General features: G+C 45.2%; 1 protein-coding gene across 2 annotated transcripts; it reads right to left on the reverse strand.

Moving 5' to 3' along the window:
• Positions 1 to 603: 603 nt before the first annotated feature.
• stat1b (signal transducer and activator of transcription 1b) lies at positions 604 to 34,713 on the reverse strand. 2 transcript variants are annotated; one of them, XM_041864245.1, is made up of 24 exons: positions 34,572 to 34,713; positions 17,889 to 18,016; positions 16,996 to 17,140; positions 16,521 to 16,616; positions 16,183 to 16,272; positions 15,904 to 15,982; positions 15,548 to 15,657; positions 15,295 to 15,446; positions 14,971 to 15,129; positions 14,295 to 14,387; positions 13,995 to 14,054; positions 13,799 to 13,828; positions 13,615 to 13,705; positions 9,582 to 9,623; positions 9,387 to 9,470; positions 9,090 to 9,188; positions 8,648 to 8,783; positions 8,223 to 8,278; positions 8,045 to 8,136; positions 7,745 to 7,884; positions 6,884 to 7,069; positions 6,431 to 6,506; positions 5,638 to 5,734; positions 604 to 2,015 (listed from the first exon to the last, which is right to left on the reverse strand). In XM_041864245.1, the coding sequence occupies exons 2-24, from the start codon at positions 18,014 to 18,016 to the stop codon at positions 1,992 to 1,994; spliced, it is 2,265 nt and encodes a 754-aa protein (XP_041720179.1). In that variant the 5' UTR covers positions 34,572 to 34,713; the 3' UTR covers positions 604 to 1,991. The 2 variants fall into 2 exon arrangements, with proteins under 2 accessions (XP_041720179.1, XP_041720185.1); XM_041864251.1 differs by lacking the exon at positions 13,799 to 13,828.
• Between the last annotated feature and the right edge of the window lie 36,344 nt (positions 34,714 to 71,057).

Consider the following 71,057-nt stretch of genomic DNA (forward strand, 5'->3'; position numbering starts at 1 on the left):
ACTGTCAACCTCATTCACCACTCCTCTAATAGTCTGGGAAACACCGGACTTGATCCCTCCAACCAATCACCGCCGTAACACTGTCATAAACGTGACATAGAGGAACAGGTCTCAAAATCTGACATTGGTTTTGTCATTGTTATAACAATGTCTGTTGTAATGGAGGTGTTCGATGAAGGGTAACCTTGCCTGAGCCTTGATAACTTGTGTTACCTGCATAGGCTTTCTCTCAAAGGAGTTCGAACCCCTGCAGGTCATATGGACAGATGGTTTATGTCAGGTGTCAACAATAGTCACAGACCAATCTAAATTTCCAACTAAAGACAGTTCTGAATGTATTGCCATACATGCTTGTCATTTTCTGTTATTTTAAGGCATACAGTGAGGGGAAAAAAGTATTTGATCCCCTGCTGATTTTGTACGTTTGCCCACTGACAAAGAAATGATCAGTCTATAATTTTAATGGTAGGTTTATTTGAACAGTGAGAGACAGAATAACAACAAAAAAATCCAGAAAAACGCATGTCAAAAATGTTATAAATTGATTTGCATTTTAATGAGGGAAATAAGTATTTGACCCCTCTGCTAAACATGACTTAGTACTTGGTGGCAAAATCATTGTTGGCAGTCACAGAGGTCAGACGTCTCTTGTAGTTGGCCACCAGGTTTGCACACATCACAGGATATACACATAAATATATTTTAATAAACAAGGTTAAATAAAGCAAAGCTTTTCAGGCATGTGAGAGAGCTCTTCTTTTTCCTCAATTGAAACAATGAAGTCCAGGCAGTCAACTTTGCATATAAGGGTTGTTCCACAAATTCTGTGTGACTTGGTCAAAGAAAACATTTGATTGCACAAAGTTTTCACATTCTGTCATAAAGAGCACATGTTCAACTTCATAAAACATGTTTTCCCATCTCAAGAGGTAAAAAAATAAAAAAATAGACTATAAGTGGCAAATAAAGTACCAGGGTTGACGATTTCTTCTTAAATCAGCCATGAATCCCCTTGTGACAGGGGAAATTGCAGCTTGTGTGCTACAGGGTGTGGCAATTGTATGCAAGCTTCACCCCAAAAATTTAATTGTTAAATAATTTCTAGCCTATCTATGGCTAACAGGGTTGACATGTTATGCTCGACCTGCTAAGTTTTCCACCACAAATCACCAGAAAATTTACAAAAATAGAGTAGATCCCAGCGCACCTGCGTTTACTCAGTGATTTGACTATTAGATGTTTAATGTTTCTTTTGAAAGCAATATTGCAAAAGGAATAGTTTCACCATATTGAAACTAGAGTTCAGTTTATGTTTATTAAAATGAGGGACAGACGCAAATGAATCACTATTCACATGAAAAAACGATTCTTCAGAAATGACTGTCAAAGGAACAAAATAACTAGGGCTTGGAGAAACTTGGAGAAATGTTGGGATTCAGTGGGTTAAAATCTTGACACAGGGTTGGAACTTTAGCAAGCCTTTATTCATATTAAACATCTGATTTATTGAAGTCTCCATGTGGTCTATATTAAAGGCCACTTCATTTAATATAACAGGTTTTTTTAAATTCAATATTGGTGCAACATTTGACTAAAATATTAAAGGGCACTCATTTCGTGGAACGACCCAGAACAGCTTAACCATTTCACCTTATTATAAGTTACTACAAAATGGGATCTATTACAAAGTGAAGAACAGCTTTCTGCATCCTTTTTTGATTTTCTTTTTCTCCACATTACATATGCATATACAAAATATTACCCTGTCATACAAGTAGCATAGAATGACATTCCTTATTACAAACAGCTGGACTCGAAGCCCCAAAATCTCATGCGTGTACATAAAATGATAACGTAGAACTACATGTATATGTACAGTTTTGGTTGTGTTTTCAAATCTATTGCAAACTTCATCCTTTTTGTGGGGTGTCTTCAGTACTCGGCTCGGTAGCTTACACAAGTTTTCCTGGGCACCACCTGAAGAGGGCTGATTAGTTTGGGAAGTGAGTGCACATCTGAAGGGAGAGAGACATCACAGGATCAGGGAAAATAAATGGGCTGCATCTCAATAGTGGAATAATGCCCTTTTGTGATTGTGTGTGTTACACAGCGGCACAGTCACATAGTAAATAGAAAATGCTTGAATTATCCCGACCCTCGCATGAAAGATTTGGAAATAAATGCTTCAGTTATGACAGCAGTACAGCTGATTTGCCAGGACCTTACATTCAAATTTCAGCCCAGGGCTGTCTTGTCTTCTCAAATGTTCACATATTTTCCACATTTTGTGTTTTATGATGATTAGATAGATATGTGTTCTCATCTCTGTGTGTGGCTGGCGCTGTCTGTCTCTAACCTACCACACTAAGGGTCGCATTCCTCTGCCCAGGCGTTGCTGACGCATGCCAGATCTTACTACACCCAGATAATTATTTTACGTATCAACTAACCACATATATTATAGCAATCTGGTGCCGGACGGCACAATCGATGATGTTGCACGCAACCATTGGTTTATGCATGGAACGGCTGAGCAGGGGAACGCTGTGTCGTACAGCCGTGACAGTGCGTCTGCCTTCACGTTCTTCGTACCCGGGATGTAAGATATTGTAAAATCAAACCGGGTGAAGAATAGGGCCCACCTGGCCTGGCGAGGGTTCAGCCTCTTCACTGTCCGGATGTACTTCAGGTTACGGTGGTCCGTCCAGACGAGGAAAGGGTGTTTCGCCCCCTCGAGCCAGTGCCTCCACACGGTCAGGGCTCTGACAACAGCCAACAGCTCCCGATCACCAACGTCGTAGTTCTGCTCCGCCTGGCTGAGCTTCTTGGAGAAGAAGGCACAGGGGCGGAGCTTGGGTGGCGTGCCAGAGTGTTGAGATAGGACAGCCCCTATCCCTACCTCTGGACGCATCCACCTCCACCACGAACGGTAATGATGGATCGGGATGGGCCAGTACCGGGGCTGAGGTGAACAGAACCCTCAGGTTACAGAAGGCCCTGTCAGCCTCAGCAGTCCAGCGGAGCCGGGACGGCCCACCCTTCAACAGAGATGTGATGGGAGCTGCGACCTTGCCAAAGCCAATAAAGTGCTGCACCTCCTTTACCGTGGTTGGAGTCGGCCAGTTACGCACAGCTGAAATGCGATCTCCCTCCATCTCCACACCTGAGGTGGTAATGTGGTATCTGAGGAAGGAGACAGACTTTTGGAAAAACAAACACGTTTCTGCCTTGGCATAAAGGTCATGTTCCAAAAGTCGGCCCAGCACTTTGTGAACCAGGGACACATGCTCGGCACGCATAGCGGAATAGACCAGAATGTCATCGATGTAGACCACTACATCGCGACCAAGCATGTCCCGAACCACCTCGTTCACAAAGGACTTGAAGACGTACGGCATCACCAGGTATTCGTAATGCCCCGTGGTTGTGCTGAATGCTGTCTTCCAGTCGTCCCCCTCTCGGACACGCACCAGGTTGTACGCACTCCGGAGATCTAATTTTGTGAAGAAGCGCGCCCCATGCATTGACTCGATTTACAGATGGAATGAGGGGCAGAGGATAACTATAAGGTATTATCCCCTTATTCAGTGCTCGGTAATCTATGCAAGGGCGCAGACCTCCGTCTTTCTTCACAAAAAAGAAACTCGAGGAGGGCGAAGTGGAGGGACGTATGAACCCCTGGTGCAGGGACTCAGAGACGTATGTCTCCATCGCCTCCGTTTCAGCCTGCGACGGGATACACATGACTCCTGGGAGGCACAGCGTCTACCCGGAGGTTTATCATTTCTCCTGCCCGATGAGGTGGTAATTTGGTCGCCTGCGTTTTGGAAAACGCGTGTGCCAAATCGAGGTATTCGGGGGGAATGCCGTTGCACCAACGGACACCTACCCTGACACTCGCGACCACCCTGTGAGAACCCTCTGCGGTCATGAAAAGGTGGGGTTGTGTAGTGCTAACCAGGGAAGACCCAATGCAACAGGGAATTCAGGAGACTCAATAATAAAAAAGGTGACTTGCTCTCTATGTAATACCTAGACTATGTGCTAATGACCTGTCCATAGAGTTCCCAGCTGCGCCTGAATCGACCAGCGCCTTACACTGGGGAACTACCGTGTAATCAGGGAAGTGGATGTGTAGGGTACAGTGCGTAGCAGAGGGCTCTGAATGAGTGTGGGTGATCAATATCTGGGGTGACACGAGAGTGCCCTGCCTGCTTCCTCCAGACCCAAAAGAACGCTGACTACAGCGTACAAGAGAATGTCCTCTCGTGCCACAAGAGTGACACTGGCGCTGTTGTCCTCCGCTCTCCTGGATCGCCGCACCACCCAGCTTCATCATCTCGTGATCCGGGGTTGGGCGGGGGGTGAAACGGACAGGCCCCTTCCAGGACGTCCTCTAGAAGCCAGCAGGTTGTCCAACCGGATGGCCATGTCCACCAGTTGATTGAAGGACAACGTGGTGTCCAGGCATGCTAGCTCCCTTCGGACGTCCTCTCGCAGGTGGCACCGGAAATGGTCAATGAGGGCCTGCTCGTTCCACCCGGACCCAGCCGCTAGAGTACAAAACTCCAGGGCTAAGTCCTGCGCGGTCCTCGTCCCCTGCCTCAGGTGGACCAGCCGCTCGCCCGCCTCTCTACCTTCAGGCGGGTGATCGAAGACTGCCCGGAAGAGGAGAGCGAACTCCCCGTAGTTGTCCAACACGGCTCCTCCTTCACTCCAGACTGGTGTTGGCCCACAGGATTTCCCCAAGAGGCAGGAGACGAGGGCGAACACCTTCTCCCACGCCGATGGAGCTGATGGTCGAGAAGTATAGATCCAGTTGCAGGATGAATCCCTGGCAGCGGGCAGCTGTCCCGTCAAAATCCTTTGGTCGGGATATATGAATCCCTCTGGTTGCTGGGGTGTGGGTGGCTGGATCCGGTCGCTCAGCTGGTCCCGAAAGATCGGGTCCTCTCCTATCCAGGCGTTGGACGACCTGGAGAACCCGATCCATCGCTTCTCCCAAGCTGGCTAGCATCGTAGAATGCTCCCGGACCCGCACCACGACTCCAGGCATGTGCTCCTCTCCTGCTGACTCCTCCATGTCTTGGTGTGTGATTCTGTGATGAGTGATTTCGAAGGAGTCACAGAATAACAGGATTTATTCCGAAACACAGAGTTACGCAGTAATGCGTCAAAACACTCCACTGCGCAAAACAGGCACACTGGAAAATACAAGGCACACGGGGAATTATCCAGATGATACAAAATACAAGGAGTTCCACCAAGCTTCTCTATCCTCCACAATAAACAATCACACACAAAGACAAGGGGGCAGAGGGAACACTTATACAGGTACTGATGAGGGGATATGAACCAGGTGTGTGTAATAACCAAGACAAAACAAATGGAATGATGAGATGAGGAGCGGCAGCGGCTAGAAGGCCGGTGACGACGAACGCCGAAGCCTGCCCGAACAAGGAGAGGAGGCAGCTTTGGAGGAAGTCATGACAAACGCAACCACTATGTGTGGTTACTGCTGGCTGTCTAACATACCACAGTATCTCTAATTTGTGTGCGGCTGGTGCTGTCTGGCTAAAACCTACCACAGTGTCTCCAATCTGTGTGTGTGGCAGGTGCTGTCTGGCTGTAACCTACCACATTGTCAATCTCAGCAGGGTTAATAATTCTGGTCAGCTCTCCATACACTTCAGGACTCATGGGCAGCATGGTGTCCTGTAGTCTGGAGGGGTGGCTGAGGAGAAACAGAACGCAACCAACAGCTACACAATCAGGAGAAAATATCAACTTTAGACATGAATAACTAAAATAAATAAAAATGTAATAAATAAAAAACTCAAATCTAGGCAAAAATTAGAGGTCATTTGGCATTGTTTTATTATTGTTAATTTACACCAGGGATGGGCAACTTTGATCAGGATCGGGGCCGCAAAAAATCTGAACTCCTCATGAGGGGCCGCAGTGACTCGTGGGTCTGTGTACCCACATCCATACCCACACATGCAGTCAGAACCGGCCCCCAGCGGAGAGAAAGAGTTAATTGCCTGTAATTCTACATATTTTGCCATCAGGCGGAAAGAAGATTAATTTCATGTATTTCTACTAATTTTGCCATGGGGCCGACAGAAATGTTTGCAGTTTTTAATATATCTGAGTGAGAGTGACAATCAATCAATGGGGGCCCCACGGTCGGTATTTCAACCATGATTACTACAAGTGAGATAGTTGGCTAGACTAATTTACCAATCTAAAAATATTTTTGCTGACATGGGTGAGTGACTGTCAGTGACTGACATAACAAGAGACTTACACCTTTCATTTGACCTTTACTTGTACTTTGGGCTGTGTGTGTTCTCTGTTGGGTGTATCTTAAATCAATGAAAGCCTATAAAAACAGTAAAAGGTGTTTCATAACAAGAATCACACTTACACTTCAGACACAGAGATGAGCTCCGTCTTAATGTAGCCAGCCTCAGAGGCACTCTCCAACTCCATTGGCTCAACAGCTGAGGAGGTCAAAGGTTATAAACGTCTAGAGGTTATCATCAGAACCAAACACAGGTGGCACCTTAATTGGGGAGTACTGGTTCATAGTAATGGCTGGAACGGAGTGAATGGAATGGTATCAAACATCACACACTCCATTCCACCCATTATTATGAGCCTTCCTCGCCTCCCCAACCTCCTGTGGAAAGCCATTACCAGTGGTCAGTATTTCAATGGGGAAAATGGTGTGGCACAACAAAATATGAAAAGTATGCTATGCAGTGAATATTGTGTATAATAGCTTTGACTGGAATTGAAGTCTTCAACACCATTTGTACCTTTTCAACTACTCAATCTTTCCTCAACATATATACATTTCTATCAACTTGTTAGTTACCTTCTGTGGGGCGGCTGTAGTAGCGTGTGAGGGCGCTGTCTTTGGGGATGTTGGGGTAGAGGTAGAGCAGTGGGTTCTCAGGGATGTTCTCGGCAGCCATCACCTTGTAGTTGCGGAGGATGTCAGGGAAAGAGACGGCGACCAGCTCCTTCTTAGTGTAGGGCTCCACCGAGTGGAAATGGACGTCTATATGTTCATAGATATACATAAATGCACACATACACAATGTGATGAGAATGTGTTCTCAGTCAGCTTACCTGGTAAAATAATACAAACAGAAACACATATACAAGGAGACAGATGTATAGACACATACTCATAATGTGTAAAAACAATTAAAATATATATATTTTTGTATGTACATGGGTACATACTGAGTATACCAAACATTAGGAACACCTTCCTAATATTTAGTTGCACCCCTCCCCCCCTTTTGCCCCCCAGAAAAGCCTCAATTCATTGGGGCATGGACTCTACAAGGTGTTGAAAGTGTTCCACAGGGATGCTGGCCCTTGTTGATTCCAATGCTTCCCACAGTTGTGTCAAGTTGGCTGGATATCCTTTGGGTGGTGGACCATTCTAGATACACACGGGAAACTGTTGTGCGTGAAAATCCCGGCAGCGTTGCATTTCTTGACACAAACTGGAACGCCTGACACCTAATACCCCGTTCAAAGCCAGTTAAATCTATTGTCTTGCCCATTCACCCTCTGAATGGCACATACACAATCCATGTCCTCAATTGTCTCAAGGCTTAAAAATCATTATTTAACCTGTCACCTCCCCTTCATCTACAGCTACAAAACTACAAAGCTACAAACACACACATGCACACACGCACTCACACACACACACACACACCGTTATTGGAGCCCTCGACCCAGGTGAAGGTAATGGCTCCCTCCCGGCTGCTCTCGCTGAAGCGCAGCAGGAAAGTCCCAGGCTCCTTGTCCTTCAGCAGGGCCTTCTCTCTCTCCTTACTAACGAAGCCCATGATACACCTATAGCCCATAGAGATGTAGTGGATTATAGCACAATAAAGTAACTTTTCAAAAAAGTAATGTATACCTAGGCATACTGAAGTAATGTGAGTTGTGAGTTGGAGAGATGTTTTAGACTGAATGGGCTTTGCTGGGGCAATGCTGACTCAAAGGCTTTTACCCATCATTCCACAGACACAGCAGGTGTTTCTTGATCAGGTCCAGTATTCCCTCGATCCACAGCCAGAATGGAAAGCTCTTCTCATTCACATTCTGCTCAGGTAAAGACACACTCAATACACAGCCCAAAGTAAACACAGGGGTTGGCTAAAACACCAAACTTCCAGTGAGATGCACACCTTGCAGAACTTGGTCCAGGGGATGAGCCCATTAGGGTTTCCCGCTGCCTCTCGACCTGTCACAGGAATTTCGTATTATTATTGGTTCACTTTAATGGAACGACCTTAGCTAACACCGTTATGAGCATTACATGACATAGGGCATAAGCTGTTTATGCACCTTTTGATATGGTGAACCTTTTGATATGGTGAATAGATCTTAAGCAACATTTGCATTGTTAGCCTTTATCTGGGATTAGTTGGCCAAATTAGTTGGTCACCTAGACTCGCTTGCCAGATATGTGTGTCGAGAAAAACTAATGGCCTCCTCACATACTGTATGTATAGCCAACTTTTATAACCAACTAGGGCACCTTTATATCACAGATGGGTTTGCTGTGGCTGTGTCGTGGCACAAAACCACGCCAAGTCACAATAAGACTCACCCAGGAGCTTGTCTCCCAGCATGCTCAGCTGCTCGTCATTGAGGCCTCGCTTGGTTACGGAGGAGAACTGCCAGCTCAGCACCTTTGACAACTGGCTCCAGGTGGCCTGAGGAGGGCTCAGGAAGAACGACAGATTCTGAGGAGGAGGAGAGAGAGGGATGGAGATGATAAGTTGATAGTTTGGAAGAGGTGTGTTAGTGCTGGGGTGGAACAAAAGCCTGCACACCAGCTGGCTCTCCAGGACCAGGAGTTGGATCCCCCTGGATTACACCTGTCCAGTCTGGATCACATGACGGAAGTAAGGAGGCAGTTAAAAGAACAAAAGTTACTGTAGTTCTCAGAGGGCAGAATCTGAGTAACTAGATAGATAGATACTGTAGCTATGCATATGTCAAGTGAGGATTTAGTCTTGAATGAGAAGGGTAGGTAAGAGGGGTTGTACCTTGGACTCACTCGTCAGCATGTTGTACCACATGACAGAGGCCCAGGCGCTGGGCAGCTGGCTAATGTTGGAGATGACCACAATGGGCAGGGACATTGTCTGGATCCACACACACACACACACACACACACACACACACACACACACACACACACACACACAGGGGAAGTCAGAGAGAAACATCAGTACAGACAGTCAGGTTCCTTGGTGTGTATTACTAACAAATATTTATTCCATGACAATAGTGTATACTATGTCTTTTTTAAAGCTCTACAGATTAGTTACTGTTGTTCTGACCTCTAGTTCGACCTGGAGTCCTGGCTGACAGAGTTGAGTCTCAAAGCTAATAGAGTGGAGCTCCTCCGTCACTATGAGAGGACCCTGAGTCGACACACAGACGTACATCAATTTGAAAATAGAATATGTATTACTATGACTTTACATTAGTTTTATACATCACAATCATCCTCACACCTGATGTGCTTTCCTTACCTCATTTGATCTGTTGCCTGTAACTTTCTGTTCCTTTAGTTGCTGGGGAAGAAAATAGTTGTAAATCATGTAAAGTAACCAAAAGAAGAAGAAGAACAACAACAAAACTTAAAAACGGTTCTGAACAGCACACACATGATATACTGTTACAGCAATCGGCGACCCAAGCAAGAATGCTAACATCAACCCACTTTCATAATGCTCTTATGAAGGCTAGCGTCATTACTAGGGTTGCAAAGGGACAGTATATTACAGAAATTAGTAATATATTAGTTGGAATCTAAATAATTTTCCAATGGCCGTTCCGAGTAGAATCCCTATTTATTTATGTTCCGTTCTGGTGTTCCATCCAGAAAATAAAGTTCTGAACCTGTTAGAACCAAAAAAAAGTAAAGGTTCATATAGTTCCTTTTCATCCTTTATTTCTTCCTATGAAATCAACATTGTTTTTACATTTAGCTCATTAATTTAATTAACGCCGATAGAGCAGCTTGTTGTGGAACGGATAAAATAGTTGTTTACATGTTTAATTGGTCAGATAAGTGCAGGCATGAGATGCGACTGAAATTTCACAGGTGGGGAGAGAGCAAGAGAGGGGTGGACATGGAGGGGGCTTGGCTTGAAGCGCTGCACATCTTGACATAAACGTGAATTGGAATGTATTTTCAGGCTATTACTAGCATTATAACTTCCCCGAATTACAGAACTATACAGTACACTAGACATTAGGAATATTTTTGGAACTAAAAATAACATTATTAACCGATTCTCAAGATTTGAAAATAACCGTTCTTGTTCGGTTTTCGGTTTTATTCCCTGAACCGGTTCCAACCCCAGCTGGAAACTTTCTAAATTTACCCGAATTTTGGTAACTTTCAAGGTTTTATTTTATTTTATAAGATGACATCTAGTGACCATTTATAGGTACTTCAGATTATCACAGATGTCTTTAATTATCTTTGGCCCTCTCTGTGGCCTTATCACATGTAAAATATATAAAATAAGATTAAACATTATCCTTAATATAAACCATCTACTAAGTGAATACCATTGGTGTTTAATGAGGGTTTCAGCTTGAAATATCCTTTTATTTATTTGTTTACACTTGTATTTATCTTATTTTGTCAACAGAGGCGTCATGCCCATATGGGGCACAGGGGCATGTGTCCCCTCAGATTTGTCATGTTTAAAAAATATTTATACATTTGTAATAGTACTAGCCATTTAGCAATTTTAGGTAGTTGGCTTTCGCTAGCCCAGATAGGTTCCCAATCTCCAAACCTCATAACTACAGTGAAGGAAAAAAGTATTTGATCCCCTGCTGATTTTGTACGTTTGCCCACTGACAAAGAAATGATCAGTCTATAATTTTAATGGTAGGTTTATTTGAACAGTGAGAGACAGAATAACAACAAAAAAATCCAGAAAAACGCATGTCAAAAATGTTATAAATTGATTTGCATTTTAATGAGGGAAATAAGTATTTGACCCCCTCTCAATCAGAAAGATTTCTGGCTCCCAGGTGTTTTTATACAGGTATCGAGCTGAGATTAGGAGCACACTCTTAAAGGGAGTGCTCCTAATCTCAGTTTGTTACCTGTATAAAAGACACCTGTCCACAGAAGCAATCAATCAATCAGATTCCAAACTCTCCACCATGGCCAAGATCAAAGAGCTCTCCAAGGATGTCAGGGACAAGATTGTAGACCTACACAAGGCTGGAATGGGATACAAGACCATCGCCAAGCAGCTTGGTGAGAAGGTGACAACAGTTGGTGCGATTATTCGCAAATGGAAGAAACACAAAAGAACTGTCAATCTCCCCTCGGCCTGGGGCTCCATGCAAGATCTCATCTCGTGGAGTTGCAATGATCATGAGAACGGTGAGGAATCAGCCCAGAACTACACGGGAGGATCTTGTCAATGATCTCAAGGCAGCTGGGACCATAGTCACCAAGAAAACAATTGGTAACACACTACGCCGTGAAGGACTGAAATCCTGCAGCGCCCGCAAGGTCCCCCTGCTCAAGAAAGCACATATACAGGCCCGTCTGAAGTTTGCCAATGAACATCTGAATGATTCAGAGGAGACCTGGGTGAAAGTGTTGTGGTCAGATGAGACCAAAATGGAGCTCTTTGGCATCAACTCAACTCGCCGTGTTTGGAGGAGGAGGAATGCTGCCTATGACCCCAAGAACACCATCCCCACCGTCAAACATGGAGGTGGAAACATTATGCTTTGGGGGTGTTTTTCTGCTAAGGGGACAGGACAACTTCACCGCATCAAAGGGACGATGGACAGGGCCATGTACCGTCATATCTTGGGTGAGAACCTCCTTCCCTCAGCCAGGGCATTGAAAATGCTTCGTGGATGGGTATTCTAGCATGACAATGACCCAAAACACACGGCCAAGGCAACAAAGGAGTGGCTCAAGAAGAAGCACATTAAAGGTCCTGGAGTGGCCTAGCCAGTCTCCAGACCTTAATCCCATAGAAAATCTGTGGAGGGAGCTGAAGATTCGAGTTGCCAAACGTCAGCCTTGAAACCTTAATGACTTGGAGAAGATCTGCAAAGAGGAGTGGAACAAAATCCCTCCTGAGATGTGTGCAAACCTGGTGGCCAACTACAAGAAACGTCTGACCTCTATGATTGCCAACAAGGGTTTTGCCACCAAGTACTAAGTCATGTTTTGCAGAGGGGTCAAATACTTATTTCCCTCATTAAAATGCAAATTAATTTATAAAATGTTTGACATGCGTTCTTCTGGATTTTGTTGTTGTTATTCTGTCTCTCACTGTTCAAATAAACCTACCATTAAAATTATAGACTGATCATGTCTTTGTCAGTGGGCAAACATACAAAATCAGCAGGGGATCAAATACTTTTTTCCCTCACTGTAGCTACCAAGAAGCCATTTCAGGATATCAATCAAGTACGAGTAGCTAGCTTGTCTAACTATCGTAGCTGGCATTCCTGCTGGCAAGGTTGGTAGACTTTAGAAAAGCAAGCAATAACTAAATGTACTGAATAAGACTCACATTCCTTTCAATCTTTTACCCAGATTTTTGCAGAGATGCATAGAAGCATATTTTAATAAATAACCACCAGTCAGGAGGATACACACAGCTCAAGAGGTATGCTTAGATACGCAGAAAACTATACATATTTTTTAAACATAGAATTAAGCATAATGATTATGACTCTGAATTGCAGGAAAAAGCTGCTTTAGGTGTTTGAAAAATTCTCTAACTTACAGACTGGGTGCATAGTTTGTGCCCACTCCAATTTTTGGGGTGCATGACACCCCTGTAAGTCAATATGTCATTGTTGTAAATGTTTTGTCGCCAAACTGGTGGCAGTTGTGAAAAAAGCTAATAGTTGGAAAAGTTGCAGAGTTAATTGAAAATAATGCAATTTTTGATTAGATGCTTTTTTCATTAATTAGGCTATTTTCTCTTGAACCATATGGTCTATCCACTAGAAACTCATGGACAATATGGACACAGACATCAGACATCTTTTTTTAATACTATATATGAATAAACAATTGGAAAGTTACTAAAGTATAAATTACCAAAGTTACCATAGCTTGCCATAGATTACCTTTGGTAAATTACCGGTAGCTTTGCAACCCTAGTCATTACAATATGAACAGTATATGACGCTATCATCATTGATGTACAGCAGGGGTCCTCAATTACATTCAGCTGGGGGGTGATTATTTCTGGAGAGGATGGTCGGGAGGGCCGGAACATAATTATAAATAATTTGAACACTGCAAATTGACCACAAGAAGCCCAAAAACATAATAATTTAAAACCTTGATTACATTATGATACTATCAGACACATCTCCCTACTTATACTTGGGAACAGATTTCCTAAAACAAAATCCCTTTGATCTATTTCCGGGTGATTTTACAGTCTTTAATGCTCAGAAAACCTGGGAGCGGGACACCTATTGGGGAACCCTGATGTACAGTATATCATATGTACAATGTACAGTATAACATCTGAATGTGCCAGTTCATACCAGGTGTCTGAATTCCGCTGCCAAGCTTCCATTGGACTCCTCCATGTTCATAACCTTAGTGTTGGTTCCCAAGATGTTGAATTTCCGGACCCTGGAAATGACATCAAATCAGAGGAAATGTAATGACTACTAACTAGGCTACTTCAGGTTTAAGTTAGATAACAGAGACCAAAACATTTCATACCCTCTCACTGTGTTCCTCTCAGTGACGTCCCTAAAGAAATCCAATACATCAGTGACTGAAATTTTGAATCTTGCCATTGATAAAATATAATAATGTAATACAATGTATGAAATATAACATTAAGCAGTTCCCAAAACCATATGTGTACACGTGTGTGTATGTATATGGCTCTGGTACGTACTTCTCATTCACTTACTTGTCAAACACAGCATTGACTTTGAGCTGGTAGTTGAACTCCTGGAGCTTCACCAGGAGTCTGGGGATAATATCGGGTGCAAGAGTATTATGATACCAATAAAGTAATCACAATGCAAGCCAAATGACTATCAGGAACTAATGTGGATGAAAGAGTGTAGTATTTAGGTGTGGGTCTTAATTGAGGAGTTACAGCACGGATGGCTAACCAACTCTCATCTGGGTTTGCAGGCTTCTACTAGCTACTAGTCAATACAGTATTGCACATTGAGTTTGGAGTGTGTAGCGCTGGTGCCCTCACCTGATTTTGACAGTGAACTGCACCCCAGTCTTCAGCACCATGGGTCTTTGAGGGTGAGTGGGCATACAGGGCTGTCTCTCTACCACAATAGAACTAAAAGACAGACACCACAAAAACATTATGTCAAACATCCTCTTATGGCACTCCACTAAAGCCTAGAGCAGGGATCATCAACTTCAGCTCCATTTTTCTTGAGTGGACAGTCGGGTGGGGGTGGGGGGGGGGGGGGGGGGGGATTGGGGCGGAACATAATTACAAATAATTTGTAGACTACTAACTGACCGCAAGAAGCCCAAACAGATATAATATTTGACAAAAATATAATCATTTTAAACCTTGCTTACATTTGTATATGATCACGTGTCTCTCTATTATGTGTGGGAATACTTGTGAACAGATTTCAAAAATTATAATAACTTGGAGCTGATTTCATGGTGTTTTTACAGTCTTTTGTATGTCCAACAATGACAATTATGTATTTTTCAAATAAAACCACCTGCGGGCCGCCAGTCGGGGAACAGAGCCTAGAGTCTAGACATTAACGCTGGGAGCTAACTCAAGTCTTCAGGTCTCAGGCTAAGTTACCTATCATACAGTGAGTGCATACATGTTTAGTATGTGTATGTGATCCCTACAGGAACATAGACATACAGTAGGTGACATAGAGCGGTCTCACTTGACAATGAGGTACTTGAACAGGGCGAGAGCGCGTTCCTCCAGAGCGCTTTTGCCCTGAGTGATGGGGTCATTCTCGTACGTGTACTTCTGTTCCAGCTCCTGGAGCTTCTTCAGCTGCTGACGCACCTGCTGTAAGCCCTCTGCCACCGCAGTGAACCTGCATACAGACGCAGACAAACACACACACAAATACACACAGTGAATGATGGTTGAAAATATTGCTGCTGAAGGTATTTGAACAAGGTTTAATGTAAGGGTTAGGATATGAACTAGGCCTAGGGCTAGGGGCCAAAGCTAAGATGGACTTAGAGGCAGGGCTGACCAGATTTGTAGCTGGTCCAAACAGGCGTTAGGCGGACCACCGATGCAAGCTATCTGCTGTCTGTGCTTCCACTCAGGTACCTCCACTGTCACCAGGGTGAACTGGATCTGCTCGGCCAAGCACAGGATGTCAGCAATCTGATGCACCACCACCTAGAGGTTGGGAGAAACAAACATCACAGTCTAATCATACAGTGTACACACTCATGCAAGCACACACACACACACACACACACACACACACTCATACCTACCTCTCTGGTTATGTTGAGTTTGATGAACATCGCTCTGATGACCATCTCCTCTTCACGGATCTCTTTCCGTACCGCAAGTGACTGTGCCATCCCATTCACCTCTTGTTCCACTGACAATGACAGAATCACCATTTATATAGCGTTAAGCATTCACAATACGATAGTAAAATAAACATCTGGAACTTCACAGCACAGTTGCTTCAGCCTGGAAACTAATTTTAGTACAGTAGGAGTGCGGTATGTTTTACAGTGCCTTCACATTGGCTAAAGCATATACAGATCTGGGACCAATCTAGTCTTGTGTCCCAGACCCAGGCTATTGAAAGAGACTAGGACCAGGTTAACTCCTACAGTACCTTGGCTCTGCAGGGTCTTCTTTTTAAAGTCGTGTTCATCCTGTAGTTCCTCCAGTGACTTAATCTCATTCTCTGCACTCTGAAGAGGACAGAAATCACACAGTTTAATGGTCATGACTCATGATGGTGTTTGTGAAAAACATTTTCTACCCCTTTCGTAGGCTGTTCAACTGGTTATTGTTCATGTAGAATGACAAGACAATGGGCGGTGTCGTGGTAGGGTGCATGATAATAAATCCACATAACCAATGGCACATGGTAATGTTCAATTGAGCGCACCTGAACTCGGTTCCTCAGGTCTTTAACGTTGTTGTCCAGCTCCTTCTGTTTCTCCAACACCATGTTGTTCGGTGTGGACCCCACATTATCCTCACAAAAACATTCACATACATTTGGTCTGGTTTTACACTCAGGTCACACTGAAATGCTCCTTCCGTTGCAGCAATAACTGAACATACAAATACAATATCAAAGGCAGTTTAACCCTTTTTTTATATCTATGCTGCAAGAAATGTGCTGAAATATTACAGTTCATTGCTAAATTCTCCATGCAATAGCAACTTTTCTAGGAGGATGCATCATAAAGCAGTATGCAAAAGACAAGATCAGTGTCTCACCTCTTTTTTGATGATGGAGGCCAGGATCTTCTTCTCCTCTTTCAGACAATTACAGATGATCATGGCCATGTGCAAAGGGTCTTCCTGGAAGTGGTCCTGGGAAGAGTTACTCAACTTTACTTTTTACAATTTAAAGTTGACTTTGGTGTTCCTCAAGGATGCGTTCCAGGACCACTGTTCTTTCCTGCTCTTAAACTCAAACAATACAATGGTTACTTAATGGCTTAAAGAACCTAAGGTTGTTAAACCTTATTCTGATTAGGACGGCTGACTCATTACATCAGCTTCAAACATTGTTGAAGCCCTTAATCCTTATTGGCCCTGATTTGACATTAAAACAAATCTTCAGAGTAGCATTCTTTCTTTTATGAATCAAAACACCAGTCTAATGGAACAATACTCAGTGCCTGAGTGTTTCCCTTATAAGTCTATGTCAGTCCTTACAAATGAATGCAGAGTTTGACCCTGGCCTTACCTGCAGGTTGCGTTTAATCTTGCGTATATTGTGTTGCAACAGGAAGTTGTTCTCCAGGGCGAAGCGGCTGTGCTGATCGTCCAACTGGGCTAGGAGGTCATGGAAACGGACCGTCGCAAGGGAAACGCTGTTGGCCATCATGTCCCTGCAGGTGGTCAACCAAAAGGGGCGAGGACTTTGAAAATGATTGTCATCCTTTGAAATGAAAGCAACCAGCCCACGGAGCACTGTAATTGCAAAAACGACTAGCTGGAGCCATCTGAGCGGTTGGCTTCTGAGCCCTCACCTGCTAGTGACTGAATGGTGATATACTTGGTTCTGACTCGCTACAGGCTGTCAGGCAAGAATGGTACGGATGAATCTCAGTCCAGGACTTTTAGTATCTTCATCACCACCACACATAGTAATCACCCACACATAATATTATTTTATAATAGGAATTAACTTGTGGTTATTGCGGATGCATGCCCAAACACTTCTAGTAAAACACACTGATAACTTGGTCAGCAGCCACATTTGCTATAACCACTCAGAGCTAGAGTGAGCAGGGCCAGAGTCCAAATGCTGGCACGCTGACTGGCTGAAAGATATTACCTTTTTTCCCCCCAGTAATTTAAGAAGGTGTGAGGTGAAAAAGTTCAACAACCTTACACCAACGACAACAAATATTTAAAGTAGACCACAACCTTTACAAGCATGTTACTTTAACTTTCTGTTTTCTTATTACAGTAGTTGGCACAGGCTTTCTAGATCTAGATCTAGATAAACAAGCCCAAACAAAGCACATTAAATCATGAGAGCAGTTACACCACAGCCTTCGAACGGATCTACACATACTGACTATGTAACCTACACACCCCATGTTAGTCTGTTGCTTACTGCAGCTCACTCACCAGTCAAGGCTCTCTATCCAGGCACTGAGGTACTGGCGGATCTCCATAGGGAAAGTATCATCATACAGCTGGTCCACCTGCTCCAGGTACTTGGAGTCTAGCTGCTGCAGCTGGAACCACTGGGCCATCTAGGAACCAGGGACAGGGAATGGCAATCAGTGTTTTCCTGTATCATTCCATAGGCACCTCAGTATGGAGGTCAGAGGATAACCAGTATAGTGGGAAACACAGCACAGTACGTAGCCTACTAACTGTCGCATCCCATATTTATCGCCAAGCGCATATACAGGCTGCATTGTAATCCTTTGCACAGGTAAAACTGTGCTTACTTTCAGATGCTGTGATCAAATCATCACCACGTCCATGGATGACTACAGCCATGTACACCAGGGTTGGGCTCAGTTCGGTTTTCACGTCTGAAAATCCTCACAGAAAACAATGGGTAATTGTTTTATCATGAATTGAATTTCAATTTACTTCCTGAATTGAAAACTGAACTGAGAACTCAGACATACTACTGGTCAGCTTCTTTAGTCTTTGGAGGGTTGAGGAAGAGAGGCAGCTGCTCTATAGTAGGCTACTGCTGGGTAACACCAAAGTTGCTTAACAGGATCCTGTCCGAATAGGTTTTTATGTGACATTCTCTTTTTATTATATTCTGTGTAACTCAGTGAATGGGTATAGTTTAATTAAACGAGGGTATGTAGGCTGAAATCCAATTTAAGTGCATTTCTTTCCTGAAATATCACATATTGATTTGTACAGCTGCATGTCCCGTGTAGACTGATGGAGTAGAAATGTGATGTAATTTGGGATTTATCACATCTCACAACTGTCCCAGACTATGTTGGGAATATATATTTCTCGCACAGAATATAATAGGTCAACCTTTGTACTATAGGGATAGTAGATTGACATAGGCTAGTGCTTTTGCTGATCGTTAGGCCTAATCATCTTATTGGCTTACGAAAAGTAAATGTGGACAGTTCTTCCAATATCTTCAATATGCAACTCGGAATTGGATAAGGATGCGAGCAGTTGCGTCCCCGATGTGTATGTCTTCACTTGTAGCCTGTGAGAAAGACCAGATCACGTGATGGAGAGCTGTGTGAGTGAGAAGTGGTTCGGAGCAGGCAGCACTCAGGGAGAAGGGGCTGCAAAAGGCATTGCTTTTTTTAGGGTGCATTATGGCCACACAAAGGGGATGCCGCTGGGAAATTCAAAGCATAATTAAGTGCTTCTCAAATTGTGAATGAGAGACTTACGAAGTGTGTACAGCCTTGCGCAAAAAACAAAGCAGAACTCATGCCTTTCAAGCGACTTTTTTCAAATCATCATTAGAGTCGCATCATGCAGCCTTACAATGTATTACAAATCTAAACATATAGCCCAACGTTTGTAGAACTAAAGTTACATTAATACAGTTGAAGTCTTAGGTTGGAGTCATTAAAACTTGTTTTTCAACAACTCCACAAATTTCTTGTTAACAAACTATAGTTTTGGCAAGACTGTTAGGACATCTACTTTGTGCATGACACAAGTAATTTGTCCAACAATTGTTTACAGACAGATTATTTCACTTATAATTCACTGTATCACAATTCCAGTGGGTCAGAAGTTTACATACACTAAGTTGACTGTGCCTTTAAACAGCTTGGAAAATTCCAGAAGATTGTGTCATTTGAGTCAATTGGAGGTGCACCTGTGGATGTATTTCAAGGCCTACCTTCAAACTCAGTGCCTCTTTGCTTGACATCATGGGAAAATGATGAAAAAAGAAATCAACCAAGACCTCAGAAAAATAATTGAAGACCTCCACAAGTCATCCTTGGGAGCAATTTCCAAATGCCTGAAGGTACCACGTTCATCTGTACAAACAATAGTATGCAAGTATAAACACCATGGGACCACGCAGCCGTCATACCGCTCAGGAAGGAGACGCGTTCTGTCTCCTAGAGATGAACGTACTTTGGTGCGGAAAGTGCAAATCAATCCCAGAACAACAGCAAAGGACCTTGTGAAGATGCTGGAGGAAACAGTTACAAAAGTATCTATATCCACAGTAAAACGAGTCCTATATCGACATTACCTGAAAGGCCGCTCAGCAAGGAAGAAGCAACTGCTCCAAAACCGCCATAAAAAAGCCAGACTACGGTTTGCAACTGCACATGGGGACAAAGATCGTACTTTTTGGAGAAATGTCCTCTGGTCTGATGAAACAAAAATAGAACTGTTTGGCCATAATGACCATCATTATGTTTGGAGGAAAAAGGGGGTTGCTTGCAAGCCGAAGAACACCATCCCAACCGTGAAGCACAGGGGTGGCAGCATCATGCTGTGGGTGTGCTTTGCTGCAGGAGGGACTGGTGCACTTCACAAAATAGATGGCATCATGAGGAAGGACAATTATGTGGATATATTGAAGCAACATCTCAAGACATCAGTCAGGAAGTTAAAGCTTGGTCTCAAATGGGTCTTCCAAATGGACAATGACCCCAAGCATACTTCCAAAGTTGTGGCAAAATGGCTTAAGGACAACAAAGTCAAGGTATTGGAGTGGCCATCACAAAGCCGTGACCTCAATCCTATAGAAAATGTGTGGGCAGAACTGAAAAAGCGTGTGCAAGCAAGGAGGCCTACAAACCTGACTCAGTTACACCAGCTCTGTCTGGAGGAATGGGCCAAAATTCACCCAACTTATTGTTGGAAGCTTGTGGAAGGCTACCCGAAACGTTTGACCCAAGTTAAACAATTTAAAGGCAATGCTACCAAATACTAATTGAGTGTATGTAAACTTCTAACCCACTGGGAATGTGATGAAATAAATAAAATCTGAAATAAATCATTCTCTCTACTATTATTCTGACATTTCACATTCTTAAAATAAAGTGGTTATCCTAACTGACCTAAGACAGGGAATTTTTACAAGGATTAAATGTCAGGAATTGTGAAAAACTGAGTTTAAAGGTATTTGGCAAAGGTGTATGTAAACTCCTGACTTCAACTGTAACTCTAAATTAAGCATACAGGAGAACCTATTTCTTTGTTAACCGCTCAACACAGAATAGCCGCATGTGCACACTCCCTCAAATCGTTTGGAGAAATGATCCTTTCTATTTTATAAAATAATATAAATATTGTCTGCTAAATGAGCTAGTGTAGCCCACAGCCATATGGCATAGCCAGATCAGGACCTAACATAAGGACAACTCAGAGTAAGCTATTCTGTTCTTCTGAAATAGACTACATTTTCTTCATATTATGTTTCTTTAGACCTGTCTAAAATAAATAATGGATTTATTGTGAAAGTGTAGGCTATATTACATGGATTTATTAGACTTTCTAAAATGTAGATGTTCCAAAGGTCTGCATCAGTGGGTTTTAGGCTATGTGTGGAAGCCAGGAGATGCTAAATGTGTTTATGTTAATTAACGGTCAATTACAGTGAGACTGACAGTTATTTGCTTGACAATCACCGGCTGACAACATTTTGTGACCGCCACAGCCCTAGTTTCACCTCTCCTAGGCAATCAGCAATTAGTACAGAGAGGTGTGCTCTCCAACTCTGCTAGGCAATTAACAATTATTGTTAGTTCTTCAGTCTCCCCTAGTTTCTCAGTGGCAGTGGCGGTCGTGTCAGTGGCGGTTTTGTCACAAAACTAAGACCGTCGCCGAAACAAAGACGGTTCTGCGGAGTTATTCGAGGAAGGAACGAGATTAAGGCTCCACACCACTCTCTCACTTGAGTATCTTACCTAGTTATTTACAGATGATGTCATTTTGCTCTTTTATAGCTTTGTCAACTATGTGTGTGTTTTCTATACCTGTTCTCACCTCTCCCTGTAGGCTTTACAAACGCTCCCCACCCCTTGGCTGCAACCCTTCTAATTTAGTGTACCCTGCACACACAACCCATGTGGAATTCCGGGTCTCTGGCAGCGTTTGAAACTGCTGATCTGCGGTCAAGAACGCTGAGTTAATCTCAGCCTATGCTACTCTTCAGTCGCTTGACTTTTTGGCCCTGACAGAGACATTGATCACTCCAGAGAACACTGCTACTCCAGCTGCTCTTTCTTCATCTGACTATGTTTTATCTCATAGTCCGAGAGCATCTGGTCGTCGCAGTGGTGGCATAGGTCTTCTCATTTCTCCTAAGTGGAGATTTACTCTCTTCTTCCTCTCTCACCTGTCCATCTCCTCATTTGAATTCCATGCTGTTGTTAGGCCTACTGCTGCTAGGTAGCTCTCTCTCTGCTCTCCCCCTCCCCTCTGTCTGTCCTTGATTGCAGGAGTGAAGTCTGGTGTGCGGGAGTCAGGGTTCCAGCTGCAGCTCATTCACCATAATCACCTCAGCCTTAAAGACCCGGTCAAACTTGTCACTCATCGTCAGATCATAGTCAAGACGACCATGTTAGTTTCGCTGTTGACTCAACCTGCTTGTTTTCGCCCTTTGTGTTTTTGGCCTGTTCTAGTGACTTTTCTCCTGTGCCACAGATTATTGGAACCTGACTCCTGCCTCCGCTTCACTCCTGCCACCACCATCCTGCTTTCCACTACCGGACCTCCCTTTTGGACTCACCACGGACACTAGGACGTTACGGTACCACTCCTGCTCTGAACCTGGTTCTGTTACCCTCCCTGTAAACCTGGACTTGCTCTTCCCCTATTATTGGAAACCTGGACAAATTGAACTTTGTAAATAAACCTGTTAAACCTTCTCTGGCTCGGTGTAGTTGTCTGCATTTGGGTTCAAATCCAGTTAAATCATGACAGTATGATCTGACCAACATGAACCCAGCAGACAGTAGCTCGGATACCACCCCAGAGTGCACTCAAATTCGGACTGCCATAGCCAATCAGGGCATTTTACTTGGCCAATATGATACCCTGTTTAAGACTATATCCGAGAACAGTCAGGTGCTGCTTAATCAGGTTCAATTACTTACCAATCAAGTGTCTGCCCTTACTACCCAAGTTAATAATGCACCCCTCGTTCATGGCATACAAACTGCTCCTTCTCATGCTCCGCCTGTTTTTCCGGCTCCTCCAGCCCAGATCAGAGAGCCTTTTGTTCCTGCTCCAGAGCGCTATGACGGGAACATGGGAACCTGTGGTGATTTTTTGACTCAATGCTCGTTGGTGTTTGAACAACAGCCCCTCACCTACGCCTCAGAAAGAGCCCGTGTTGCCTACCTTATCAACTCTACTAGCGGTTCCGCTCGTTCCTGGGGATCCGCGGTCTGGGAGAGTCAGTCGGACATTTGCAACGCTTATGTTGCCTTCACCACTGAGATGAGGAAGGTTTTCGACCACCCCGTACGGGGCAAGGAGGCTGCTAAACGTTTGTTTTCTCTTCGGCAGGGGTCTCGCAGTGTGGCGGAGATGGCAGTGGAGTTTCGGACTTTAGCGGCAGTGAGTGGTTGGAATGACGAGGCATTACAAGGAGTGTTCATTAATGCTTTGGCTGAGACCTTGAAAGATGAATTGGTGTCATATGATGAATCGCCTACGCTGGATAATCTTATTTCACTCACCATCAGGTTGGATAATCGGATTTGGGAGCGCCGCCGGGAGAAGAGTGGTAGTTCCAAGCAACCTGTCTGTCGTCAACCAACTCCTCCCCGCCTCTTCCCTACGGAGAAGGCAGAGTCTTCCCGAGTCGATACTAGGAGCACTGAACCCGAAGCCATGAAGGTGGGTCGTGCACGGTTGTCCTCAGAGGAGCGTGCACGTCGTATTCAGGCTCGGGTCTGCCTGTATTGTGGAGAAGCTGGTCATTTCGTTCCTTCCTGCCCAGTTCGTCCGGGAAAAGGGCCGGCTCATAATTAATGGGAGAAGTTTTGGTGAGCCGAGCAGGGGATTCTTCCTCTTCTCCCCGCATTCTGCTCCAGGCATCCCTCCAGTGGCAGTCCCAGAATTTCCCTGTTAGTGCACTGGTTGATTCTGGTGCCGATGAAAGCTTTTTGGATCGAGAGTTGGCTCAACAAATGGATTTAGAGACTGTACCTATGGACCGTCCGCTGCAGGCTAAGGGTCTAAATGGACAATTGTTGACCCGTATTACTCATCAGACTGTGCCTGTTTGTCTCAGAGTGTCGGGTAATCATCAGGAGAACATTCAGTTTCACATCATTGACTGCCCACAGACCCCCTTGGTCCTTGGTATCACCTGGCTCATAAGACACAATCCACACATTGATTGGGTGACAGGTAGAATTGTTTCATGGAGCACATTTTGTCATGTGAATTGTTTGTGTTCTGCTCAGACCCCTGCCAGCACTGTGCCTCAACCTCCACTGGAGCCCATGGATCTCTCTGCTGTCCCTGACGTGTATCATGACCTGGCATCCGTTTTCTGCAAACACAGAGCTACTTCTCTTCCTCCTCACCGGCCTTACGACTGCGCCATTGACCTCCAGCCAGGAGCCCCTCTCCCCAACAGTCGCCTGTACAATCTCTCCCGCCCGGAGACGGAAGCTACAGAGAACTACATTCGGGACTCCTTGGTGGCAGGTATTATTCGTCCTTCCTCGTCACCTGTAGGAGCGGGATTCTTTTTTGTTGGAAAGAAGGATAAGACCCTCAGACCCTGTATTGATTTCCGTGGACTTAACAACATCACCATTAAGAACAAATATTCTCTGCCTTTAATTAATTCTGCTTTTCCCCTCCTTCATGGTGCAACTATCTTTACCAAACTGGATCTACGAAATGCGTATCACCTGGTGCGCATTCGTAAAGGTGATGAATGGAAGACTGCCTTCAACACACCCTTGGGACATTTTGAGTATCTGGTTATGCCTTTTGGGTTGTCCAATGCCCCTGCTGTTTTTCAGGCACTAGTGAATGATGTCCTTCGGGACATGTTGAATCGGTTTGTTTTTGTCTATTTGGATGATATCCTGATTTTCTCAGAGTCCTCCCAGGAACATGAACTGCATGTGCGCCAGGTGTTGCAAAGGTTGTTGGAGAACAAACTATTTGTGAAGATGGAGAAATGTGAATTTCATGTGTCTGAGACCTCTTTTTTGGGTTACATAATAGCTCAGGGGGAGTTGCGGATGGACCCAGCTAAGATCTCTGCTGTCACGGACTGGCCAGCCCCCTCCACCCGCAAACAACTTCAACGATTCCTGGGGTTTGCGAACTTCTACAGGAGGTTCATCAAGGACTACAGCCGCATTGCGGCGCCACTCACCGCTCTCACCTCCATCTCACTACCGTTCGCTTGGAATGAAGGGGCCGACTCAGCGTTCGAAGAACTGAAACATCGCTTCGCCTCGGCTCCCATTCTGATGCAGCCGGACCCCGACCGCCAGTTTGTCGTGGAAGTGGATGCATCCGACACTGGGGTAGGTGCGGTGTTGTCACAACGTTCTCCTGAAGATAACAAACTGCATCCCTGTGCTTTTCTTTCACGGAAACTTTCTCAGGCAGAGAGGAATTATGATTTTGGCAATCGTGAACTGCTCGCCGTTAAGCTGGCTCTCGAGGAGTGGCGGCATTGGTTGGAGGGGGCGGAACAACCCTTCATCGTTTGGACGGATCATAAAAATCTGGCATACATCCAGTCAGCGAAGCAGCTCAACCCCCGTCAAGCCAGGTGGGTACTATTTTTTGGGAGATTCAATTTTTCTCTGTCTTACCGTCCTGGGTCACGCAACGTCAAGCCTGACGCCCTGTCTCGTGTTCATTCGGCTGTTGATACTGGTAGTAACCCTGAACCCATCTTGCCTCCTACCTGCAGTATTGCGGCCATCACATGTGACATCGAAGGGATTGTTAGACAGGCTCAACATCATCAAGCTGACCCTGGGAGGGGTCCTCCCTAACCGGTTGTTTGTCCCTGAGTCTGTTCGCTCCCAGGTACTTCAGTGGGCTCACTCGTCTCCCCTTACCTGTCACCCTGGAGTTACGCGGACCCTTGACTTTGTGCGACGGAAGTTCTGGTGGCCCAGGATGGAGGCGGACACTCGAGCCTTCATTGCTGCTTGTACGGTATGTGCACGAAGTAAGAACTCCACCCAGGCCAGCGCTGGTCATCTACGACCTCTGACAATACCCAGCCGGCCCTGGTCGCACATTGCTATGGATTTTGTCACTGGACTTCCCCCCTCGTCTGGAAAGACTGTCATTCTTACTGTGATTGATCGTTTTTCTAAGTTCGCTAATTTTTTGGCCCTACCTAAACTGCCCACTGCCAGAGAGACGGCTGATATTTTGGTTGAACATGTGTTCCGCTCTCATGGTCTACCCACTGATATTGTCTCTGACAGGGGTCCCCAGTTTGTCTCCCAGGTATGGAAAGCTTTCTGTAAAGCTTTGGGCATCACATCCAGCCTGTCCTCGGGATATCACCCCCAGACCAACGGGCAAGCCGAGAGAGCGAACCAGGAGATGGAGACCGCTCTCCGCTGTGTCACAGGGTCTAACCCTGGGTCATGGAGCTCCATGCTCCCCTGGGTGGAATATGCTCATAACACCTTGACTAACGCTTCCTCTGGTTTGTCTCCCTTTCTGTGTGCTCTGGGTTATCAACCTCCCCTGTTCCCTTCTCAAGAGAGGGAACTGGCGGTACCCTCGGTGCAGTCCCACATGCGCCGCTGCTTCAAGGTCTGGAGGAAGGCCAGGGTAGCTCTGTCCCGAGCTTCGTCGTACATGCAGAGGCAAGCCAACCATCACCGGACACAGGCTCCCGGTTACTCTCCTGGTCAAGAGGTATGGCTTAAGTCACGTGATCTTCCATTGAAAGTGGAGTCTAAGAAGATGGCGCCGCGTTTTATAGGACCGTTCAAGATACTGTCTATTGTTAACCGCTGCGCGGTTAAACTACAGCTTCCTGCCTCCCTACGGGTTCATTCCACTTTTCATGTTTCCCAGATTAAGCCTGTGTCGGTTAGCCCTCTGTGCCCGCCCTCTCGTCCCCCTCCTCCGCCCAGGATCGTGGGTGGGGGTCCTGTCTACACTGTCCGGCGACTTCTGGATGTTCGCCGCCGGGGTCGTGGTTTCCAGTACCTGGTGGATTGGGAGGGTTATGGTCCTGAGGAACGTTCCTGGGTGCCCAGGAGCTTCATTGTGGATCCTGCTCTGGTCCGTGAATTTCATAGGTTACATCCCGATAAACCCTGTCGGCCGCCAGGTGGCGTCCGTAGAGGGGGGGCACTGTTAGGTAGCTCTCTCTCTGCTCTCCCCCTCCCCTCTGTCTGTCCTTGATTGCAGGAGTGAAGTCTGGTGTGCGGGAGTCAGGGTTCCAGCTGCAGCTCATTCACCATAATCACCTCAGCCTTAAAGACCCGGTCAAACTTGCCACTCATCGTCAGATCATAGTCAAGACGACCATGTTAGTTTCGCTGTTGACTCAACCTGCTTGTTTTCGCCCTTTGTGTTTTTGGCCTGTTCTAGTGACTTTTCTCCTGTGCCACAGATTATTGGAACCTGACTCCTGCCTCCGCTTCACTCCTGCCACCACCATCCTGCTTTCCACTACCGGACCTCCCTTTTGGACTCACCACGGACACTAGGACGTTACGGTACCACTCCTGCTCTGAACCTGGATCTGTTACCCTCCCTGTAAACCTGGAATTGCTCTTCCCCAATTATTGGAAACCTGGACAAATTGAACTTTGTAAATAAACCTGTTAAACCTTCTCTGGCTCGGTGTAGTTGTCTGCATTTGGGTTCAAATCCAGTTAAATCATGACAGCTATCACTGTCACTTGTCCACTCAAGCTTAACATTATTGTCATCTATCGTCCACCACGTGCCCTTGGAGAGTTCCTCAATGAGCTTGACACCTTGATAAGCAAATTTCCTGACAATGGCTCACCGCTCTTCGTACTTGGCAACTTCAACCTCCCGATGTCTGCCTTCGATTAATTTTTTCCAACTCTCTCTTTCCCCTCATTGCCTCTTTTGACCTCACCCTTTCCCAATCCCCTCCAACTCACAAGGCAGGCAATACGCTTAACCTTTACTAGAGGCTGCTCACCTACTAATCTCACTGCAACCCCCCTCCAGGTCTCTGATCACTACTTTGTTTTCTTTTCTGTCTCCCTTTCCTCCAACCCTAACCACTCAACCCCTACCCAGATGGTCATGCGCCGTCGCAATCTTCACTCTCTCTCTCACTTCTATCCTATCATCTCTTCCTTCTGCTAAATCATTATCCCTTCTGTCTACTGATTCTGCCTCTTCGACCCTACTCTCCTCCCTTTCCCCATCCTATGACTCGCACTGTCCTCTTTCCTCCCGGCCGGCTCGGCCCTCCCCTCCTGCTTCGTGGCTGAGTGACTCATTGCGAGCTTACAAAACAGGGCTGCGGGCAGCTGAGCGAAAATGGAGGAAAACTAAACTTCTGGAGGACCTATCATCCTTTCACTCCCTCCTCTCTAACTTCTCTTCCTCTGTATCTGCTGCTAAAGCCACTTTCTACCACTCTAAATTTCAAGATTCTGCCTCTAACCTTAGTAAACTCTTTTACACCTTCTCCCCCCTCCTTAATCCTCCACCCCCTCCCGCCTCCCTCTCTGCAGACAACTTTGTCAACCACTTTGAAAAAAAGGTTGACGACATCCTCTACTCATTCACTCAGCCTATTGAGTCCACTGGTCTCACTTACACAGAACTACCCTACACCTTGACCTCTTTCTCCCCTCTCTCTCCAGATGACATCCTGCGACTAGTGAGGTCTGGCCGCCCGACAACCTGCCCGCTTGACCCCATCCCCTCCTCCCTTCTCCAGACCATATCTGGAGACCTTCTCCCATTCCTCACTTCCCTCATCAACTCATCCCTGACCACTAGCTGCGTCCCCTCTGGCTTCAAAATGGCCCGAGTTGATGCCCTCTTCAAGAAACCAACACATGATTCATCTGACGTCAACTATAGACCTGTATCCCTTCTTTCTTTTTTTTCCAAAACACTTGAGCGTGCTGTCTCTGATCAACTTTCTCATTATCTCTCTCAGAACGATCTTCTTGACCCTACCCAGTCAGGCTTCAAAACAGGTCACTCAACCGAGACTGCTCTTCTCTGTGTCACGGAGGCTCTCCGCACTGCCCAAGCTGACTCTTTCTCCTCTGTTCTCATCCTCCTACATCTAGCTGCTGCCTTTGACACCGTGAACCATCGGATTCTCCTCTCCACCCCCACAGGGCTGGGTGCTCAGGCTATGCACACTTTTGGATTGCATCCTACCTGGCAGGCCGCTCCTACCAGGTGATGTGGAGAGGCCCACGTACTCTCACTATTGGTGTCCCCCAGAACTCGGTTCTAGGCCCTCTCCTCTTCTCTCTATACACCAAGTCACTCGGCTCTGTCATATCCTCACATGGTCTATCCTATCATTGCTATGCGGATGACACTAAACTACTTTTCTCCTTCCCCCCTTCTGACACCCAGGTGGTGACAAGCATCTCGGCGTGCCTGGCAGATATCTCAACTTGGATGTCGGCCCACCACCTCAAGCTCAACCTCGACAAGACGGAACTGCTCTTCCTCCTGGGGAAGGCCTGCCCGCTCAAAGACCTCTCCATCACGGTTGACAACTCCACAGTGTCACCCTCCCAGAGTGCAAAGAACCTTGGTGTGACCCTGGACAACACCCTGTCGTTCTTTGAAACATCAAAGCATTGACCCGCTCCTGCATGTTCATGATCTACAACATCCATAGAGTACGACCCTAACTCACACAGGAAGCGGCGCAGGTCCTAATCCAGGCATTTGTCCTCTCCCGTCTGGACTACTGCAACTCGCTGTTGGCTGGGCTCCCCGCTTGTGCCATCAAACCCCTGCAACTTATCCAGAACGCAGCAACCCGCCTGGTTTTCAACCTTCCCAAATTCTCTCATGCCACCACGCTCCTCCGCACACTCCACTGGCTTCCAGTTGAAGCTCGCATCCACTACAATACCATGGTGCTTACCTACGGAACAGCAAGAGGAACTGCCCCTCCCTACCTTCAGGCTAAGGTCAAACCCTACACCCTAACCCGAGCACTCCGTTCTGCCACCTCAGGTCTCTTGGCCCTCCCACGCCTACAGGAGGGAAGCTCCTGCTCAGCCCAGTCCAACCTCTTCTCTGTCCTGGCACCCCAATGGTGGAACCAGCTTCCCCCCTGAATCTAGGACAGCAGAGTCCCTTGCCCATCTTCCGAAAACATCTACCTCTTCAAACAGTATCTTAAATAATCCTCCACCTCACCTCAAAAGCTGTCAACAAAGCAAAGGGTGGCTACTTTGAAGAATCTCAAATATAAAATATATTTGGATTTGTTTAACACTTTCTTTGGTTACATGATTCCATATGTGCTATTTCATACAGTGAGGGAAAAAAGTATTTGATCCCCTGCTGATTTTGTAAGTTTGCCCACTGACAAAGACATGATCAGTCTAATTTTAATGGTAGGTTTATTTGAACAGTGAGAGACAGAATAACATAAAAATAAATCCAGAAAAACACATGTCAAAAATGTTATAAATAGATTTGCATTTTAATGAGGGAAATAAGTATTTGACCTCCTCTCAATCAGAAAGATTTCTGGCTCCCAGGTGTCTTTTATACAGGTAACAAGCTGAGATTAGGAGCACACTCTTAAAGGGAGTGCTCCTAATCTCAGCTTGTTACCTGTATAAAAGACACCTGTCCACAGAAGCAATCAATCAATCAGATTCCAAACTCTCCACCATGGCCAAGATCAAAGAGCTCTCCAAGGATGTCAGGGACACGATTGTAGACCTACACAAGGCTGGAATGGGCTACAAGACCATCGCCAAGCAGCTTGGTGAGAAGGTGACAACAGTTGGTGCGATTATTCGCAAATGGAAGAAACACAAAAGACCTGTCAATATCCCTCGGCCTGGGGCTCCATGCAAGATCTCACCTCGTGGAGTTGCAATGATCATGAGAACGGTGAGGAATCAGCGCAGAACTACATGGGAGGATCTTGTCAATGATCTCAAGGCAGCTGGGACCATAGTCACCAAGAAAACAATGGGTAACACACTACGCCGTGAAGGACTGAAATCCTGCAGCGCCCGCAAGGTCCCCCTGCTCAAGAAAGCACATATACAGGCCCGTCTGAAGTTTGCCATTGAACATCTGAATGATTCAGAGGAAAACTGGGTGAAAGTGTTGTGGTCAGATGAGTCCAAAATCGAGCTCTTTGGCATCAACTCGCCGTGTTTGGAGGAGGAGGAATGCACCATCCCCACCGTCAAACATGGAGGTGGAAACATTATGCTTTGGGGGTGTTTTTCTGCTAAGGGGACAGGACAACTTCACCGCATCAAAGGGACGATGGACGGGGCCATGTACCATCAAATCTTGGGTGAGAACCTCCTTCCCTCAGCCAGGGCATTGAAAATGGGTCGTGGATGGGTATTCCAGCATGACAATGACCCAAAACACACGGCCAAGGCAACAAAGGAGTGGCTCAAGAAGAAGCACATTAAGGTCCTGGAGTGGCCTAGCCAGTCTCCAGGCCTTAATCCCATAGAAAATCTGTGGAGGGAGCTGAAGGTTCGAGTTGCCAAACGTCAGCCTCGAAACCTTTATGACTTTGAGAAGATCTGCAAAGAGGAGTGGAACAAAATCCCTCCTGAGATGTGTGCAAACCTGGTGGTCAACTACAATAAACATCTGACCTCTGTGATTGCCAACAAGGGTTTTGCCACCAAGTACAAGTCATGTTTTGCAGAGGGGTCAAATACTTATTTCCTTCATTAAAATGCAAATCAATTTATAACATTTTTGACATGCGTTTTTCTGGATTTTTTTATTTTTATTCTGTCTCTCACTGTTCAAATAAAACTACCATTAAAATTATAGACTGATCATTTCTTTGTCAGTGGGCAAACGTACAAAATCAGCAGGGGATCAAATACTTTTTTCCCTCACTGTATATATAATTATACACTTAACTTGCACTTGATTTAGTTTTATGTTTCTATGACAATCCATGAAAACGTTATAGTGGATAAGAGATTTAAATGCAATTTTATATGATTTGATTATTTCTATCAAATCAACACTTGACTTTTTATGCAATTGACGGTTGTAAAAGTAGGCCAGACCTTTTTAGAATAATTTGCACCTGTTTTGATGTTTCTATGACAATCAATTATTCTTGGGGGGCGAAAAATATATTTAAATGTATTTTATATGATTCGATTTTTCTCTATCAAATCAAAACTTTATTTTTTATACAAATGAACGGTTGTAAAAGTAGGCCAGACCTTTTTAGAATGATTTATTTATTTGCAGTTGTTTTGATGTTCCTATGACAATCCATGAAACATTCATTAAGGATAAGAGATTTAATTACAATTTTATATGATTTAATTATTTCTATCAAAACAACACTTTACTTTTTATGCAAATCAAAGGTTGTAAAAGTAGACCAGGCTTTTCTTTAAATAATTTGAATTTTATTTGAGGTTTTTGTAACAATCAATAAAAGAGTTATTGCAGTTACAAGGTTAAAAAATTTTTATGTAAAAATAATGGTGGAATTAACCACATCACTTAGACACTCAAGGGCCCTTATAGGGATTGCACTTTCACCCCAGTCCATAACTAAAACATTACCTCCTGAAAGATCCTTAGTAGTAATCAGAGAGGAATGGAAATTGTTGTCAACGTTTAAAAAGGCTAACCACGAATGTCTGTTGAATATCTGTTGAATGTCTGACATGCAACCTATTTTACCTCGTGGTTAGATTTCATGGTGAACTCCCTCCATGTCACGCTGCTGCAAATTGCTATGCACTTCATTTGAATTCCAGTCTACCAGAACAGGCTGCCAATCAATTATTTAGTCAAACTTTAATCACAGACAGTGGAGCTGAATCAACAGGCTTAGTAAAAGTCAGCCAGTCATGGACAGAAACTCCTGTCCAAACAGAAAAATATGTCTTTAAAAAAAAACATTGAGAGGAAAATATTACAGCCATTCCTGCACTGATGAACAGGACTGTTTTTGTTAGTACATTAGATTACGCATTGAACCATTGAGTGTCCTGTGTCTCCGATCAAGAGAAAATCTATTATTAGAGTTTCCTGTTCCAAATCAAGGATATACAACCATTATAATATAATATGCCATTTAGCAGACGCTTTTATCCAAATCGACTTACAGTCATGTGTGCATACATTTTTACGTATGGGTGGTCCCGGGGATCGAACCCACTACCCTGGCGTTACAAGCGCCATGCTCTACCAATTGAGCTACAGAGTATTGGACTACTGCAATTCACTGTTGGCTGGGCTCCCTGCTTGTGCCATCAAACCCCTGCAACTTATCCAGAACGCTGCAGCTTACCTGGTGTTCAACCTTCCCAAATTCTCCCGTCACCAAATCCTCCCGCTTCTCCGCACACTCCACTGGCTTCCCAGTCGAAGCTCGCATCCACTACAAAACAATGGTACTTGTCTACAGAGCAGCCTCAGAGCAACCTTCAGGCTCTGCTCAAACCCTACACTCCAACTCTAGGGCGGCAGGTAGCATAGTGGTTATATCATTGGGCCAGTAATGAAAAAGTTGCTGGTTTGAATACCCGAGCCAACAACATGAAAAATCTGGCGATGTGCTCTAATTTGCTCAAGGGGCGCCGTCCTACTATGGCTGACTCTGTAAAAACAACACGTTCCACTGTACCTATCTAGTGTATGTGAACATAAAACCTGAGTTCTCCGTTCTGGTCTCTTGGTCCTCCCACCCCTACAGCCCAGTCCAAACTCTTCTCTGTCCTGGCACCCCAATGGCAGAACCAGCTTCCCCCTGAAGCTAGGACAGCAGAGTCCCTGCCCTGACTTTGCTGATAGCTACTTTAATGAGGAATAATGTTCTTACTATGACTGTGATATGTGATTGTCCCACTTAGCTGTCTTAAGATGAATGCACTGGATAAGCTTGTCTGCTAAATTACTAAAATGTAAATATATTCAGTCAACAGCTATGATTACAATTGTAGTGGCGTGTAGCCTTCAGCTTTGCATAAGCATTTTCTAAACCTTTGAAGCATTGCAAGATCAACTTTGACCAGCTGAAGTGTCTTCTTTATACGATTATGATGATGGTTCAACCAAATGCATTCTGAAAACAGTATTGTAAGACTAAAACAAAACAATAATAATACAAATCTAATTATGATAATAATAATATGGTAATCTACCACACTTGCAGTTATTACACATGCATTTACTTAGTATTTAAATATTAGATAGCCTAATCACTTTTGCCAAATGATATAAAACATTTTTATAGAACTTTAGCCAGTAGCATAATTAAGTCCAATAACATTTACAAAGAAAATACATTTAAAAAGCATAATAACAAATCCAAGGAATTTGCAACTTCAATTGCAGAAATTACTGTTTTGCTTACAAACCCAAATTCTGTGAACAGACAATCTCTTTTGTGACAATAATTTCAAAAAATGAAATGTACACTTTCACCATTTCAATAATATAAGAACATGTAATTGTTATTATTACCAAGTAAAACAAAATGTTTTTTATACTTTCAGTTTCACACTTTCCTTGAGTTGGTTTCCTTTGATACTATCTATGACACAATATTTTGGGGTCAAAATTCCCTGCATGCACAATACTTTTTGGGGGGTGTGTTTCACCTAGGTAATGATTGCAGTACATGCCAGGTAAATTCAGGTAACCCGCACCTACCTTGAATAACGGTGGAAACGGTACGAAAAGGTGAAGTCAAGATAGATGGGAAAGGTCTCTCCACTTCAGACAACATATGATATGAACATTTGTATTGCCGATAAAATAATTCTGAAAATACCAACTTTCATATGAACAGCTGTTCAATGGCACAGCCCATAAGCAATACAGCCTGTCATATATAAGCTTTTGCAAAGGTTGACGCCCATAGCAGTAGAGGACCAATCAAAGTACATATGCGTTTTGGCACTGTTCTTTCTATCCGGCAACCTCCCTCGTCAGCCTGAAATCAGATTAGAAACGGAATTTATTCAGAGCGTAAATAGAAACCTAACATATTATTGAAAAATAAGCTTTGGAAGTAATGCCATCGCTATTTGCTGGGTAGTTCATCCTGTACCTCAATGGCATGTTCAAAATTAACCATAGTGCATTTATTACAATTGCTTGGCAAAGTTCAAGAGTTGGTATGGTCACATATTCATCTTTGCAAACGCGCTGCCGGTTTTCTGTCGGCGGGAGTAGCCGAAGCTTACGGAATGGCTGTGTACAAACCACGTGTTTTCCGAGAAAGCGAAAGTAGACAGCTCCACTGATAGGAAATTGACTATAAAATGGCAATGTCTAGATTGGATACAGCTGTTGTTAAATACAACGTGAATTATTTTCTTTTTTTATTATTATTTTTCGCTATCCCTAACCCTTTATCTAACCTTAACCTAATTATGCTGTGTATGATCTCCTAAACCTGCTGTATCCCTTCTAGACAAAACCCTATAAAACGAAATTTACTAGAATTCCAAGTTAGTTTTTATTTCCAGCGCCCACTGTGCAATAACATTGCCTAGCAACAACAAAACAAGACAATACACACATAATCCAAAAAGTAAAAAGAAAGAAATTAAGAAATATCAGAACCAGCAATATCCAAGACCGGAATATATACACTACATTTTACATTTTAGTCATTTAGCAGACGCACTTATCCAGAGTGATTTACAGTTAATGAGTGCATACATTTTTTATTTTATTTTTCATACTGGCCCCCCGTGGGAATTGAACCCACAATCCTGGCGTTGCAAACGCCATGCTCTACCAACTGAGCTACATCCCTGCCGGCCATTCCCTACCCTACCCTGGACGACGCTGGGCCAATTGTGCGCCGCCCCATGGGTCTCCCGGTCGCGGCCGGCTACGACAGAGCCTGGTTTCAAACCAGGATCTCTAGTGGCACAGCTAGCACTGCGATGCAGTGTCTTAGACCACTGCGCCAAGTGTCGAAAACATGAACACCTGCTCCTTCCATGAAATAGACTGACCAGGTGAATCCAGGTGAAAGCTATAATCCCATCCAGGTGAAAGCTATAATCCCTTATTGATGTCACTTGTTAAATCCACTTCAATCAGTGTAGATGAAGGAGGAGACAGGTTACAGAAGGATTTTAAAACCTTGAGAAAATTGAGACATTGATTGTGTATGTGTGCCATTCAGAGGGTGAATGGGCAAGACAAAATATTTAAGTGCCTTTGAACAGGGTATGGTAGTAGGTGGCAGGCGCACCGGTTTGTGTCAAGAACTGCAACGCTGCTGGGTTTTTCACGCTCAACAGTTTCCCATGTGTTTCGAACATCTCATTCCAAAATCATGGGCATTAATATGGAATTGGTCCTCCCTTTGCTGCTATAACAGCCTCCGATCTTCTGGGAAGGCTTTCCGCTAGATGTTGGAACATTGCTGCGGGGACTTGCTTCCATTAGGCCTGGCTCGCAGTCGTCATTCCAATTCATCCCAAAGGTGTTCGATGGGGTTGAGTTCAAGGCTCAGTGCAAGCCAGTCAAGTTCTTCCACACCGATCTCGACAAACAATTTCTGTATGGACCTCACTTTGTGCATGGGGGCATTGTCATAATGGGCCTTCCCCAAACTGTTGCCACTAAATTGGAAGCACAGAATTGTCTAGAATGTCATTGTATGCTGTAGCGTTAAGATTTCCCTTCACTGGAACTAAGGGGCCTAGCCCGAACAACGAAAAACAGCCCCAGACCATTATTCCTCCTCCACCAAACGTTACAGTTGGCACTATGCATTTGGGCAGGTAGTGTTCTCCTGGCAACGGCCAAACCCAGATTTGTCCGTCGGACTGCCAGATGGTGAAGCGTGATTCATCACTCCAGAGAATGCGTTTCCACTGCTCCATAGTCCAATGGCGGCGAGCTCCAGCAGACGCCTGGCATTGCACATGGTGATCTTAGGCTTGTGTGCGGCTGCTCGGCCATGGAGTCCCATTTCATGAAGCTCCCGACGAACAGTTCTCATGCTGACGTTGCTTCTAAAGGCAGTTTGGAACTCAGTAGTATGTGGGGCAGAAATGTTTCAAACTGACTTGTTGGAAAGGTGGCATCCTATGACGGTGCCACATTGAAAGTCACTGAGCTCTTCAGTAAGGCCATCCTATTGCCAATGTTTGTCTATGGACATTGCATGGCTGTGTGCTCGATTTTATACACCTGTCAGCAACGGGTCCACTAATTTGAAGGGGTGTCCACATACTTTTGTATACAGTGCATTTCGGAAAGTATTCAGACCCCTTGACTTTTGCCACATTTTGTTACATTACAGTCTTGTTCTAAAATGGATTAAATTGTCCCCCCCCCCATCAATCTACACACAATACCCCATAATGACAAAGAAAAAACAGGTTTTTAGATATTTTAGCAAATATAAAAATAAAAAATAAACTGAAATATTACATTTACATAAGTATTCAGACCCTTTACTCAGTACTTTGTTGAAGCACCTTTGGCAGTGATTACAGCCTCAAGTCTTCTTGGGTATGACGCTACAAGCTTGGCACACCTGTATTTGTGGAGTTTCTCCCATTCTTCTATGCAGATCCTCTCAAGCTCTGTCAGGTTGGATGGGGAGCGTCGCTGCACAGCTATTTTCAGGTCTCTCCAGAGATGTTCGATCGGGTTCAAGTCCGTGCTCTGGCTGGGCCACTCAAGGACATTCAGAGACTTGTCCCGAAGCCACTCCTGCGTGTCTTGGCTGTGTGCTTAGGGTCGTTGTCCTGGGTCGATTTTACTGAGTTACATTTCATATAAGGAAATCAGTCAATTGAAATAAATTCATTAGGCCCTAATCTATGGATTTCCCTTGACTGGGAATACAGATATGCATCGGTTGGTCACAGATACAGTACCTTAAAAAAAAAAGTAGGGGCGTGGATCAGAAAACCAGCCAGTATATGGTGTGACCACCATTTGCCTCATGCAGCGTGACCCATCTCCTTCGCATAGAGTTGATCAGGCTGTTGATTGTGGCCTGTGGAATGTTGTACCATAAAATGCAATTGTGTTCATTGTCCGTAGCTTATGCCTGCCCATACCATAACCCCCACAGCCACCATTGGCCATTCTGTTCACAACATTGACATCAGCAAACCGATCAACCACACAACGCCATACACGGGTCTGCGGTTGTGAGGCCGGTTGGCCAAATGTTCTAAAACGACGTTGAAGGTGGCTTATGTTAGAAAAATTAACATTAAATTCTCTGGCAACAGCTCTAGTGGACATTCCTGCAGTCAGCAGCCAATTGCACACTCCCTTAAAACTTGTGATATTGTGTTGTGTGACAAAACTGCACATTTAAGAGTGGACTTTTATTGTCCCCAGCACAAGGTGCACCTGTGTAATGATCATGCTGTTTAATTAGCTTCTTGATATGCCACACCTGTCAGGTGTATGGATTATCTTGGCAAAGGAGAAACGCTAACTAACATTTTTGAGAAATATAATTTTTGTGTGTGTGGAGCATTTCTGGGATCTTTTATTTCAGCTCATGACCAACACTTTAAATGTTGCGTTTATATTTTTGTTCAGTGTACATTGGGCAAAGCAGTTTCTAAAGTGCAGGGTAGAGTACCGGGTGGTAGCCAGCTAGTAACAGTGACTAAGGTTCAAGGCAGAGTACTTGGCGGAGGCCGGCTAGTGATGACTGTTTAACAGTCATCACTAGCCGGAGATAGAAGTTAGAAGCTGTTTATCAGTCTCTCGGTCCCAGCTTTAATGCACCTGTACTGTCTACTCCTTCTAGATGGGAGCGGGGTGAACAGGCTGTGGCTCAGGTGGCTGAGGTCCTTGATGATCTTCTTGGCCTTCCATTGACACCGGGGGCTGTAGATGTCCTGGAGGACAGAGAGTGTGCCCACGATGATGCGCTGGGCTGACCACACCACCCTCTGGAGAGCCCTGCAGTTGCGGACGGTGAAATGTCCATACCAGGCTGTGATACAGCTCGACAGGATGCTCTCAATGGTGCATCTGTAGCAGTTCGTCAGGGTCTTAGGGGCCAAGCCAAATTTCTTTAGCCTCCTGCGGTTGAAGACCACATTGCCTGTGTGAACTTCAAGCTTTTGACCCTCTCCGCTGCTGCCTCGTCGATGTGGATGGGGGCATGCTCTCTCTGCTGTCTCTAGTAGTCCACAATCAGCTCCTTTGTTTTGTTGAAGTTGAGGGAGTTCCTGTAGGCTGTCTCGTCATTGTTGGTAATCAGGCCTATCACTGTTGTGTCGTCAGCAAACTTGATGATTGAGTTGGAGACGTGCGTGGCCACACAGTCATGGTTGAACAGGGAGTACAGGAGGGGGCTGAGCACGCACTCCTGTGGGGCCCCCGTCTTGAGGATCAGCGTAGCGATGGTGTTGTTGCCTACCTTCACCACTTGGGGTCGGCCCATCAGAAAGTCCAGGACCCAGTTCCACAGGGAGGGGTTCAGACCCAGGGTCCTGAACATAGTGATGAGCTTGGAGGCCACTATGGCGTTGAAGGCTGAGCTGTAGTCGATGAACAGCATTCTTACATAGGTATTTATTTTGTCCATGTGGGATAGGGCAGTGTGCAGAGCAATGGCTATTGCGTCGTCCGTGGATCTGTTGGGGCAGTATGCGAATTGTAGTGGGTCTAGGTTGTCGGGTAAGGTGGAGGTGATATGGTCCTTAAATAGCCTCTCAAAGCACTTCATGATGACAGAAGTGAGTGCTACGGGGCGAAAGTATTTAGTTCAGTTACCTTCTTTCTTGGGTAGAGGAACAATGGTGGACATTCTGAAACAAGTGGGGACAACAGACTGGGATATGGAGAGATTGAATATGCCCGTAAACACTCCAGCCAGCTGGTCTGTACATACTCGGAGGATGCAACTTGGGATGTCATCTGGGCCAGCAGCCTTGCCAGGGTTAACACGCTTAAATGACTTATCCATGAGCAAGGCGTTGGTGTCCGCGACATGGCTGGCTTTCCCTTTATAATCCATGATTGTCTGGAGTCCCTGCCACATATGTCTCATGTCTGAGCCATTAAATTGCGGTGGGGAGGAGCAGAATGAAGGCGTGATCTGATTTGCCAAAGGGAGGGCGGTGGAGGGCCTTGTTGCGGTCCCGGAAGGGAGAGTAGCAATGATCAAGAGTTTGTTTAATGCGCGTGTAGCATAGGAGATGTGTTGACAGAATTTCTGTAGTGTTTTCCTCAGATTTCCTTTATTAAAGTCCCCAGCACAACAAAAGCAGCCTCAGGATATGCGGTTTCCAGTTTGCACATAGTCCAATGTAGTTCCTTGAGTGTCGGCTTGGTGGGGAATATATACGGCAGTAACGATGACGAATACATTTTTCTCGGGAGGTAATGGTGAGGTATTCCAGATCAGGAGAAGAAAATGACTTTATTAAAATGTATTTTAAAATTTAACCTGGCAAGTCAGTTAACCTCTAGGGGATCGGTGTCCCGTATACGGGATGGTTGAGCTAACGTGCGCTAATATGATTAACATGACTGTTGTAAGTAACAGAAAACTTTCCAGGACATAGAGATATCTTACAATTAAAGTCGGAAGTTTACAAACACTTAGGTTGGAGTCATTAAAACTCGTTTTTCAACCACTCCACAAATTTTTTGTTAACAAACTATAGTTTTGGCAAGTCGGTTAGGACATCTACTTTGTGCATGACACAAGTAATTTTTTCAACAATTGTTTACAGACAGATTATTTCACTTATAATTCACTGTATCACAATTCCAGTGGGTCAGAAGTTTACATACACTAAGTTGACAGTGCCTTTAAACAGCTTGGAAAATTCCAGAAAATGATATCATGGCTTTAGAAGCTTCTAATAGGCTAATTGACATCATTTGAGTCAATTGGAGGTGTACCTGTGGATGTATTTCAAGGCCTACCTTCAAACTCAGTATCTATATCCACAGTAAAACGAGTCCTATATCGACATAACCTGAAAGGCCGCTCAGCAAGGAAGAAGCAACTGCTCCAAAACCGCCATAAAAAAGCCAGACTACGGTTTGCAACTGCACATGGGGACAAAGATCGTACTTTTTTGAGAAATGTCCTCTGGTCTGATGAAACAAAAATAGAACTGTTTGGCCATAATGACCATCGTTATGTTTGGAGGAAAAGGGGGGTTGCTTACAAGCCAAAGAACACCATCCCAACCGTGAAGGGTGGCAGCATCATGCTGTGGGGGTGCTTTGCTGCAGGAGCGACTGGTGCACTTCACAAAATAGATGGCATCATGAGGAAGGAAGATTATGTAGATATATTGAAGCAACATCTCAAGACATCAGTCAGGAAGTTAAAGCTTGGTCGCAAATGGGTCTTCCAAATGGACAATGACCCCAAGCACACTTCCAAAGTTGTGGCAAAATGGCTTAAGGACAACAAAGTCAAGGTATTGGAGTGGCCATCACAAAGCCCTGACCTCAATCCTATAGAAAATGTGTGGGCAGAACTAAAAAAGCGTGTGCGAGTAAGGAGGCCTACAAACCTGACTCAGTTACACCAGCTCTGTCAGGAGCAATGGGCCAAAATTCACCCAACTTATTGTGGGAAGCTTGTGGAAGGCTACCCAAAACGTTTGACCTAAGTTAATCAATTTAAAGGCAATGCTACCAAATACTAATTGAGTGTATGTACATTTCTGACCCACTGGGAATGTGATGAAAGAAATACAAGCTGAAATAAATCATTCTCTCTACTATTATTCTGACATTTCACATTCTTAAAATAAAGTGGTGATCCTAACTGACCTAAGACAGGGAGTTTTTACTAGGATTAAATGTCAGGAATTGTGAAAAACTGAGTTTAAATGTATTTGGCTAAGGTGTATGTAAACTTCCGACTTCAACTGTATAAGGGCAGAAAGCTTAAATTCTTGTTAATCTAACTGCATTGTCCAATTTACAGTAGCTATTACAGTGAAAAAATGCCATGGTATTGTTTGAGGAGAGTGCACAAGAACAAAAAATGTATCACGGCAACTGGTTTGATACATTCACCTCTGAAGGTAAATAATGTACTTACATTCAGTAATCTTGCTCTGATTTGTCATCCTGAGGGTCCCAGAGATAAAATGTAGCATAGTTTTGTTTGATCAAATCCATTTTTATATTCAAATGTAGGAACTGGGTTCTACAGTTTGAACCCTTGCTGTCTCTGGCTGCACATCCACCCCGCCCGGCCATCTAGACGTGTGAAATTTAGCTTATAAGCTAATAATCCATCATGTATGACATTCCTGGGAGTGTGTAAACTTACATTTTGTATTACCATATCATGTTTGTATGTTCTCTGTAGTTATGCACTTGAAAATGTGTAAATTGACCAATTCGGCACATTTCGGCAGACTTTATAAAAAATAGTCCAGTATTGCAATGCTTCACTGGATCAATCTGAAACTTTGCACACACACTGCCGCCATCTAGTGGCCAAAATCTAAATTGTGCTTAAACTGCAGTATTATATTGTGGCCTTTCTCTTGCATTTCAAAGATGATGGAACCCAAAAAAACATTTCACATTTCCACAAACTTCAGTGTTTCCTTTCAAATGGTATCAAAAATATGCATATCCTTGCTTCAGGTCCTGAGCTACAGGCAGTATTTGGGTAGATTTGGGTATGTCATGAAAAAAAGTGTCAGATCCTTAAGAACAGATTCTTATTTGGAATGATGGCCTACCCCGGACGACACTGGGCCAATTGTTGTGCGCCACCCTATGGGTCTCCCAATCACTGCCAGGTTGTTATACAGCCTTGAATCGAACCAGGGTCTGTAGTGACACCTCTAGCACTGAGATTCAGTGCCGTAGACCACTGGGCCACTCGGGACATGAGTTCCTTTACATTGCCACAATCACACCATTAGTTGTTAAACATTAAACAAACCCCTCTGCCTTTCTTTTCCCCTGAGAGTTCTTTCTTCCTGTCCGCACGATGGATGGAGAACCCTGCTCGGTGAATTGACGGGCAATATATCCGGAGAGAAACATGATTCCGTAAAACAGAGTATGTTACAGTCCCTGATGTCTCTCTGGAAGGAGATCCTCGCCCTGAGCTCGTCTATTTTATTGTCCAGGGACTGAATATTAACGATTAATACAAGTACAATCGGAAGCGGTGGATGGTATGCACGCCGCCTGAGTCTGACTAGGGCCCCACTTCACGATAATTCCTGGGTAATGCCTGTTAACAGTTCAATTTGAATTACTGGTCCCGCTTTAAATGTAATTCACCTTATAAAGGCTTCATAAAGCCTTCACAATGCCTTCATAAGCACTACATACATATGTTACAAAGCATCTATAACCATATGTCATGCTTAATAAAGGGTTCATAAATGTGGCATAACTGTGTGACATAATCACCAATGTCTAATGTGACATAACCCATTATGTCGAATATGATATAAGCATGTGCTTTATAAAGGGTGACATGTTGTGCTGAAGGATGGCATACGCTCTAAAGTGATGTCATGTTAGTTACATTACACCTAATCTCTTTCCCAGACACTTCTGCCCAAATGCGTGGAAAGTTTGGTGGACCAACGCATCAAACTTGGCCTTCATTACTTAGGGTAAGGTTTAAAATCTAATTTTAAGATAAATTGTGGAAATGGGCAGGGTTTAGCAATAATTATGACTTTTTAACTGTGTTAATTAGTGATGATGACAAATACTTTACTCAGTAAGGTCAATCCTATAGAATTCTATGGCCAGTCCCATTAAGGACAACTTTGAATGGTTGATATCCCAGGCTTATACTGTATGTGTTGTGTGTGCAATAGCCTGGGGACGACGTTACACCAAGAAACACTTACCTTGATTAAAGCCCCAACCTAAAGAAATTGAAAGTGTCTTTCTTCTGGAACCAAGTGACATGTTCATCAGTACACAAACATGCACAAAACAAAAACGAGCCATACCACGTGTTACTGGGCCCAGTCTTTGACATGTTCACCCACTCCCCCACTGAAAGATAAGCCACAAAATGTTGGCACTGTGACAGGTTGTAATCAATCCCTGGTCTCCAGCATGGGAACAGAAGAGGAATACCTGGTGCGGTAGTCTCTGGTTGGACTACTCCACAGAAGAGTGGCCAGAAAAAAGCCATTGCTTAAAGAAATAAATAAGCAAACACATTTGGTGTTCGCCAAAAGGCATGTGGGAGACTCCCCAAACATATAGAAGAAGGTATTCTGGTCAGATGAGACTAAAATTGAGATTTTTGGCCATCAAGGAAAACGCTATGTCTGGCGCAAACCCAACACCTCTCATCACCCCGAGAACACCATCCATGGTGAAGCATGGTGGTGGCAGCATCATGCTGTGGGGATGTTTTTCATCGGCAGGGACTGGGAAACTGGTCAGAATTGAAGGAATGATGGATGGCGCTAAATACAGGGAAATGCTTGAGGGAAACCTGTGTCAGTCTTCCAGAGATTTGAGACTGTGACCGAGGTTCACCTTCCAGCAGGACAATGACCCTAAGCATACTGCTAAAGCAACACTCGAGTGGTTTAAGGGGAAACATTTAAATGTCTTGGAATGGCCTAGTCAAAGCCCAGACCTCAATCCAATTGAGAATCTGTGGTATGACCTAAAGATTGCTGTATACCAGCGGAACCCATCCAACCTGAAGGAGCTGTGAACACAGAAAATCTAATTTGTTTTTCGACTAAAAAAGTGTGAAAAACTGGGGTGAACCCAAAAAAATGGGGGAAACCCGAAACCTGGAAAACAAAACCAAGAAAACTGAATTTGGGAAAAGAACAGAAGTAGGCTGTGCATGACTGCACTTTAGAGTGTGTCATCGTGCAGCACAGCATTTTCGGGGAAGTTGAGGTCAGGTGTCACGACTTCCTCCGAAGCTACCTCCTCTCCTTGTTAGGGCAGGCTTCGGTGTTCGTCGTCACCGGCCTTCTAGCCACTGCCGCTCCTCATCTCATCATTCCATTTGTTTTGTCTTGTTTTTATACACACCTTGTTCATATCCCCTCATCAGTCCCTGTATAAGTATTCCCTCTGCCCCCCATGTCTTTGTGTGTGATTGTTTCATTTGGAGGTGTTGATAGCTCGGTGGAGCTTTATGTACTTATCGCCGGGATATTCACCCGTGTTTTGTTTTCTCCAGTGCACCGTTATACCGCACTGTAGTTCTTTTACGCATTGCTAGGTATCGCTGTATTTGCCGAATAAACCATTTATTCTGTGATTTATCCCTCCTGTGCCTGACTCTGTCCAAATCACCAGCTACAGAATCACACACCCAACAGCATGGAGTCAGCAGGAGCGGGGAATATGCCTGGAGTCTTTGAGCGTGTCCGGGAGCATTCCAGCATGTTAACCAGCTTGGGCGAAGCAATGGATATCTTGTTATGTCAGTCACTGACAGTCACTCACCCATGTCAGCAAAAAAAATTTAGATTGGTAAATTAGTCTAGCCAACTATCTCACTTGTAGTAATCATGGTTGAAATACCGACCGGGCGTCCCCCATTGATTGATTGTCACTCTCACTCAGATATATAAAAAACTGCAAACATTTCTATCATGCCTATGGCAAAATGTGTAGAATTGCAGGAAATTAGCTGTAAAACTGCAACATTTTCTGTCCGCCCCATGGCAAAATTAGTATAATTACATGAAATGAGTTATAAAATTGCTAAATCTTCTTTCCGCCTGATGGCAAAATGTGTAGAATTGCTTTAACTGCAACAATTTCTCTATGCCTCATGGAAAATATGTAGAATTACAGGCAATTAACTCTTTCTCTCCGCTGGGGGCCGGTTCTGACTGCATGTGTGGGTATGGATGTGGGTACACAGACCCACGAGCCACTGCGGCCCCTCATGAGGAGTTCAGATTTTTTGCGGCCCCGATCCTGATCAAAGTTGCCCATCCCTGGTGTAAATTAACAATGATAAAACAATGCCAAATGACCTCTAATTTTTGCCTAGATTTGAGTTTTATTTATTACATTTTTATTTATTTTAGTTATTCATGTCTAAAGTTGATATTTTCTCCTGGTTGTGTAGCTGTTGGTTGCATTCTGTTTCTCCTCAGCCACCCCTCCAGACTACAGGACACCATGCTGCCCATGAGTCCTGAAGTGTATGGAGAGCTGACCAGAATTATTAACCCAGCTGAGATTGACAATGTGGTAGGTTACAGCCAGACAGCACCTGCCACACACACAGATTGGAGACACTGTGGTAGATTTTAGCCAGACAGCACCAGCCGCACACAGATTAGAGATACTGTGGTATGTTAGACAGCCAGCAGTAACCACACATAGTGGTTGCGTTTGTCACGACTTCCTCCAAAGCTGCCTCCTCTCCTTGTTCGGGCAGGCTTCGGCGTTCGTCGTCACCGGCCTTCTAGCCACTGCCGCTCCTCATCTCATCATTCCATTTGTTTTGTCTTGGTTATTACACACACCTGGTTCATATCCCCTCATCAGTACCTGTATAAGTGTTTCCTCTGCCCCCTTGTCTTTGTGTGTGATTGTTTATTGTGGAGGATAGAGAAGCTTGGTGGAGCTCCTTGTATTTTGTATCATCGGGACAATTCCCTGTGTGCCTTGTATTTTCCAGTGCGCCTGTTTTGCGCACTGGAGTGTTTTGACGCATTCACCTGTGTTTCGGAATAAATCCTGTTATTCTGTGATTTACCCTTCTGTGCCTGACTCCTTCGAAATTACTCATCACAGAATCACACACCAAGACATGGAGTCAGCAGGAGAGGAGCACATGCCTGGAGTCTTTGAGCGGGTCCGGGAGCATTCCAACATGTTAGCCAGCTTGGGTGAAGCGATGGATCAGGTTCTCCAGGTCGTCCAGCGCCTGGAGAGGAGAGGACCCGACCCTGCGGAACCAGCTGAGCGACCGGATCTAGTCACCCACACCCCAGAGGCCTGCTGCCAGGGTTTCCTCCTGCAGTTGGACCTCTATTTTACCAACATCAGCCCAGCTCCATCGGGTCGGGAGAAGGTGTCCGCCCTCGTCTCTTGCCTCTCGGGGAAAGCCCTGGAGTGGGCCAACGCAGTCTGGAGTGAAGGAGGAGACCCGTTGGACAACTACAGGGAGTTCGCTCGCCTCTTCCAGGCAGTCTTCGATCATCCCCCCGAGGGAGGAGAGGCGGGTGAGCGGATGGTCAATCTGAGGCAGGGGACGAGGACCGCGCAAGACTTTGCCCTGGAGTTTTGAACTCTAGTGGCTAGGTCCGGGCGGAACGAGCGGGCCCTCATCGACCGCTTCCGGTGCAGCCTGCGTGAGGAAGTCTGAAGGGAGCTAGCCTGCCGGGATACCACGTTGACCTTCAACCAATTGGTGGACATGGCCATCCGGTTGGACAACCTGCAGGCTTCGAGAAGACGTCCTGGAAGGGGCCTGCCCGTTTCACCCCCCTTCAACCCGGATCACGTTCCGATGGAGCTGGGTGGTTCAGCGATCCAGGAGAACGGAGGACGACAGATCCAGTCCCTCCGAATACCTCGACTTGGCGCACACGTTTTCGAAAATGCAGGCGACCAAATTACCACCCCATCGGGTGAGTGATTGCGCAATAAACCTATGATTAGACTCTGTGCCTCCCAGGAGTCATGTATATCCCCTGTTACAGGCTGAAACGGAGGCTATGAGACATACGTCTCCGAGTCCCTGCGCCAGGGGTTCATACGTCCCTCCACTTCACCCGCCTCCTCAAGTTTATTTTTTGTGAAGAAGAAAGACGGGGGTCTGCGCCCTTGCATTGATTACCATGCAGTAAATCAAACTACAATTCGCTATAGTTACCCTCTACCCCTAATCTCCTCTGTTATCGAATCAATGCATGGGGCGTGCTTCTTCACGAAATTAGATCTCAGGAGTGTGTACAACCTGGTGCGTGTCCGGGAAGGGGACGAGTGGAAGACAGCCTTTAGCACAACCACGGGGCATTATGAATACCTGGTGATGCCCTACGGGTTGATGAATGTTCCATCAGTCTTCCAGTCCTTTGTGAATGAGGTGTTTCGGGACATGCTTGGTTGCTGTGTGGTGGTCTACATCGATGACATCCTGGTGTATTCCGCTACGCACGCCGAGCATGTGTTCCTGGTTCGCAGAGTGCTGGGCCAACTGTTGGAGCATGACCTGTATGCCAAGGCAGAAAAGTGTCTGTTCTTCCAACAATCTGTCTCCTTCCTCGGATACCACATCACCACCTCAGGTGTTGAGATGGAGGGAGACCGCATTTCAGCCGTGCGTAATTGGCCGACTCCAACCACGGTAAAGGAGGTGCAGCGCTTCATTGGCTTTGCCAATTATTATCGGAGGTTTATCCGGGGCTTTGGCAAGGTCGTGGCTCCCATCACCTCTCTGTTGAAGGGTGGGCCGTCCCGGCTCTGCTGGTCTGCTGAGGCTGACAGGGCTTTCAGTAACCTGAGGGCTCTGTTCACCTCAGCCCCGGTACTGGCCCATCCCGATCCGTCCTTGCCGTTCGTAGTGGAGGTGGATGCGTCCGAGGTAGGGGTAGGCGCTCTCCTATCCCAACACTCGGGAACGCCACCCAAGCTCCGCCTCTGTGCCTTCTTCTCTAAGAAGCTCAGCCCGGCGGAGCAGAACTATGACGTTGGTGATCAGGAGCTGTTGGCTGTTGTCAGAGCCCTGACCGCGTGGAGGCACTGGCTCGAGGAGCGCAAACACCCTTTCCTCGTCTGGACTGACCACTGTAACCTGGAGCACATCCGGGCAGCGGGGAGGCTGAACCCTCGCCAGGCCAGGTGGGTCTTGTTCTTCACCCGGTTTGATTTCACGCTGTCCTATGTACCAGGCACAAAGAACGTGAAGGCAGACGCACTGTCACGGCTGTACGACACAGAGGAGAGCCCATAGACAACACCCCCATACTCATGACCTCCTGCATTTTGGCGCCGGTAGTATGGGCGGTGGACGCGGACATGGAGTGTGCGTTACGCACAGAGCCATCTCCACCTCAGTGCCCAGCTGGGCTGCGGTACGTGCCTCTAGTGTCCATGATCATCTGATCTATTGGGCACATACGTCCCCCTCCTCTGATCACCCAGGCATCGGCCGTACAGTGTGTTGTCTGACCCGGGAAGTACTGGTGGCCTACGTTGGCTAAGGACGTGAGGGTGTATGTCTCCTCCTGCTCGGTGTGAGCCCAGAGTAAGGCACCTAGGCACGTTCCAGCGGGTAAGTTACATCCATACCAGTTCCACAACGGACATGGTCCCATTAACCGATTAACTTTCTCACTGATCTTCCCCTCTCTCAGGGTAACACCACCATCCTGGTCAATGTGGACCGCTTTTCTAAAGCCTGCCGCCTCCTTCCCCTGCCCGGTCTCCCCACGGCCCTGCAAACTGCGGAAGCCCTGTTTACTTACGTCTTCCGGCACTACAGGGTACCAGAGGACATAGTGTCTGACCGGGGTCCCCAGTTTACGTCTAGGGTCTGGAAGGCATTCATGTAACGTCTGGGGGTCTCGGTCAGCCTGACCTCTGGGTTTCACCCCGAATCTAATGAGCAGGTGGAACGGGTGAATCAGGATGTGGGTAGGTTCATGCAGTCCTACTGCCAGGACCGGCCGGGGGAGTGGCCGGTGTTCTTGCCATGGGCCGAATATTCCCAGAACTCTCTCCGCCACTCCTCCACTAACCTATCAGCCGGTCCTGGCACCGTGGCATCAGAGCCAGACCGAAGATCTTGCGGTGGACGGCTGGTTTCGGCGTGCGGAAGAGACGTGGAACGGCGCCCACGTCCACCTCCAGCCAACGCTGACCGCCACCACAGTGAGACCAGGTCTTTGTACCGGGTGATCGGGTCTGGCTCTCGACCCGGAACCTGTCTTTTATTCAAACAGGTGCAGTTAATACAGGTAATGAGTGGAGAACAGGAGGGCTTCTTAAAGAAAAACTAACAGGTCTGTGAGAGACAGAATTCTTACTGGTTGGTAGGTGATCAAATACTTATGTCATGCAATAAAATGCAAATTAATTACTTAAAAATCATACAATGTGATTTTCTGGATAATTTTTTAAAAAAGTGTACCTATGATAAAAATTACAGACCTCTACATGCTTTGTAAGTAGGAAAACCTGCAAAATCGGCAGTGTATCAAATACTTGTTCTCCCCACTGTATCTCTCCTCAGGCCGGTGGTGGCTGGTCCGCTCCAGGAGTCTGAGATGCGGGAGGTCCCTCCGCCCCCTCTGGACATCGAGGGGGCCCTGGCGTACTCCGTCCGTTCCATCATGGATTCGAGGCGTCGGGTGGGGGGCCTTCAGTACCTCGTGGAGTGGGAGGGTACGGTCCAGAGGAGCTGTGCTGGGTCCCGGTAAGGGATGTCCTAGATCCCTCCCTGTTGCGGGATTTCCACCATCGCCATCTGGCTCCGCGTCCTCCTGGCCGTCTCCGAGGCCGGTGTCGGCACGCTGCTGGAGCTGCGCGTCAAGGGGGGTGTACTGTCACGACTTCCTCCGAAGCTGCCTCCTCTCATTGTTCGTGCAGGCTTCGGCGTTCGTCGTCACCGGCCTTCTAGCCACTGTCGCTCCTCATCTCATCATTCCATTTGTTTTGTCTTGTTTTTATACACACCCGGTTCATTTCCCCTCATCAGTCCCTGTATAAGTATTCCCTCTGCCCCCCATGTCTTTGTGTGTGATTGTTTCATGTGGAGGTGTTGATAGCTCGGTGGAGCTTTATGTACTTATCGCCGGGATATTCACCCGTGTGTTTTGTTTTCTCCAGTGCGCCGTCATACCGCACTGTAGTTGTTTTACGCATTGCTGCGTACCGCTGTACTCTGTGATTTATCCCTCCTGCGCCTGACTCCGTCCAAATCACCCACTATATCAGGTCTAATATCAGCTATGCACCCAAGAGGTAAAGAGGTTGGGCAATCCTAGAAATGTTTTAGTGAAATATAATATAATATAATATATAACATTTAGCAGACACTTTTATCCAAAGCGACTTGCAGTCATGCGTGAATAAATTTTTTACGTATGGGTGGTCGAAGCCAATATCCTGGCGTTGCAATGCTATACCAAGATGCATGACAGGGTTATAAATGCTTTGTGAAGCCTAAATTTAATATGATTTATAAGGTCTTTATTAAGCGGTGCTTATGCCACCCTTTATAGAGCACAGGTTTGTCATATTTGACATAGTGGGTTATCGACAGTAAAAGATTCGGAAATGTTTTACTGCAGCATACTGAAAAATGATGGTGTATTGTTGAAAAATGTTGTGGGCGGGGAAATAATTGCTATATTTCGAATGGTACTGTCATTCAACCCTACATAATACAGTATCGTACCGTATCCTTAAAGCGCCAAAAACCTTTTGACCACTAGTGGATGCATGATATTGTTGTTTCTGGCTCATCAACATGCCTTGTAAGAGGCTATATAAGAGGCTATATTTGTTGCACCCGTGAGTGAGAATGCTGTACCAATTTAACTCCTATGTGGTTATAGTGCCCCATCATTAAAATGTATAGGGGATAGATTGGAGTGGCAGCAAGTCTTAAAGATGAAATGGTTGAGCATTTTGCCATGTCCTTTTGATCTGTTTTGCCCTATAGTCGCTGCCAGTTTGGAAGCTGATGTCCTCCAGCAATGTTTGAACTTTTACTGTTGAAAAGCGATATCCCAAATATAAATATATTAAAGTACACACACTAAAGGGTAAATGTTTGCACGTTTTAAGCAAAATAGTGTTTTTTAGACACAGGGCATTCAAGGAGTTGGTCTGATGAAAATCCGTGATGTCATCGGCCTCCCCCTTGCTTGAGGAACAATAGAGGAAGGCCCCCCCTCCACCCCATTACATTACATTACATGACATACCTGGACTGTAACGTTAGCTGGCTATAAACTGTAATGTTCTGTTGTAGCTCCACTGACCTTCTAATATGTGGATGGTGTGGGAAGAAGGTCCACAACTACCTTCTCTCTGCAGGATGTTTATTGTAGACAAGTTAGGTATTACACTTTAGCTACTGTTTAGCTCCAATACAGATCACACGTAGGTGTCCTTACCGGGGCCATACAACAGAACTGACGAACCAACAGAAAAACACTGAACATAACTTACAATGTCATGACAATTGGAACATACAGCTGTCAAGTAGGGATCAAAGTAGGCGGGACATACTGCTTCTGTGGCACAACAATACCGTATTTATATTACAGTAGGTGTACTATAATATGAAATACAGAATTTTACTTGCAACTGAGCTGCCTGTAAACTACTGTCAAATTCACTATAATCCCTTTACAGTGTAGCCAGCCTATTAGCCTACTCCGCTTCACGTCGTGCATAAGAACAGCCCCAGTGTGCCATTTACGATAATCCCCGGGCATGCCTTATTCCTTAAATGACAGTTGAAGGGGAGCGTGATATTTTTGCAGTGCATGGGTGAGTGCATAACCACCTGTGCCACAAACCGTTGGTAGAGGCAGTAGGCCCAAAGTAGGCCTACAACACTCCCATATCATGCTACAGTGTCTTATTGCAAAGTAAACCCAGTAAGTCAGTATTCAGACTTTCATGTCATACATAAAATAAACTACAGTAGACCCGCTGAGGAAGCAAGCTCTCCTACCTTCTAGGCAAAACATTAGAAAAACATTATGGATTTTTCCCCCATGCAGTAACTTAAGCCCAGGGTACTTTCCCACTTTACCACAATACAGTACAATACAGTACAGTAGCCACTTGTTGTTTCCAACAACTGTAGCAGGTCAAATGCCAACAGAAAATGAAAATCACTTCTGCATTTGGGATTGAACCATTCAGGAAATATTTAAACATAAAAAGAGGAAATGTTGCAGTTCTGAAGAACCTGCAAGGAAATGAATCACAAAAAAATCTATTGGTAAGCAAATTGGTAAACTGAATGAAAAGACATCAATGCGATAATAAACATTTATTCTTTGTACATTCTTTTTTCCAAAAATAACCGACTAACATTACCTATGCACAGAGACAAACAGAAAGCAACAGTGTGCTAGCACACAGAGTAATAAAGATGCCCATTTATGAGACGTGATATAACACGCTGGATGTACCACTGCATTTAATATCTACTTTACACTCATAACATCATATTATATATTTGTATTCATGACAAAGGGCTCAAAGACAATACTAAAAGTTGAGTAGAAAAGCAATGTATTGTGATCAGATGTAAGAGAAAACCACACTTGTATAGGGCTTCAGTAGAGATTCTAGGCCACAAGTCGGAGAGGAGTGAGTTACTTGGCCGACTCTGCAGGTAATCTTGTGTTACACTGTTTATGGAGAACTCATCTGTTTCAAAATGAAAGTAAAAGTCAGACAAATGCATAACTGATGACAATGCAACTACAAGATAAAGATTGTTTTGAGTGTCTGCAGGTTCAGTCCAATCACCACAGAGAATTACAAGGAGTCTTCACAGCAACTAATGTATTTAAAGAAAAACAAGTATCTAAGTACCAAGTTATAATTGTTAATAGCCTTATTTAAGGCTAAGGCCAAAGCATTTTGTATAAAAGCCTTCCTGGGTCATTCAGGGGATCTCCTTACTATGTGCTGGTCAACGTGCCTTGGGAGGATGGGAGCTGCGATGGTGTTTTTTTTTTTACAAAGTAAGTATGAGAAATAGGAATTATTGTAAATGTATTGTTTTTAGGCATTGGCGCCCATATTCCACCTAGACCTGCTCTCCTTCTTCCTGGGCACGCCCTCCTTGAGTGTTGCAACACATATTTTGTCTGTTTGAGAATGTGAATGAAACATATAAACCTAGTGATATTTGTTTGTGAGAAATCTGATATTGCTATCTGTTGAAGTCTGCCTTGTAGGACAGTTGTACGGAGCTCCTGGAGCCGAAGATGATGTAGGCCTATGGAGATTGTGCCTTACTTGTGACACTGAAAATGAAATAAATTGTTGTTGCATCCTGATAATGTTGTCTGATTCCCATGCTCCACTCCTTGATTGAAATAACCTGTGTTATGTTTATCTTAGTCCCGAGGACCTCGCCTCGCTTATTAAAAAGGTGGTGTAGTATGGCTACAGGAATACAGAGAAATTAAGAACATGTATGTTAAGAAAGCTTCTATTGTATAAGGAGGGGAAGGGAGGATATTTGTTAGTAGGACATGACATGATCCAGCTTGTGTGTGTATATAACTGCTTGACCTACCTTGCAGAACGTGGACCAGGACACCTGCCATTCATTGTGGGAGGCTTGCTGACCTACATGGGTCATAGACTGATTTTTATTTTATTTATTTATTTCACCTTTATTTAATCAGGTAAGCCAATTGAGAACAAGTTCTCATTTACAACTGCGACCTGGTCAAGATAATGCAAAGCAGTACGATAAAAACAACAACAACACAGATACATATGGAATAAACAAAATGTACAGTCAAAAACACAATAGAAAATCTATATACAGTGTGTGCAAATGTAGTAAGTTATGGAGGTAAGGCAATAAATAGGCCATAGTGCTAAATAATTACAATTTAGTATTAACACTGGAGTGATAGATGTGCAGAAGATGATGTGCAAATAGAGATACTGGGGTGCAAATGAGCAAAATAAATAACAATGTAAATAACAATATGGGGATGAGGTAGTTGGGTGGACTAATTACAGATGGGCTGTGTACAGGTGCAGTGATCGGTAAGCTGCTCTGACAACTGATGCTTAAAGTTAGTGAGGGAGATAAGTGTCTCCAGCTTCAGAGATTTTTGCAGTTCGTTCCAGTCATTTGCAGCAGAGAACTGGAAGGAATGGCGGCCAAAGGAGGTGTTGGCTTTGGGGATGACCAGTGAGATATACCTGCTGGAACGCAGACTACGGGTGGGTGTTACTATGGTGACCAATGATCTAAGATAAGGCGGGGATTTGCCTAGAAGTGATTTATAGATGACCTGGAGCCAGTGGGTTTGGCGACGAATATGTAGTGAGGGCCAGCCAACGAGCGCGTACAGGTTACAATGGTGGGTAGTATATGGGGCTTTGGTGACAAAACGGATGGCACTGTGATAGACTACATCCAATTTGCTGAGTAGAGTGTTGGAAGCTATTTTGTAAATGACATCGCCGAAGTCAAGGATTGGTAGGATAGTCAGTTTTACGAGGGCATGTTTAGCAGCATGAGTGAAAGAGGCTTTGTTGCGAAATAGGAAGCCGATTCTAGATTTAACTTTGGATTGGAGATGCTTCATGTGAGTCTGGAAGGAGAGTTTACGGTCTAACCAGACACCTAGGTATTTGTAGTTGTCCACATATTCTAAGTCAGACCCGCCGAGAGTAGTGATTCTAGTCGGGCGGGCGGGTGCAAGCAGCATTCGATTGAAGAGCATGCATTTAGTTTTACTAGCGATTAAGAGCAGTTGGAGGCCACGGAAGGAGTGTTGTATGGCATTGAAGCTCGTTTGGAGGTTTGTTAACACAGTGTCCAGTGAAGGGCCAGATGTATACAAAATGGTGTCGTCTGCGTAGAGGTGGATCTGAGAGTCACCAGCAGCAAGAGCGACATCATTGATATACACAGAGAATAGAGTCGGCCCGAGAATTGAACCCTGTGGCACCCCCATAGAGACTGCCAGAGGTCCAGACAACAGGCCCTCCGATTTGACACATTGAACTCTATCTAATAAGTAGTTGGTGAACCAGGCGAGGCAGTCATTTGAGAAACCAAGGCTATTTAGTCTGCCAATAAGAATGCGGTGATTGACAGAGTCAAAAGCCTTGGCCAGGTCGATGAAGACAACTGCACAGTACTGTCTTTTATCGATCGCGGTTATTATATCGTTTAGGACCTTGAGCGTGGCTGAGGTGCACCCATGACCAGCTTGGAAACCAGATTGCATAGCGGAGAAGGTACGGTGGGATTCGAAATGGTCGGTGATCTGTTTGTTAACTTGGCTTTCAAATACTTTCGAAAGGCAGGGCAGGATGGATATAGGTCTGTAACAGTTTGGATCTAGAGTGTCACCCCCTTTGAAGAGGGGGATGACCGCGGCAGCTTTCCAATCTCTGGGGATCTCAGACGATTTGAAAGAGAGGTTGAACAGGCTAGTAATAGGGGTTGCGACCATTTCGGCGGCTAATTTTAGAAAGAAAGGGTCCAGATTGTCTAGCCCAGCTGATTTGTAGGGGTCCAGATTTAGCAGCTCTTTCAGGACATCAGCTAAGGAGAAGCGGGGGGCAAGTTGCAGCGGAGGGTGGAGAGCTGGTGGCCGGGGTAGGGGTAGCCAGGTGGAAAGCATGGCCAGCCATAGCAAAATGCTTATTGAAATTCTTGATTATCGTAGATTTATCGGTGGTGACAGTGTTTCCTAGCCTCAGTGCAGTGGGTAGCTGGGAGGAGGTGCTCTTATTCTCCATGGACTGTACAGTGTCCCAAAACTTTTTGGAGTTAGTGCTACAGGATGCAAATTTCTGTTTGAAAAAGCTAGCCTTTGCTTTCCTAACTGATTGTGTATATTGGTTCCTGACTTCCCTGAAAAGTTGCATATCGCGGGGGCTGTTCGATGCTAATGCAGTACGCCACAGGATGTTTCTGTGCTGGTCAAGGGCAGTCAAGTCTGGGGTGAACCAGGGGCTATATCTGTTCTTAGTCCTGATTTTTTTGAATGGGGCATGCTTATTTAAGATGGAGAGGAAAGCACTTTTGAAGAACATCCAGGCATCCTCTACTGACGGAATGAGGTCAATATCCATCCAGGATACCCGGGCCAGGTCAATTAGAAAGGCCTGCTCGCTGAAGTGTTTTAGGAAGCATTTGACAGTGATGAGGGGTGGTCGTTTGACCGTGGACCCATTACGGACGCAGGCAATGAGGCAGTGATCGCTGAGATCCTGGTTGAAGACAGCGGAGGTGTATTTAGAGGGTAAATTAGTCAGGATGATATCTATGAGGGTATCCATGTTTACGGATTTAGGGTTGTACCTGGTAGGTTCCTTGATGATTTGTGTGAGATTGAGGGCAACTAGTTTAGATTGTAGGACGGCCGGGGTGTTAAGCATATCCCAATTTAGGTCACCAAGCAGTACGAACTCTGAGGATAGATTGGGGGCAAGCAATTAACATATGGTGTCCAGGGCACAACTGGGGCTGTAGCAAGCGGAAACAGTGAGAGACTTATTTCTGGAAAGGTGGATTTTTAGAAGTAGAAGCTGAAACTGTTTGGGCACAGACCTGGATAGTATGATAGAGCTCTGCAGGCTATCTCTACAGTAGATTGCAACTCCGCCCCCTTTGGCAGTTCTATCTAGACGGAAAATGTTGTAGTTCGGGATGGAAATTTCTGCAGTTTTGGTGGCCATCCTAAGCCAAGATTCAGACACTGCTAGAACATCAGGGTTGACAGAGTGTGCTAATGCAGTGAATAACTCAAACTTGGGGAGGAGGCTTCTGATATTAACATGCAAGAAACCAAGGCTTTTACGGTTACAGAAGTCAACGAATGATAGCGCCTGGGGGGTAGGAGTGATACTGGGGGCTACAGGGCCTGGGTTAACCTCTACATCACCAGAGGAACAGAGGATGAATAGAATAAGGCTAAAGGCTTTAAGAACTGGTCTTCTAGTGCGTTGGGTACAGAGAATAAAAGGGGCAGATTTCCGAGCGTTGAAGAATAGATTCAGGGCATTATGTACAGACAAGGATATGGAAGGATATGAGTACAGTGAAGGTACACCTAAGCATTGGGTAACTATGAAAGAGATAGCATCACTGGAGGTACCGATTGAGCCGGTCTCCGCGTGTATGGGGGGTGGGACAAAGGAGCTCTCTGAGGCTGATTGAGTGGGACTGGGGGCTCTACAGTGAAATTGTATAATAAGAACTAACCCAAACAGCAATAGGCTTGGCATATTGACATGGGAGAGAGGCATAACGCAATCACAGGTGTTTTTCGAGAGGGCTAAGACAACAACTGGTAATGGCGATGAAAGTTTGGGCTGAGGCTAAACACATAAACAGGATGGAGTACCATGTAAAGGAACAGTCCAGCAGGCATTAGCTGTGTAGCTGAGTGATCATAAGTTCCAGTGAACAGCAATAAGTAAGTCCGGGAGCAGTTCGTAGGCTGCTACAGCACAGGCGAGCAGGAGGCACGGCTGTTGATTGAGCGTGCTAGCGGGCCGGGGCTAGCAGATGGATCTTTGTGGTCGTCGCAACGGGAAGCCTGTTGAAACCACATCAGACGATTACGTCGGCAGACCAGTCGTGATGGATCGGCGGGGCGCCGTGTCGACACTAGGAGGTCCCGTCCGGTTGACAGAGAGGTAGATAGCCAGGAGATGGGCCTGGCTCGAGGCTAGCTCAAGGCTAACTGGTACATCGGGACAGTGGTGATTAGCCAACAACAGCCATTCGGTTGCAGCTAGCTAGTTGCGATGGTCCGGTGTTAAGGTCCAGTGATTCAGTGATTTCGGCAGAAAATTCGATATGCTCTGGATCGATAGCACGCTGTGCAGATTGGCCGATAATTGTCCAGGCTAGAGCTGGCTGGTAGGTAGTGCAGGCCACGGACAGTGGTGAAGACCGCTAACGGTGGCTAATAGCAAGTAGCTAGTTAGCTGGCTAGCTGGCTAGTTTCAGCCATAGGTTCTTGATAAAAATTAAGAAATAATAGAATCCGTTCCACATTGGGTGAGGCGGGTTGCAGGAAGACGGGATGAGAGCGAGATAAAGAGAGAATTTGTTTTATTAAAAAATCAACCGTTATTGGTGCAATCCAATTTATTTACATAGCGAATTCAATGTCAAAAATACAACACTGCAAGAGAGAGAGAGGGGGAGAGACAGACAGAGACATACAGACACAGACAGACAGACAGACAGACAGACAGGCAGGCAGGTAGACTAGGAAGTAGCAGGAGTGGCGCAGCGGTCTAAGGCACTGCTTCTCAGTGTTTGAGGTGTCACTACAGACCCCCTGGTTTGATTCCAGGCTGTATCACAACCGGCCGTGATTGGGAGTCCCATAGGGCGGCGCACAATTGGCCCAGCGTCGTCCGGTTTGGCCGGTGTAGGCCAACATTGTAAATAAGAATTTGTTCTTAACTGACTTGCCTAGTTAAATAAAGGTACAAAAAATATATAAAAAAAGGGGGAGTGTGTGAGAGTGGAGACCTAAAACAAACAGGGATTAATTAAGAAGAATGACTTTTGAAAGAGTTGCCAAGAACAAGAGAGCTAAAGTTTTGAACAGAAAGGAATGTTGTGCTTTGACCTGTATTGTTGTGATTCTAGTGCACGCCCTATTAGTGCACGCCCTGTGTGTGTGTGTGTGTTCAGAATGATAGCGACTGTGTGTGTGTGTGTTCAGCTCACCCTGGGTTCATCAGTCAGCATATTGTACCACATGACAGAGGACCAGCTGCTGGGCCACTGGCTAATGGTGGCGAGGATCAAAATGGGCGGGGATGTCGTCTGGACACACACACACACGACAAGTCAGAGAGGTAAAGGGACATCAGTGCAGACAGTAAGGTTCCTTGGTGTGTACTACTCACAAACATAAAAAAAAAAAACTATTTTATTTTTAAACAAAAGCAACCATACATAAACAAAAGACAATAAACAGATGCACACAAATTTCAACAAACATCAATGACATAATACCTGCTCAGACCCACATGTTCCCACCGCATAATACACATCACGTATGTATCAACCACACTCCCCCTCATCCTTCATCCCCTGGAACTTTCCAGTGCTTGCAGCACTCTATGCCATATGGCCTCAAATCGCACTGATATATTTTTCTCCGTAGCTCACACCTTTTCAATATTTAAATAATAATACATTTGATTCATACACTGTCGTAGTGATGGAGGATCATTTGATTTCCAGTTTTTGAGTATACGTTTTTTTCTAAATCATTTATCAGAAAAGTATGGTCCACCCCATTGGGTATCTCACCACACCCTCATATGCCATGTCTTGAAATATGCAGATAGACGGATTAAATGTTAACTTGCATTGTAAAACTTCTTACAGCCAACTTTCTAACTCCGCCCATAACTTTTGGACTTTATAGTACTCCCAGAAGGCATGAATTGTTCAGTCCTTGTTAGTTTTACACTTAAGACATGACTCTGTCGTTGTGCTGTAGAATTTGTGAATTTTGTCTCTTGTATAATAAATTCTATACATTAGTTTATACTGGATTAAGCGTACATTTTCATTAACTGTAAATTCGTTAGTTATGTTCCAACACTATGTTACAAGTAAAAGCCTTGGGTGGCGGGTTGATACAATTATAAGTCTGGAAGGTTAAAACCACCCTCAGACTTAGGAAGATGTACAACTTTCCTTTTTATTCTATGAGTTTTTTTTGCCCATATAAATAATTTTTGTGGCCAAGTATACTTTTTAAAAGAATGTCTTCGGTGGGGTAATTGGTATTACCGAGAATAAATATAAATGTCACACCCTGGCTCTGGGGACTCTATATGTTGAGCCAGGGTGTGTAGATTCTATGTGTTTTTGTTCTGTGTGGGAGTTCTAGTTGTTGTTTTTCTATGTTGGCCAGAGTGGCTCCCAATCAGAGGCAACGAGTGTCAGCTGTTGCTGGTTGTCTCTGATTGGGAGCCATATTTAAACAGTCTGTTTCCCTTAGTGTTTGTGGGATCTTGTTTCCGTTTGGTTTGTTTCTGTGTTAACTGTAGGACTGCACGTTTCGTTTATTGTTTTGTTGTTATATTATCACTTAAGATAATAAAGTTAAGTATGTTCGCAACCAACTCTACTCTCTACGACGATCGTGACAATAAAAACTTTGGAAGCCATGCCATTCTGAAGAGGTTTATTCTACCTGTTAGATTTATGTGAAAATTGTTCCATTTAATTAGGTCTGGTTTCATATTGTTGAGTAATGGGATAAAGTATTCACATTTAATTGTGTAACAGCCTGAATTTAAAATTGATTACATTGAGATGTTTTGTCACTGGCCTACACACAATTCCCCATAATGTCAAAGTGGAATTATGTATTTGGAACTTTTTTCAAATTAATTAAAAATAAAAGGCTGAAATGTCTTGAGTCAATAAGTATTCAACCCCTTTGTTATGGCAAGCCTAAATAAGTTCAGGAGTTTTACGCTTACCAAGTCACATAATAAGTTGCATGGACTCCCTCTGTGTGCAATAATAGTGTTTAATATGATTTTTAAATGATTACCTCATCTCTGTACCTGCAATTATCTGTAAGGTCCCTCAGTCGAGCAGTGAATTCCAAACACAGATTCAACCACAAAGACCAGGGAGGTTTTCCAATGCCTCGCAAAGAAGGTCACCTGTTGGTAGATTGGCAAAATAACAGACAATGAATATCCCTTTGAGCATGGTTAAGTTATTAACTACACTTTGAATGGTTTATCAGTACACCCAGTCACTACAAAGATACAGGCGTCCTTCCTATCTCAGTTGCCGCAGAGAAAGAAAACCGCTCAGGGATTTCACCATGAGACCAAAGTTACAGAGTTTAATGACTGTGATAGGAGAAAACTGAGGATGGATCACCAACATTGTAGTTACTCCACAATACTAACCTAATTGACAGAGTCAAAAGAAAGAAGCCTGTACAGAATACAAATATTCGAAAACATGCATCATGTTTGCAACAAGACACTCAAGTAATACTGCAAATAAATGTGGCAAAGCAATTAACTTTTTGTCCTGAATACAAAGTGACATGTCTGGGGCAAATCCAATACAACACATTACTGAGTACCACTCTCCATATTTTCAAGCATAGTGTTGCTTTGATCATGTTATGGGTATGCTTGTAATCGTTAAGGACTGGGTAGTTTTTCAGGATAAAAATTAAACGGAATGGAGCTAAGTACAGGCAAAATCCTAGAAGAAATCCTGGTTCAGTCTGCTTTCCACTTCAGTGTGATTTACTCTTTACTATTGAATGACGTGCCATTTCTGATCTTGAGAAACCCTAGCCCTAGTCTCCATGTTATTGACATACAGGATGGATGGACATGTACACATCCAATAATCATGTGTTGCAGCATCGACTAACCAGCCAGGCTTCGTCAGTCAGCCTTCTCTGGAGGGTTGAGACACTGGGAGATGAATTCACCTTTCAGCAGGACAATAACCTAAAACACAAGGCCAAATCTACACTGCAGTTGCTTACCAAGAAGACAGTGAATGTTCCTGAGTGGACGCTGTTAGAGTTTTGACTTAAATCTGCTTGAAAATCTATCTGTAGAGTTCAAAAAGTACTCACACTCAAAACCATGAAAATAAATAACCAAGGAGGAAGAGATGCAAAAATCATACAATTAATTAAAATGCCAAGAGTGTGCAAAGCTGTCATCAAGACAAAGGGTGGCTACTTTGAAGAATCTCAAATATAAAATATATTTTACATTTACATTTTAGTCATTTAGCAGACACTCTTATCCAGAGCAACTTACAGTTAGTGAGTGCATACATTTTTCATACTGGCCCCCCGTGGGAAAATGTATTTAAATGTAAAAAATATTTTGATTTGTTTAACACTTTTTTGGTTACTACATGATTCCATATGTGTTATTTCATAGTTTTGATGTCTTCACTTTTATTCTACAATGGAGAAAATAGTCAAAATAAAGAAAAACCCTGGAATGAGTAGGTGTGTCCAAACTTTTGACTGGTACTGTATATTCACTGAGTACACCAAACATTAGGAACACCTTCCTAATATTGAGTTGCACCCTTCCCTTTTGCCCTCAGAACAGCCTCTATTCGTTTGGGCATGGACTCTACAAGGTGTCAAAAGTGTTCCACAGGGATGCTGGCCCATGTTGACTGCAATGCTTCCCACAGTTTTGTCAAGTTGGCTGGATGTCCTTTGGGTGGTGGACCATTCTTGATACACACGGGAAACTGTTGAGTGTGAAAAACCCTGCAGCGTTGCAGTTCTTGACACAAACCGGTGCGCCTGGCACCTACTACCATACCCCGTTCAAAGGCACTTAAATATTTTGTCTTGCCCATTCACCATCTGAATCGCACACATACACAATCCATGTCTCAATTGTCTCAAGGCTTAAAAATCCTTCTTTAACCTTTCTCCTCCCCTTAATCTAAACTGATTGAAGTCGATTTAACAACTGACATCAATAAGGGATCATAGCTTTCACCTGATTTCACCTGGTCAGTCTAGGTCATGGAAAGAGCAGGTGTTAATATTTTTTTATACTCAGTTTATATATATATACAGTGTATATACAGTATATACAGTGTCTTCGGAAAGTATTCAGATCCCTTGACTTTTTCCACATTTTGTTACGTTACAGCCTTATTCTAAAATTGATAAAATATATATTTTTTCTCAGCAATCTACACACAATACCCCATAATGACAGAGCGAAAAAAGGTTTGTAGAAATGTTTCCATTGATCATCCTTAAGATGTTTCTACAACTTGATTGGAGTCCACCAGTGGTAAATTAAATTGATTGGACATGATTTGGAATGGCACACCTGTATATATAAGGTCCCACAGTTGACAGTGCATGTCAGAGCAAAAACCAAGCCATGAGGTCGAAGGAAATTTCCGTAGAGCTCCAAGACAGGATTGTGTCGAGGCACAGATCTGGGGAAGGGTACAAAAACATTTCTGCAGCATTGAAGGTCCCCAAGAACACAGTGGTCTGCATCATTCTTAAATGGAAGTAGTTTGAAACCACCAAGACTCTTCCTAGAGCTGGCCGCCCGGCCAAACTGAGCAATCGGGGAAGAAAGGGCCTTGGCCAGGGAGGTGACCAAGAACCCGATGGTCACTCTGACAGAGCTCCATAGTTCCTCTGTGGAGATGGCAGAACCTTCCAGAAGGACAACCATCTCTGCAGCACTCCACCAATCAGGCCTTTATGGTAGAGTGGCCAGTCAAAAGCCACTCCTCAGTAAAAGGCACATGACAGCCCATTTGGAGTTTTCCAAAAGACACCTAAAGACTCTCAGACCATGAGAAAGAAAATGATCTGGTCTGATGAAACCAAGATTGAACTCTTTGGCCTGAATGCCAAGTGTCACGTCTGGAGGAAACCTGCCAACATCTCTACAGTGAAGCATGGTGGTGGCAGCATCATGCTGTGGGGATGTTTTTCAGCGGCAGGGACTGGGAGACTAGTCAGGATCGAGGGAAAGATGAACAGAGCAAAGTAGAGAGAGATCCTTGATGAAAACCTGCTCCAGAGTGCTCAGGACCTCAGACTGGGGCGAAGGTTCACCTTCCAACAGAACAACGACCCTAAGCATACAGCCAAGACAATGCAGGAGTGGCTTCAGGACAAGTCTCTGAATGTCCTTGAGTGGCCCAGCCATAGCCCGGACTTGAACCGATCGAACATCTCTGGAGAGACCTGAAAATAGCTGTACAGCAATACTCCCCATCCAACCTGACAGAGCTTGAGAGGATCTACATTTACATTTACATTTACATTTACGTCATTTAGCAGACGCTCTTATCCAGAGTGACTTACAAATTTGTGCATTCACCTTATGATAGCCAGGGGGACAACCACTTTACAATATTTTTTTAATTTTTTTTTTCTAATTTGTTAATTTTTTGAGTATATTTATAAGTTTAATTTGTTATATATATATATATATATATATATATATATATATATATAGACCTGAAAATAGCTGTACAGCTATTTTCAGGTCTCTCCAGAGATGTTCGATATATATATATATATATATATATATATATATATATATATAAGTATATCCCAGTTATTCCTTAAAAAGGTAGTGTTTCAAGCGTTCCCCTCACAGCTCCATAGGCAAGCACCATGGTCTTGTAGCAGATGCGAGCTTCAACTGGAAGCCAGTGGAGTGTGCGGAGGAACGGGGTGACGTGAGAGAACTTGGGAAGGTTGAACACCAGACGGGCTGCAGCGTTCTGGATGAGTTGTAGGGGTTTAATGGCACAGGCAGGGAGCCCAGCCAACAGCGAGTTGCAGTAATCCAGACCGGATTAGGACCTGTGCCGCTTCCTGTGTAAGGTAGGGTCGTACTCTGCGAATGTTGTAGAGCATGAACCTACAGGATCGGGTCACTGCTTTGATGTTAGCGGAGAACGACAGGGTGTTGTCCAGGGTCACGCCAAGGCTCTTTGCACTCTTGGAGGAGGACACAACGGAGTTGTCAACCGTGATGGTGAGATCATGGAGCGGGCAGTCCTTCCCTGGGAGGAAGAGCAGCTCCGTCTTGCCGAGGTTCAGCTTGAGGTGGTGATCCAACATCCACACTGATATGTCTTCCAGACATGCAGAGATGCGATTCGCCACCTGGTTATCAAAAGGGGGGAAGGAGAAGATTAATTGTGTGTCGTCTGCGTAGCAATGATAGGAGAGACCATGTGAGGATATGACAGAGCCAAGTGACTTGGTGTATAGAGAGAATAGGAGAGGGCCTAGAACTGAGCCCTGGGGGACACTAGTGGTGAGAGCACGTGGTGCGGAGACAGATTCTCGCCACCTGGTAGGAGCGACCTGTCAGGTAGAACGCAATCCAAGAGTGAGCCGCGCCGGAGATGCCCAACTTGGAGAGGGTGGAGAGGAGGATCTGATGGTTCACAGTATCAAAGGCAGCAGATAGGTCTAGAAGGATGAAAGCAGAGGAGAGAGAGTTAGCTTTAGCAGTGCAGAGAGCCTCCGTGACACAGAGAAGAGCAGTCTCAGTTGAATGACCAGTCTTGAAACCTGACTGGTTTGGATCAAGAAGGTCATTCTGAGAGAGATAGCAAGAGAGTTGGCTATAGACGGCACGCTCAAGAGTTTTGGAGAGAAAAGAAAGAAGGGATACTGGTCTGTAGTTGTTGACATCGGAGGGATCGAGTGTAGGTTTTTTGAGGAGGGGTGCAACTCTCGCTTTCTTGAAGATGGAAGGGACATAGCCAGCGGACAAGGATGAGTTAATGAGCGAGGTGAGGTAAGGGAAAAGGTCTTCGGAAATGGTCTGGAGAAGAGAGGAGGGGATAGGGTCAAGCGGGCAGGTTGTTGGGCGGCCGGCCGTCACAAGTCGCAAGATTTCATCTGGAGAGAGAGGGGAGAAAGAAGTCAAAGCATAGGGTAGGGCAGTGTGAGCAGGACCAGCGGTGTCATTTGACTTAATAAAACAGGATCGGATGTCATCAACCTTCTTTTCAAAATGGTTGACGAAGTCATCCACAGAGAGGGAGGAGGGAGGGGGAGGAGGAGGAGGATTCAGCAGGGAGGAGAAGGTGGCAAAGAACTTCCTAGGGCTAGAGGCAGAGGCTTGAAATTTAGAGTGGTAGAAAGTGGCTTTAGCAGCAGAAACGGAGGAAGAGAATGTAGAGAGGAGGGAGTGGAAAGATGACAGGTCCGCAGGGAGTCTAGTTTTCCTCCATTTCCGCTCGGCTGCCCGGAGCCCTGTTCTGTAAGCTCGCAATGAATCGTCAAGCCACGGAGCAGGAGGGGAGGACCGAGCCGGCCGGGAGGATAGGGGACATAGAGAGTCAAAAGATTCAGAGAGGGAGGAGAGGAGGGTTGAGGAGGCAGAATCAGGACATTGGAGGGAGAAGGATTTAGCAGAGGGAAGAGATGATAGGATGGAAGAGGAGAGAGTAGCGGGAGAGAGAGAGAGCGAAGGTTGTGACGGCACATTACCATCTGAGTAGGGGCAGAGTGAGTAGTGTTGGAGGAGAGCGAGAGAGAAAAGGAATACGAAGTAGTGGTCGGAGACTTGGAGGGGAGTTGCAGTGAGATTAGTAGAAGAACAGCATCTAGTAAAGATGAGGTCAAGCATATTGCCTGCCTTGTGAGTAGGGGGGGGACGGTGAGAGGGTGAGGTCAAAAGAGGAGAGGAGTGGAAATAAGGAGGCAGAGAGAAATGAGTCAAAGGCAGACGTAGGGAGGTTAAAGTCACCCAGAACTGTGAGGGGTGAGCCATCCTCAGGAAAGGAATTTATCAAGGCGTCAAGCTCATTGATGAACTCTCCAAGGGAACCTGGAGGGCGATAAATGACAAGGATGTTAAGCTTGAATGGGCTAGTGACTGTGGCAGCATGGAATTCAAATGAGGAGATAGACAGTTGGGTCAGGGGGAAAAGAGAGAATGTCCACTTGGGAGAGATGAGGATTCCTGTGCCACCGCCGCGCTGACCAGATGCTCTCGGGGTATGCGAGAAAACATGATCAGACGAGGAAAGAGCAGTAGGAGTAGCAGTGTTTTCTGTGGTAATGTTTCCGTCAGCGGCAAGAAGTCGAGGGACTGGAGGGTGGCATAGGCTGAGTTGAACTCTGCCTTGTTGGCCGCAGAACGGCAGTTCCAGAGGCTACCGGAGACCTGGAACTCCATGTGGGTCGTGTGCGCAGGGACCACCAGATTAGAGTGGCAGCAGCCACGCCGTGTGAAGCGTTTGTATGGCCTGTGCGGAGAGGAGAGAACAGGGATAGACAGACACATAGTTGACAGGCTACAGAAAATGCTACAATAATGCAAAGGAGATCGGAAATGAAATTAACTAAGCATCTGGGAAAGCGAGAGAGCGGGGCCTCCCTCACGTTTCACTGAAACACTCAAATATAACTCTCTCAACTTCCACTTTAGATTAATAGACTTTAGTTAGTGTCTGGTCTGTTACCGATGTTACCAAACAGACTAGTTCTGTCTCCTACCTCCAGCTAGTGTCTGGTCTGTTAGCGATGTTACCAAACAGACTAGCTCTGTCTCTTACCTCCAGTCAGTGTCTGGTCCACCAGCGATGCCACCAAACAGACTAGTTCTGTCTCTTACCTCTAGTTAGTGTCTGGTCTGTTAGCAATGTTACCAAACAGACTAGTTCTGTCTCTTACCTCTAGTTAGTGTCTGGTCTATTAGCGATGTTACCAAACAGACTAGTTCTGTCTCTTGCCTCTAGTTAGCGTCTGGTCTGTTAGCAATGTTACCAAACAGACTAGTTCTGTCTCTTACCTCTAGTTAGTGTCTGGTCTATTAGCGATGTTACCAAACAGACTAGTTCTGTCTCTTGCCTCTAGTTAGCGTCTGGTCTGTTAGCAATGTTACCAAACAGACTAGTTCTGTCTCTTACCTCTAGCTAGTGTCTGGTCTATTAGCGATGTCACCAAACAGACCAGTTCTGTCTCCTACCTCCAGTTAGTGCCTAGCGATGTTACCAAACAGACAAGTTCTGTCTCTTGCCTCTAGTTAGCATCTGGTCTGTTAGCGATGTTACCAAACAGACTAGTTCTGTCTCTTGCCTCTAGTTAGCGTCTGGTCTGTTAGCGATGTTACCAAACAGACTAGTTCTGTCTCTTACCTCTATTTAGTGTCTGGTCTATTAGCGAAGTAACCAAACAGACTAGTTCTGTCTCTTGCCTCTAGTTAGTGTCTGGTCTGTTAGCAATGTTACCAAACAGACTAGTTCTGTCTCTTACCTCTAGTTAGTGTCTGGTCTATTAGCGATGTTACCAAACAGACTAGTTCTGTCTCTTACCTCTAGTTAGTGTCTGGTCTATTAGTGATGTTACCAAACAGACTACAGAGAAGATTGGTAGAAACTCCCCAAATACAGGTGTGCCAAGCTTGTAGCGTCATACCCAAGAAGACTCAAGGCTGTAATCGCTGCCAAAGGTGCTTCAACAAAGTACTGAGTAAAGGGTCTGAACACAATTTTTTTATTTTGAATAAATTAGCAAAAATTTCAACAATCCTGTTTTTGCTTTGTCATTATGGGGTATTGTGTGTAGATTGATGAGGAGAAAAAACAATTTAATACATTTTAGAATAAGGCTGTAACCTACCAAAATGTGGAAAAAGTCAAGGGGTCTGAATACTTCCCGAAGGCACTGTACAATACAACTTTATTAAGACCCTAGCTGGGAAAACACTTGGCCTATTGCTGGCCCCTGCACACATACAAAGAAGCTCAAAGGCAAAACCATCATTCAAGTAGGCCTACAAGAGGTCATGATTAGAAAACATAAATGGCAAGATTATGGTATAATACAGACAGTCAATCAAGTATAAAGTGCTGGAAAGTCCCAATTTGGAGGACTTGTTTCTTTTGCGGTTCATAGGTCCGTGCATAACCACCTGTGCCACAAATGATGTTGGTAGAGGCAGTATAACACTCATGGGGGGGAAAATACCAAACACATTTCTAGTGTTTTATCAGAGAGCTTGCAATAGTAGCCACTTGTTGATGACAACAACACCGTACCTTTGCACCAGAAAAAGATCAAGCCCTTCCAATTGGGACATTCCAGACTTTATACTTGATTGTCTGTCTGTATTGTACTATAATCTTGCAATCAATTAATAAAATCAAAGGAAATTAATATTCCAAAGAGGTCATGACCTTTATTCAAGGAGAGAAAATCTGATGACAATTATTGCTTTGTCCATGTCAGGAGTTGCTATGGTAGGTGTGGTGTGGAATCAGGCGCAGGAGGCAGAAGTAAAGTCCAACAAAATACTTTAGTAGATATCACAATAAATATCCAAAACCAGCCCGGAGGCGAGAAAAGCGCGCACAGGCGTAGACAAATGGGCGCAATCAACAAGTGCGTAAACTACTCCTAAAACACAAACAAGGAGGAAAGCACAAAAATAGCGCACCAAAATACATGCAGCGCAGCAACACGACATGGAACAATTACACACAACACCTAACTAACAACAAGGAAACTAAATAGGGTGCTAATTGAGACATAACACAAAACAGGTGTGACAAACAGACAAAACCAATCAAACAAGAAACATAGAGCGGTGGCAGCTAGTACTCCGGAGACGACGACCGCCGAAACCTGCCCGAACAAGGAGGAGGGGCCGCCTCGGCCAAAACCGTGACAGTACCCCCCCCTTGACGCGCGGCTCCAGCCGTGCACCGCCCCCGGCCTCGGGGACGACCAGGAGGACGCGGAGCAGGGCGCGTAGGATGACCACGATGGAATTCGGTCAGCAGGGACGGATCCAGAATGTCCCTCCTCGGCACCCAGCACCGCTCCTCCGGACCGTACCCCTCCCACTCCACGAGATATTGGAGACCCCCCATCCGGCGTCTAGAATCCAGGATGGTCCGAACAGTGTACGCCGGAGCCCCCTCGATGTCCAACGGGGCGGAGGAGTCTCCTCAATCTCAAAGTCCTGGAGTGGACCAGCTACCACCGGCCTGAGGAGAGACACATGGAACGAGGGGTTAATATCCTTGTAATCAATGGGCAGTTGTAACCTGTAACACACCTCGTTCAATCTCCTCAGGACTTTAAAAGGCCCCACAAACCGCCGACCCAGCTTCCGGCAGGGCAGGCGGAGGGGCAGGTTTCTGGTTGAGAGCCAGACTCGATCTCCAGGTGCGTACACTGGCCCCTCACTGCGGTGTAGGTCGGCGCTCGTCTTCTGTCAACGGATGGCTCGCTGCAGATGGACGTGTGCAGCGTTCCACGTCTCCTCCGAGCGCCGCACCCACTCATCCACAGCAGGGGCCTCGATCTGGCTCTCATGCCAAGGTGCCAGAACCGGCTGGTACCCTAACACACACTGGAAAGGGGTTAGTCTCGTGGAGGAGTGGCGGAGAGAGTTCTGTGCCATCTCGGCCCAGGGCACATATCTCGCCCACTCCTCCGGCCGGCCCTGACAATATGACCTCAGAAACCTACCCACATCCTGGTTGACTCGTTCGACCTGCCCATTACTCTCCGGGTGGTAACCCGAGGTAAGGCTCACCGAGACCCCCAACCGTTCCATAAAGGCTCTCCAGACTCTGGAGGTAAACTGGGGGCCTCGATCAGACACTATATCCTCGGGTACCCCGTAATGCCGGAAGACGTGAGTAAATAGAGCCTCAGCGGTCTGTAGGGCAGTAGGAAGACCCGGCATGGGAAGGAGATGACAGGCCTTCGAGAACCGATCCACAACGACCAGGATGGTGGTATTCCCTTGTGAGGAGGGAAGGTCGGTAACAAAATCCACCGAGAGGTGAGACCAGGGTCGTTGTGGAACGGGCAGGGGTTGTAATTTACCCCTGGGCAAGTGTCTGGGCGCCTTACACTGGGCACACACTGAGCAGGAGGAGACATAAACCCTCACATCCCTGGCTAACGTTGGCCACCAGTACTTCGTACTAAGGCAGTGCACTGTCCGGCC

Source organism: Coregonus clupeaformis, chromosome 4, assembly GCF_020615455.1.
Source record: "Coregonus clupeaformis isolate EN_2021a chromosome 4, ASM2061545v1, whole genome shotgun sequence".
Taxonomy (NCBI): Eukaryota; Metazoa; Chordata; class Actinopteri; order Salmoniformes; family Salmonidae; genus Coregonus; species Coregonus clupeaformis.

Excerpts from the sequence above, each read along its gene's own strand:
- stat1b (XM_041864245.1), bottom strand. The coding sequence starts at position 18,016 with ATGGCCCAGTGGTTCCAGCTGCAGCAGCTAGACTCCAAGTACCTGGAG. Across the intron at positions 15,130-15,294 it reads TTGGACCAGCTACAAATCTG|GTTCACTGCGGTGGCAGAGG; the intron begins GTCAGCCCTGCC and ends GTCTGTATGCAG. Across the intron at positions 6,507-6,883 it reads CTACAGCCGCCCCACAGAAG|CTGTTGAGCCAATGGAGTTG; the intron begins GTAACTAACAAG and ends TGACCTCCTCAG.